Below are 72,089 nucleotides of genomic sequence, written 5' to 3' on the forward strand. Positions count from 1 at the left end.
TGAAAATTTAAAAAAAAAAAGTTAATTTAATTCATACAAATTATTTCAACTTGGTGGAATTGGCAGACGCTCCCTTAGCGCCGAGGCAGCGGGTCAAAGCGTTCTCGAGTATAAATATGCAGCTATTATGCACGTAAGTGATTTTTAATTGATATTTCATGTCGATATACAACTGCACACTTAGAACTGATCGTAGTGTTTAAATATTTGTAAGATTGGTGAATCTATATAGAACAATGCAAGGAAAACTAACTTTAGCGCACTCTGAGAGTCCCCTAGTGGTCGGGAGCATTTCCGTTGTGTTGTGGCTATTTCGTTGTGTTTTGGACTTTTCGTTGTGTTGTGGATTTTTCGTTGTGTTGTGGCTTGATTTCGTTGTGTTGTGGATTTTTCGTTGTGTTGTGGCTTGATTTCGTTGTGTTGTGGATTTTTCTTTGTGTTGCGGCTTGACTTCGTTGTGTTGTGTCTTGATTTCGTTGTGTTGTGGTTTCATTCCGTTGTGTTGTGGATTTATTTCGTTGTGTTGTGAACTTATGTATGCTTTTTAAATTTCGTTGTGTTGTGCACTACTGGGCCACCGTAAATTAAGCTGCTAGGAGCATCCATTCCGGCTGTAGCGGTGACAGTTGACTGAGGCGGCGGCAGCTTTCCCGCTAGTGGGCGTGGTTTCAGCGCAGTTAGCGGACACGCCCCCAGCGTTTGAGAGCAGAGAATACCGCTCATTTTTTCAAGATTTTGATAGCTTATTTTATTTACTTGGCGACTTTTTTTATCATTCAAATTTGGCTGGGTGGTTAATAACACATTCTTCTGTGGTTTGACAAACTCAGAACACATACTTAAGCCGCGTTTCCACCGAAATTACCCGGAACTATTTGTACCAGGAACTTTTTTCCCAGGAACTTTTTCTCCCCCAGACCTGCTACAATCTGCGTTTCCACCGCGGTCTAAAGTACCGGGGAGATTAGGCAAATTAGTCCAGTGACGTGGGAATGCGCGCGACTGCTTTCTCCCAGTTACCGACGGTAATCACTTTTGCGCGATACTGTCTGCAACAATAACAAGTGTAGGTGATGCAAGCAGCGCTGCTTTGCTGATTATGCACACACATTACCAACACTGTTTATTTAAACGTGCACTTTCACCTGGTTTGACCATTTTAATGCAAAATGGGATGATGGGCAATCCAAAATCTGAATGTGTTGTAATAGCTCAATTCCAAAACAAAACATTTTCTATAAAAGGATAATGAGGTTTCAGTCATGACAGATGTGTGAAAAGTTAATTGAATGAAAACAATAGACTGAATTAAGCAGTTGAAAGATTAGGTACTAGACTGCAAGTATTTTATTTTTTATCACAATAACATCTCTTAACATTCACAAAACAAAACAAAAATCACATGACTAGTATTACAATATGCTTCATTAAATGCATAATTTTAGAGACTTCTTCCTCAAATTTGAAATGAAGCAGGACCACACTTATGGCTTCACTTAAGTTGTGGTCATAAGTTATTATACTACATTCACATAGTTATACATTTAAAAATATAATATTTGGGTTTTCTAGATATGTTTATGTGCATATTCAGAAAGACTTGCGAGCAGCAGCCCTTTTATTTGCTTCCTACACTATATGAATACAATTAGAATGTGGTTATATAAGCCGCGTTTCCACCGAAATTACCCGGAACTATTTGTACCAGGAACTTTTTTCCCAGGAACTTTTTCTCCCCCAGACCTGCTACAATCTGCGTTTCCACCGCGGTCTAAAGTACCGGGGAGATTAGGCAAATTAGTCCGGTGACGTGGGAATGCGCGCGACTGCTCCTCCCAGTCACCAACGGACATGAATCACTTTTGCGCGATACTGTCTGCAACAATAACAAGTGGAGGAGATGCAAGCAGCACTGCTTTTGCACACACATTACCAACACAGCTTATTTAAACGTGCACTTTCACCTGGTTTGACCATTTTAATGCAAAATGGGATGATGGGCAATCCAAAATCTGAATGTGTTGTAATAGCTCAATTCCAAAACAAAAGATTTCTATAAAAGGATAATGAGGTTTCAGTCATTCATGACAGATGTGTGAAAAGTTAATTGAATGAAAACAATAGACTGAATTAAGCGGTTGAAAGATTAGGTACTAGACTGCAAGTATTTTATTTTTTATCACAATAACATCTCTTAACATTCACAAAAAAACAAATTCACATGACTAGTATTACAATATGCTTCATTAAATGCATAATTTTAGAGACTTCTTCCTCAAATTTGAAATGAAGCAGGACCACACTTATGGCTTCACTTAAGTTGTGGTTATAAGTTATTATACTACATTCACATAGTTATACATTTAAAAATATAATATTTGGGTTTTCTAGATATGTTTATGTGCATATTCAGAAAGACTTGCGAGCAGCAGCCCTTTTATTTGCTTCCTACACTATATGAATACAATTAGAATGTGGTTATATAGTTAGAATGTGGAAATTAAAGACACAGTGACATTTTACACATTTGACTTTATTTTAGACAGATTAGTTCTTACAAAATTAAAATAAGTGTGCAAAGACAAATAAATTACTAGAACAATAAAATGAAAATATAAAATGTGAAAACAATATAAAAAGAAGTGTATTTTTCAGTAACCTGTCCAAGAGCTGTGCCAACACGTACAATATATAAAGTACAAATGTGGTAGTGCAAATGCTTCATTCAAGCGGCTGGTCATTGCGGCTACTTCTTGATCGACTGGACAAACTGTCCAAGAACAGACAGAAACCCGGTCTGAAAGTCCCTCTGCTGCCGTCTGCTTTCTTCCGCTTCTGACTGGTGGAATGCCAGCTCTTGCCTCCTCATCTCTCCTCGGCCTGGCTCTCCAGTAACAGCTGAATATATTGGTCTCGCTGTTCTTGTCCATGCTGCAGGACGGCCCGGTTAGCATCCTCCATGTCCCTCAGTGCATCAAGAAAGTCACAGTCCCTTTTCCTTTTCTCTAAGTAGAAAAATTGCACAGAAACACATGGAAATTAATACACAAGGCAACCATGAAACAATAGAAACCATCAATTAATTATTTAAAGTGTTTTCACTACAAATAATGAACAATTGTTTGCCCAGCTTGAACAATGCCCAGTGTGCAATTTTTATCATGGGCAATTTAAGTTTACAATTAAAAACAACAAAACCATTAAGGATTACACATCAGTTTTTAAATATATACACATTTTTGTCAGCTTTATAACGTACTGGTGACCGCGGGGGAAAACACGCTGGTCTCCGTTGCCTGCGATTCATCAGGGCCACTCGTTACGTCTGGAAAAGCACGTTGAAAAAAGTTACTGCAAGGTGTTTAAACACTGCAACGAGTTTAATAGATGATACCAAGATGATATATTTACCTTCAACCCACTCGGATTCCGGGATGGTTTCCAACAACGCACTAGCCGAGTCTTTCGTTACCGCTGCCCCAGAAAAGGACGGTCTGTGTCCCAGCAACGCGTCCAGGCGGTCATACCACTTGTTGATACGCCGGTCGGAACCGCTCCGGTTGTTATGATCCTTTAATTTCCTGTAATCTTGTCTTAATTTCTTCAACTTCTCTCTGCACTGTTTTCCAGTGTGACTGGAACCGAGTCGATATCTTCAGGTATACCTTTTCATTGCGGGTCGCCGTTTCCAGTTCCCGCTGGATGTCCTCCTCTGCATATATGCTCAATAAAGCCTGAACCTCGTCGTCGGTCCATCGGTCGAATTTTTTGTTGAACTCCATTGTTGCAAAAAAAATATTTACTGAACGCAAAACCCACGGAACCCACCTCGCAAAAGACTTGTAAATATGGCGGTGGAAAAAAAAAATAGCTGCGAGAGCTCAACCAATCAGCATGTTCAGCGCCCAAGTCCCACTCCCGAAAGTTCGCGAACTTTTGAAAACTCCCACCTCACAAGCAGGGCCGTTTGGAGGGGGAAATATTTACCCGGAACTTCATTTAGACCCTGGTTCCTGCGGTCGAAACACACCGAGTTCCCCCCCAAAGTTCCTGGTTCCGGGGTAAAGTTCCTGCGGTGGAAACGCGGCTTTAATTTTGACTTTACAGGGACTTTAACGAGCGCTGTGATACACAGATATTTTTCAAAACTACTGCATTGATCAACACAAAATAGGTGTAATTTGAAAAAGTCTAGACTTTACAATGAATGTAGCCATTATGAGTATCTCCAAAGTAGTGATGAATTATTTGCTGATAAAATGAAAAAAAATAAAAATAAATTATTTACAGCACATTCTTTTAGATCTAAAAATATTCCTCGTTGAAGAATGACACAAAAAAACAACACAATATAAAGCACATGAGCGGAGTATAAAAATAACAGTTGCTTAGACTTTGCGTTCCCTTTCAGTCGGTCACTACGACGTACGTCGGTAATCCCAACGAATTGGAATCGCTTTAGAGAGCCCCTATCAGCTTCGAGATTTAGAGAACAGGCCAATGGGCCATTGGCGTGCGAGATTTGCATCAATAAAATGCTGCATAGATAGATACACTACGCATCGATATCTCTTCCCTTTGTGTTTTGAACTTTTCAATGCGGACGGAGTGCTGGCTGCGCGCTGTGACTCCATGTTGCTTCGAGCGCATCATCCTGTGCACGGGATTCGCATACGTGCTTTGTGCCGCTCTGTATTGGAGCCTTTAGTATTATAATACTTTTTCTTTATAATAAAGTTGTCTGTATTTAGCAGAGTGTGTTTAACACACTAAAGAGTGATTATCAGTTCAACACACTGATGTATAGAAATTCTACATTGAATTTTTAAACAAAACTGCACTGGTATCGGAACGGTTTCGGCTGATACTCAGAACTTTTGTTATCGGATCGGTTCTGAAAAAATGGTATCGCTGCATCCATAATTAAAATGTTGATGATGTCACAGTCATTGTCACTGGTGGGCATTCTGGTGGGTCTTCTCATGAACCTGTTGCCTCCTGCTCCCTTACTCTATCCACATCCTCTTTACTCAACAGCGGAATATCTACAGTCACTGATTCATTCACACCGTTTTCTGATGAACCTAAAAGAACAGAAATAAAAAAGAGAAATCCAATGTACAAAATCTGTATTTGACTGATTTAATAAGTTCAATCTTGTTTGAGCATTTGTTCTTTTCACACGTGAATGAACATGACATTTATTATATTTCTGAACTCATCACACACACCTTCCAGAACATGCAATCTCAAATGTAAAGTTTACCCTGATCTTAGACGCATTAAAATATTCACCAGTATGCTATTCCTCTCACCCTCTCATTCATTCACATTAATTTCACGCGCACACACGCACGTTTATTTCACAATGGGAGATTATAAAACTGTAATCCTTAATTTCAGACTGAAATAATCTACAAAAAGTCTGTAGTTAAGAAGTTTGATCTGAATTGCCTGTAGAAAAATACAAGCAGAATTGATGAAGACTAGAGCGACTCACCTGTGATAACACTTAATTTCTTATTTGAAACCACACTGTTGGATACGATCTGTAGTTTATAATCTCCAGAGTCTGTGGTTCTTCCTCTGACTCTTGCATCAACACTATTATATGTCACATTGGCCCCTGCTCTTTCAGCTATACAAGTCTCTTCAGGGCGAAATATCCAATCGATCGAATCATTGTTCTGTATTTCAGCATCAGTCTTCAGAGTGACGGATTCTCCCTCCTTCACTTTACATAGAAATGAGATTACAGTATAAGTTTGCAGATGAACATGTCAGTAATGTTGAGAAGATACCGTGTGATTATTCACATCTAATAATCACTTCGTGTGTGTGACCTTTTCTAAATTATCAGTAACAATTTTAGGCCATTGAGCAAACTTCTTCTATATATGTATATATTAGAGTTACATTCTATAGTAGAACAATAAAGTTCATTTTTATCTTGCTGTATCAGCTGTAATACTTACCCATTTGCCTTTGTTTAGATATTTTGCGGCAATGGTAAATAACAACAGCCTCTGCAGCTGCAGCTGCAAACACCAGCAGCAGAAAAACAAATATCCCTGCTACAGCACCTGAAGACAGACCTGAACATGGACCTGTAATGATAAAGACAGTCATTAGTGTGAGTGTGTCTGATCTATAACACACACTATAAACATCAACACTATATAACCTGAGTAAAGATCTGATACTGTAACGATAAAAACAGACATTAGTGTGAGTGTGTCTGATCTATAACACACACTATAAACATCAGCACTATATAACCTGAGTGAAGATCTGATACTGTAATGATAAAGACAGACATTAGTGTGTGTGTGTGTGTGTGTGTGTGTGTGATCTATAACACACTATAAACATCAGCTCTATATAACCTGAGTGAAGATCTGATACTGTAATGATAAAGATAGACATTAGTGTGTGTGTGTGTGTGTGTCTGATCTATAACACACACTATAAACATCAGCACTATATAACCTTAGTGAAGATCTGATAAGCAAGTCTTTGTTAATGGTTGTGATCGGGGGCGTAGCATCAAATTTTGGGCCCCACAAAACACCACACCTCACCAAATACCCGAGACTGCTTTATTTTCACAATTATTCAAAACTTTGTATTTTTACAATCTTAGATGCTCCTTGACTTTTATTTCATTTAATTCACAAAGTTCATTAGCAAGTTCTCATGTTAGCAAAGTCACTGATTATATCTTTGAAGTCCTGCTTTAAGTCAGACAGTCTGAGCAACTGAAATGCTTCACTGCAAACTGTGCAGTTTGCCTTGTGCTCAGTTCATTAACGGTGTGTCAAGTGCAACAAAGAAGACATTGTGTTTGAAAGCGATCTCTGCAATGTATTCACTTGCATATTCAAATATAACTATATATATTTTTATTTTTTCACTTATGACTATTTTAACTTAATTTCTATGTAAAGCACTTTGAATTGCCACTGTGTATGAAATGTGCTATACAAATAAACTTGGCTTGCCTTGCCTTGCATCATCTTGAGAGATCTCATCTGTTATGTGCTTTCTATATTATAAAATATTGGTATATTATCAGTAACAAAATAATAATTAATCAAACCAGATATGAATACTAATGTTTTCCACTAGAGGGAGCCACAGGATACCCAAATCTAGAGCCCTGCATTTCTGCCTGAGCCCGACAGGCCCCGACTTTTTTTTTATGTCTTGAGTCTTTGTCTATGTTTTAGGGCTTGAGGCCAATTTTCACGTCATACCTCAAACGCGGGCTGGCTTCGGGCCTTTTTCCTTCATTTTATATTTTAGACATTCATTAATTAAAAGAAACAATGAGATGTGCTACGCTGGTGGAAACAACATGAGACCATGACACCATGACTATCAAGACGGCTCACACAGTGTTTAGAGTACAGTGCGGGGCTGGACCTATGCAACGCATCGCCGCAAATGGGTAAAGCAAGCCAACATGCAAACTGCCGCAAGTGAAACTGAAAATAGGCAAAAACACAATCATCTTCATTAAAACGAATGAGACTAAATGCTCTTACCAGTGCTTAGGTCGCTCTCTCATATTGCGGTCTTTGATGAATATAATGCAGCTCATATCGGTTGCTTTCGTTGACGTGCACTCCGTTAAATGTGCAAATAGCACGGGTCGGGAATTGAAGATCGGATTTATATTCATTTTGTAGAGAGGTGTAAGGAAAGACAACCAGCATGTTTTTTTTATTATTATTTGTTTCGTTTGCGTGCGCCATTACGAGCAGCATCAGCCTTCCCTCAGCTTGTCAAAAATGCCTTTAGGCTAAACGTTTAAACTAACATTGTGATGCCTGAAATGTTTTATATGTATGGATTTTATTATAAGCAAGATGATAAGCAGTGTTGATTTGAGAGGCTAAATTGATCAAACAAGCGGTTAACTCACTGTCGGCCGCTTGGTTATTAGCCTACTTTAAAAAACAAAAACTTTAATTTAACAAACAAAAAAATGCTTCAAACATTTTTCTAAATTAACTTAATAAAGAAACGAAATATAACTACTTTGACATTAAAAACAACACTGAACTATTTTAATGGCTGCAAAAATGTGTAATAGGGAGGATAAAAACAAAAGAAAAAAAAACACGGGCTTCAGTAGGACTCGGGCCGAAAATTTTGATAAGCTGTCAGACACGGGCCGGGCCTCAGCATCTCGGGCCAGGGCCAGGGCTGGGCTAGGGCCTAGATTTGAGGCCCGTGCAGGGCTCTAACCTAATCAGTTCTATAAATTGACTTGTAATACAAATAGCATATAAATTCATTATAAATGTCATAAGGTTTAATAAAGCCCAAAATAATAAGTTTGTAAAAACTGTGATCTCCAAAATATTTATAGACCATCATCTTTGTGATTTTTATGATATTGACAACATATTTGTTGCAGACATGACTGAATGTCGACTTGAAGAAGAGACACTACACTGATCAGCCATAACATTATGACCTAATATTAGTATCTGGAGCCAAGATGTTAGCAGTAGATCCTTTAAATCCTGTAAGTTGCGAGGTGGGGCCTCCATTGATCAGACTTGTTTGTTCAGCACTTCCCACAGATGCTCGATTGGATTGAGATCTGGGGAATTTGGAGGCCTAGTCAACACCTTAAACTTGTGCTCCTCAAACCATTTTTGCTTTGTGAAAGGGGGAATTATTTGCTTAAAGAGCCACAGCCACCAGGGAATACAGTTTCCATGAAAGGGCATACATGGTCTGCAACAATGCTTAGGTAGGTGGTACTTGTCAAAGTAAGGACCCAAGGTTTCCCAGCAGAACATTGCCCAAAGCATCACACTGCCTCCACCGGCTTGATTGGACCACACGGGCTAGCCTTCGCTCCCCGCATGTGGTTATACAAATGGAAAGGATATAACCTGTAAAATGAACATTTTGCGCTGAGGACGCACGCGCATCTATCAAAGCACATGACAGGGTATGTTAAACACTAATGCATTAGCTTGAAGCTAAGAAATTGTCATGTTTTGGGCGCTTGGATCATGTACATTTCCTGCAGCAGCTCACTCTGTTTCTTCCACTATTTTTAATGCATTTTGTCCATAGAAATGCGTTATTCAGTGCTGTAATTTGGCGCGCCTGGTGTAAGTTCTGTGCAAATACCCGACTAATCGATAAAGAGAATCGTTGTCGATGATTTTCATTATTGATTTTATCGATTCGTTTTTGCAACCCTCAGCCTCAAGTCGCATGCATATAAAAGAATGACAGACCTAACAGACACCTCCTCTGGATCCCTGTTGCTACACTTCCTCGTCTTCTCTTTCCCCTTTCAACTACACTAACAGACTTTTCTACAAAAATTAACAGTCATAACTGATGATGTCTGTACCACTCCATAGCATTTACTGCAATAAAACCAGCTATTTATATTGCGATTATAATTTTCACAAAAACTATAAAATCAACCACATTTATTTTAAACAACTGTTAGACAATGTGCTTCTCACCTATTCTTTCTTCTTCATTCACATGAGAACTGATGTTTGAGGTTTCTCCCTCTGTGGCTGCCTCTGAAATAGCATATTCATACAGTTACATATAGCTGACAGGAATTTAAAGGGTTTGTTTCCCAAAGATGAAACTTCTGTCATTAATTCCTCACCCTCATGTCGTTCCAAACCGGTAAGACCTTTGTTCATCTTCAGAACACAAATGAGGATATTTTTGATGAAATCCGAGAGTAACTAATAAATTGTTAAATAAAGTTGTTATTATTGTTTGTTTTTGCACACAAAAAGTATTCTCGTCGCTTCATAACACTAAGGTTGAACGACTGGAGTCACATGGACTATTTTAACAATGTCTTTACTTCCTTTCTGGGCCTTGAAAGTGTTCATTAAATTGCTGACTATGGAGGGGTCAGAGTTCTCAGATTTCATGAAAAATATCTTCATTTGTGTTCTGAAGATGAACGAAAGTCTTACGGGTTTGGAACGACATGAGAGTGAGTAATTAATGACAGAATTAATTTTACATTTTTGGGTGAACCATCTCTTTAAAGTGTCACCTGTCACACATTTCACTACCACAGTTAGTGTTGTCAAGGTGCAAATACCAGTAAAATTTCACGGCTCTCGGAACAAATTGCAATAACCGAGATCACAATAATGTTTAAAACACACTTATTCTATTTTATTTATTTGGAAATAATTTAATTAGTGAATTACTAACACTAATAATAAATATATGTAAATAATTAGTGACGTGACATTTGAACCGAGGCATCAGAGCTTGTGTCGAGTAGTGTTAGACCAATATATCTGCCGGCCGATATATCGGGCCGATATTTCTGCTTTTTACATGTATCGGCCGATACAAGGCTGCTGCGTTCGCCGATATTTTTTTCCCGGCATTATTTACAGACAGGTTTCCACAGGCAGCTCTGTGCTGCTGCAGACGCTGCAGTTCATGCACTGCCCCTCCCCCCACCAGCAGCTGGAATCTTCTCTATAAGTTTTAAACTTTCAAAGCATCTTTTAACTGTTTGACTTAGTTGAAATATTGCCATACACTTTGAAAGTGGAAACATTTTGCTCTATATGTGCTTGCAACTATAGCTAAGCAAGTTTGTGCGTCCAAATGGAAAATGGAAATGAATGCCTCGTCTATAAAACTGCTTTCCACTGTATTTAGGGAGCTGCAAATAGCTAAGTTGTAGGCTATTCGTATGCATACGGTAGCTGTTACGAACATTGGTCATAGGATTAAGTAAAGCTAGCGTTGTTCCATGGTATTTGTGGGAGGTTTATTCAGCGACCACCTGGCTGCGGTTTAAGTTAGACGCGTGTGCTGTGTGTGTGTCTCTCCAGTGTTTCCCACACATAGACTAAGTCGCGGTGGTGCGTCACAGAATCAACACCGGCCATCACATACTGCGTTTTTTGGCGGCTGCCAAAGCAAATTTGTATCCCGCTAAAGCCTTATTTGATCGGTAAGTGATCTGTTGCGCTCCCTCCTCCGGCCGCGCGCGTGCACTCACCGTCTTCAAACCGTCTTGCTCTCCCTCCCTCGCGCATATTAATCAAAATCAATTGAGAATGGACACGATGGTAAAAGGTCGGAAGACCAAAGTTTCACGTGGAGCATTGGGAGATTTTTTCCTGAATTACCGCTGGTGTTGCTCTACAAGAGATTAAGTTAAGTGCACCTAAGCCTTAAATGACTAGGTTGTATTGTTTTATTTATGCTTAAATATTTATTTTCAGAATTTATTTTCACCACTGAACTCTTTTTTTTCTTGTTCTACCTCACCTGTTTTTACTATTTGTTAAATATATTTGTTTTTTAGTTCAATAAATGTTCCTTTTTTAAATTTTAAGCTGTTATCATCATGATCATTATGTCATTTTTATGATGTAAATTGAGGGAGCAAAAGCAGTATCGGCTCCAAATATCGGCTCAAGGAAATCGGCAGCCCGTATCGGACATCGGCTAAGGCTGATGAAAACAAATCGGTATCGGCACTAAAAAATCCATATCGGTCGATCCCTAGTGTCGAGCACAAATGGGCATGTCAGATGAATCCTCCTTTGCGAGTGGGAATGTTCTAACCCCCAGATCTTACTTTACGAGTAAGTTCATTCACTTATTTAATTACATTTTAAATACTAAGTCATACATTATGAAGAATACAAATTATTAGGAAAATAAAATATTTGCCATGTGCAATTCACGTAGTATGTGTGCTTTAATTTTTGCACCTGACATGAAACTATCAATGACATATGGTGGCTGCTTCGTCCGACGAAGCTTCTTTTACGGGGTTTTTTGGCTGCTTTATTTTTTACTAAACTCCAGATTTAGACAATCCTGTTTTCGACACTCTCGAAGCTTTGAATCTTTTCCCGGAACAATCAAGGGAAAGCCTCTGTGCTTCATGAGGATTCATTTGGCCATCCCTATAAATAATAGTTACATCATAATGTAGCCCTCAAATGCTCTGAAGATGATCTGGTGCAATTTAGGTGAAAACAAACCGTCTAGGATGAGTTCAAAAAAGTAGTTATGCTAAATCAAAATGGGGGACATTTTTAATGACGGAAAATGACGTTGTATGGTATCGTCATGAGCTCAGGAATCAGAGGTAAAAACAATTTAAATTCTAGCCCTTACAGTTTAAAAGTTATTAGCATAAATATGAGTGAAACTTTGGACAGGTGGTGGAGATAGAGGGATTGAGTTAGAGACTCCAAAATTGGTTTGGTTAATGTTGGGACTATAGGGCTGTTACCAATTAATTCAATAATTTACACTGAAAAATTAAAACTCAAGGGCATGGCCACTTTGAGTGACAGGAGGATTGTCGTTTATCTGCTGTCTGTTAGTCATCACGTCACCTCAGCTCAAGCCACGGCAGTGAGTCATGTTTGCAGTCCAAATAGCTCAATATGAGAGATAACGTGAAACGCATGTAAAATAAAAACTCATCATGTTTTAAAGAAGAGTAGCTTGATTAAGTGGTGGAAATAATGTATGATGGGCACAGCATAACAAAACAGACATTTACAGTTATACTCCTACCCAACCTGATCTCACAGAATTCCGTGAAATGAACACGGGTCCCTTAACTCCAAATCCGTGACAGTTTCACGGAATCGCCGAAAATTCCGTGATGGGTCCACGGAAGTGATTCATATGCAAGTCAATGACAGTAAAAACAAACATGATTTTATGAATATTTATAGGCTACTTTTATATTTTGGAGCAACTAACTCCACTCCTACCCTAAACCTACCCACTCTCAACAATATAAAACACATAACAGGCAAATACAAGCACAGTCACAGGTATTTATTGCAAAAACTGACCAAAAATAGTACAAAAGTATTAACTCATGTTGCATTCCAAGTCTTCTGAAGTCACACGACGTCTTCATGTAAAGAACAGAGTTGATCTTAATGTTTTAATCGCTAAAATGATGATCCCGCCGCTCCGTGAACACACTCATTCATATCTGATTCAAATAAAACACACGACTCTTTAGCATGACGCGATCGGTCACGAGACACACGAGAGCCAATGGCATTTTACAATCAAAGCTGACGTAATGACGCAATTGGTCACGAGACATACGACAGCCAATGCTGTCAAAGCTGACGTAACGTTTCTCCCGGCGGCAAATTTGAAATTTATTTTCGATCTTTGGCGGATGGACTCGACGCTGCTGATCGCTTTTGGGGATTTTCTTCACACAAATGAATTGTTTGGCCTCGGAACACTTCGAATATTTGTACTTTTGGAATAAACTGTGCCTGCAGTTGTATCTGCCTGTTATATCCTGTTTTTTATAATACACAAATGGTTAGGTTTAGAGAAGGGATTGGGTTACGAGTTCAAAAGGAGTCTAAATACTGTAAAAAATAAATAAAATTATGCTGGCTGATTAAATCGAGAATCACACTCCATGTCATAATGGCAAAAATCATAGTTTCATGATGATAACCATGCCCAACGCGTCTGTATACTGTCATTAACTTATATAGGCATCACTTCCGTGGACCCATCATGGAATTTTCGGCGATTCTGTGAAACTGGATTTTGAGTTAAGGGACCCGTGTTCATTTCACGGAATTCTTTGAGATCAGGTTGCTCCTACCACAAGTGTAACGTGCAAACTCAAGACACCTCAGTAACACGTCAGTTTAAATAGATGTGTGTGTGGTTTGGGTTTCAGGGATGTTTAGATAACTATAAAGGAGCTCACATGTTCCCTTGATCATAAACAACACGCACACTCTTTTTGCTACTGTAGAGAGACTAACAGCGCTTTGGATGGCCGTAGGTCTGTTAAAAGCGCTATATAAATGCAGTCCATTTACCATAACAAAATTGCTTACCACAGCTATGCAGACGACACCCAGATCTACTTAGCACTATCCCCTAATGACTACAGCCCCATTGACTCCCTGTGCAAATGCATTGATGAAGTTATCAATTGGATGTGCCAAAACTTTCTTCAGTTAAACAAAGACAAAACTGAACTGGGAATAAAGATGAAATTCTCAAGGTGAATGCGTATCTTGAGGCTAAAGGTCTAAAAACATAAAAATCAAGTCAGGAATCTGGGTGTGATTCTGGAGTCTGATGTCAAAGTCAGTGCCGCCGCTCCAACCACGCTGCGCGTAGGGCACCAACTGCTCAGGGGGGCACCACAAGAGAACTTTATCTTATCTATGTATCATCTTTTTATTATTTTAATTTTAAATTTAACCTTGTTTTTATTTTTGGTTACGATTTTATTCGTTTTTGGTTAGTCTGGTTAAAAGAGTTGGGAGAGTTGGGAAGTGAGACGGTACACACTCAGACGTGAGTGTGGAACACTGGGTCCTTGGAAGGGCAGGTCACTAGGAAGCCGGGTTGCTACTAGTGTGTCTCACAAACCGAAAATCTGTGACTCTTCTGTTAAGACAGGGGAGCCCCAAATTTAGTATTGTTATTTTCTTTCTTATACATGGTATTTTTATTTCTTATGCATTGTTTTCTGATTATTCTATCAATATTATAATACCTGTTCTATGTAAAGCACTTTGAATTACCATTGTGCATGAAATGTGCTATATAAATGAACTTGCCTTGCCTAGATCATATTTAGCTGTTGGATCTATTTAATTACTTCATTTTTTTTAAATTGAAACAGTTAAACTGATATAATACATCAGTTTAAATACTTAAATTAGTTTTTGTATTATTTTAGGCTATTATAATTATATTTTATTGTAAGCCTAATAAAGAATTGATCTCACAAGGGGATTGTTTAGGGATCCTTGACATTCAAAAGTTTGAAAACCCCTAATAAAGAAAATCTTGGAAATTAATAAGCAATAAACAAACATTTCATTTGATGGTTTAATGCTGCCTGTTGCCAATAATTGACTGTACAAAAATAGAGGTTGACGACCGATATATCGAGCCGATATTTGTCATTTGTAATATATCGGCATTGGCTGATATCCATGTTTAGTAGAGCCGATTGAAAGTCAGGCAATTGGATTTTTGGATCAATTGGCAATTGGATCAATCTCCTGGATTTTATTTTAATACCTTGCCTATTTAAATATTTAAAATATTTAAATATATTTATGTCTTTTAAATGAACATAAACATGAAATATGCCAGTCACCACCAACGTTTTTGTCATTTTCACAAGTTTCATGGCCCACAGTATGAAAATCTGAACATGCAATATATCAAAAGAAAGACCAGACTGTTTGTTTTATTCTCTCTTCATTCATTATTTTTTATCACCACTTGAATGTGTCATGAAAAAAGCAACATTTTGAGTAAAAATGTTTTTTCAAAGACTAACGTTACATCCGGATCGATTCATAACAATGAAAACACAGATGGAGTAGATGGAGTCCATCAACACCTCAAAGCTTCACAGTCCTACAACTTGTCCTGGGTCGACATCTCATTCAATAACACAGCCGTTTTGATTTAGATGCTATTTATTACTGATAAGGCCGCGTTATTTTCATATGCATCTGGGTCAACGACATTTAAGGATTTTCAAAAGGCCAATTTTAAAATACAAAAAATAATACCTAATGAAATTAGGTATTATTTTTTGAAATTGTTCAAACATTAAGAATGTTGTGTACACATAAATTCATATTAAAATTTTTAATTAAATGATTTGTGTTTTTTCACCTAGATGAAGTGGACGTAGCCTTAAAAAAATGTAATGTGGTGCGACCATGATTTACCTTAAAATTTATTTATTTCCTTAACACGTGTAAAAAAAAAAAAAAAAAGACAAAAAAAGACAAGTTCTCAGTAATTAAAGTGTTTATAAACAAGTATTTGCATTTCTTTTGGGTTTTTGCAAAAGATGATCTCACATTTTTGTGTTTTAATATCAGAGTTGCCTTCTTAATGTAGTTAACAGACTTATTTTTCTTCTAGATTGCATAAAACTGATAAAAATGTTTTAAAAATACCATTCACTTAAGCATTCTGTATCAGTGATTCCCATTTCAGTCACAGAAAGGAGATATTTTGTTTTTTATTTCAATAGTTATTGCTATTAGTGGTCGCTCCAAATGACATGAAGATCTCGAATATTATTAAAAATGTATTTAAATAGATCAATAAACAATACATTTCATACAATAAAATAGATTTAATCTGTATTTTATTAATTTCACATAATTATTTTTATGAACATGCCTTGTCGTTAACAATTTTAACTTCTTAACCCGCACCGGTTCGTAGGCGGGGAGGTTGACGAAAGTGGGCGTGTCTGTACTTTTATTTACTTTTGTTTTATACAAAATATTCAATCAACTATCACAAACTATGCATCATTTGAAAGCTAAAACACTCAAGATTCATGTTCTGAACTTGTTTTTGCAATAAATACACCAGAGAGGAAAGGGTTAAATGAAATGCTAAAGGAAATGCTAAATGCTACAGGCCATGTAAACATTAGCATAATATTAGCGGTACTCATCTTTCATCTCCTGTCGTTCAGATCAGATCGGACGAATCCAATAAACACCCGCATACATCTCTGTGTAAGGGTCCCCTCTTCAAAATGCATCCCACTTTTTAATCCAAAACAACGAAAAAAAATAGGGAAAAAACAAAAAATCCTCTGTTGTTTGCAAGGGAGTTTTGAGTTAGCGTCAGGGCCGTGCAGAGAGTTCTTCAGGGGCAGGGGCTCAAATGTAAAAAAGGGGCAATATATATATGTGTGTGTGTGTGTGTGTGTGTGTGTGTGTGTATGTATGTATGTATATATACACACACACACACACATATACATACATTATATTATATTATATTATATTATATTATATTATATTATATTATATATATATATATATATATCCTTATGCTCATCAAGCCTGCATTTATTTAATCAAAAATACAGAAAAAAAATATTGTGAAATATTATTACATTATGTTCTTTTTAACTTTTTATTATCAAAGAATCTTGAAAAGAGTATCACAGTTTCCATCATTGACATTAAATCCTCATATTAGAATGATTTCTGAATGATCATGTGACACTGAAGAGTGGAGTAATGATGCTGAAAATACAGCTGTGATCACAGGAATAAATTATATTTTAAATGATTTTAAAATAGAAAACCATTATTTTAATAATATTTCACAATATTGCTGTTTTTATCAAAAAAATGCAGGCTTGATGAACATAAGAGACTTCTTTCATAATGCTGCATAATATTCAAAAATGGTAATATAATTAAGTCCTTTCACGTAACCATTTCGCCAGCTTACACTTCACATAATAGGCCTGTAGGTGCCGGTGGCACTTGGGTTTTGTTAACTTTGATAGTTTCATGAAATAGTAAACGGTGTATCAATATAGGCTACATAAATACAAGTGAATTTAACACTACTTACCATTAATGCGACTTTTGCTGCTGAATGGTTTTGTGCAGATTTGTTTGTTGTCAGTTAAAATCCATTTTGTCAGTGATGCAATTTATAAAATTAGACAAACCGCAGGAAATCGTTCCACAAACGTTAGTTCGTCTGTCCATGTAATTTTCAACCGTTTTATGAATAATGCTGCCTTCACGTGCTATCGGAAATTTGATGATTCCGACTTCTGAAGTCGTGTTTACGAGCGCATTGCATTCAAGATTCAAAATGTGAGGGCGTTCATGTGCAATGTTTACCTAGGAAACTCGTATTTACGATAATTCCGAGAGCACGTGAAGGCAGCATAAGAACAGCTTTGCCAGATCACGATTGGTTGGTGTATATACATGACAAACGGGCATTGGTGAATTGTGTAATATTTTAAAATATATAATATTTATATTTGTAATTAAATCAACACATTAGCTCTGATTATTAATGGAAAAAAAATATTGGTTAATTTTTTCCCGAAAGGCCACACACTCTCTGAAATGACCATATTTGGCTCGAGAGCCGTTTCCCGAACAGTGGAAAATCAGCAGTCAATCAAAACGCACACAACCCATAGCAACGCGTTATGGCAACGACTCAACAGAAATTGTCCGACTTTTGAGACGTTCGTTACTATTGTATACATTGTCATGTTATAATGATCACATTTATTTACTTTTATTGACCACGATATTATCATTGATTTTGTCTGAGAGGGGCACTTTTGATTCATTTTGAAAAAGGGCAGGGGCAGCACCCAAAGCCCCCCCCTCTGCACGTGCCTGGTTAGAGTAATCAATCATGTCCATTTTCATTGAAATATCGATTCTAATCCGTTTCTGGCAAACTCCCCCTGCAAGAATAGTCTCTTCCACGTATTATGAATCCTCCCTCGTCTCTCTCCTTCAATCAGAGTCTCTCCTGGGATGCATCATATAGATGAAGCGCCTTACAGGCTTGGTGAGCTGTCAATCATTGCGCCCATGGTTTTCGTTGGATAAAGGCACTCGGTGCCTAGCCAATGCCTTTCCAACAAAGGTTTGATTGATGGACTTAGTAACCAATCAAAAGGCATTATCCTGCACAGTTTATGTAAGTAGGCTTTGGTGAATACTACTAAGGCGTAGGCTTTCATAACACCGGCACGCGTTTCTCATGGCGCCTGCTAGTGTTTAGGGCAGAAACTGCAGTGGAGCGCGCAGACTCTGACTGACACTTCTTATCAGATAAATTAGTTTTTTACACTTTGTAATCTCTGTAAATAGTTGCTTTAGTTTTTCAGTAACTGTTTATCCATTATAATTAGCAGTTTATTGCAGTTTATTGCAGATTTATTTGAATGAAAAACTACTCTTTACAATAGCAAATATTCTGAAATAAATGGCCTTTTTGAAAGGACGCCTAGACTTTTCTTGACATAAAAGCTTACAGAAGCTACACTACTGAGAGAATCATCCTCATATTTGAATCGTGACATGATTAGACATTCAGTTTTATATTTAAGTTATTTTCAGGCTCTTAACATTAAATTATAATATTTTTTTCCCTAAGTGAAAAAAAAAAAAAAAAAAAAAAAAAAAAAAAACGTGAGCCACTTACATGTATATTTACATGTATATTACTCTGTTCCCATATTACTTTGAGTTATTATGACTCTTGGGTAGCAACATTTCAAGTGTCTAGTTTAAGTAAAATACATACGTGACCCTGGGGCACAAAACCAGTCATAAGTCGCATGGGTATATTTGCGGCAGTAGCCAACAATACATTGTATGGGTCCAAATTATAGTTTTTTTTTTCTTTTAATGCCAAAAATCATTTGGATATTAAGTTAAAATTATGTTCCATTTTGTACATTTCTGATCGTAAATATATCCAGCATGTATTATTATTAGTAATATGCATTGCTAAGGACTTCATTTGGGCAACTATAAATGAGATTTTCTCAATATTTAGATGTTTTTTTTTGCACCCTGAGATTCCATATTTTCAAATAGTTGTATCTCTGCCAAATATTGTCCTACCCTAACAAACCATACATTAATGTAAAGCGTATTGATACAGCTTTTAGATGATGAAATTTCAAATAATTTATCCTTACAACTGGTTTTGTAGACCAGGGTCACATTTGTGGCCTTGTTGTGAACAAACATTTAATTAAACTTGACAATCATCTTGCTTCTGATGGGTATTTGTAACGTCGGTGTGAAAGTGCGGCACATGGTGTTAATTCTAGGCATTTCTTTAAACCCAGTTATTTCTGAATTTTGCCCAACCTTGGTTGCTAAATTTAGAGTAGCGAGAGGTTGGCTTGGATTTCCACCAGCCAATGAAAAACACACTTGCTTTATTTCTAGTTTTCATTTAACATTTTTTTAACACACCTTCCTCTTCTCCTGGCAAGATACTCTGCTCTTGCTGCAGGGTCAGAGTTAACACACTGCCTATTGCAAGCGTTTTTTTTCTTTGCTTGGTAGTAGCATATAAATGCATAATTACTCAAATAAAATTTATGCTCCAAATTATTTTTTCCTCATAGTGTACACAGATTAAAAATAAACCGTCTGAAATGTTTGTAAATTACCCAAATTGGATAAAAATCTATTCCAAAAAATACTAAAATAAAAGTACTTTATGTATATAACCCATCAATTTAATATAAAAGCACAAAACTGCCAATCTAGGACATCTATCTATCATGGAAAAAACTCTGCAGTGGTCGCACCACATGATATTTTTAAATGTACCCAAAATTTACAGGCAGAGAATTGGCCACCTAAACAAAACAAGCTAGATTCCCACCAAAGGTCACTATAGAATTTATAATAAAAATATATTTTTGTAGAAATAACTTAATATTCATTGTTTTTTTTAGGTCGCACCACATGATATCCAAATGTGGTAACTGCATCCCAGCCGTTAAAAAGGTTATTTTTCCAAATTTGAGAGGGTTACAAGCCCACTTGCTGCTTCAATGGGTCCTTGGAAAATTGGTATGATGTAACTTCCTGTCTCTGAATGGATTTCAACATAAAGTGCAAAAATTGGTAGTTTCTTGATGGTCGCACCACATGATATTTCATAAAATGGATATCACAGGACAATGTTTGTTTGTATATTATGAAATAAAAAAAACAAATGCTTTGCAATTTTGTGAAGGATTACAAAACACTTTGGAAATCATGCCAAATAGTTTAGAAAATATATTTGAATACATTTAGAGTAATTTCAAAGATGTTTCCAAAACAGAAGTTATGGTCAGACGGTCGCACCACATATTTTGACACTTTAAATAACAGAAAAATTACAAATATAACTAATGTTTTTTGAAAACTCAAAGTGAGTACATACATGGGAGTGGTACTACATATATATGGTATCTTTTTATGCAGTGCTTTTAAACTTTTTATGCTTTTAAACCAGTTTAAAAATAAATAAATAAATGCAAGCGGACAGAAAATGTAGGCATCACGTCATTGACCTAGCTGCTTATATGAGATCGCTCGTTCTGCTTCTTCTTCATCTGCGTTTTGATCAGGAGAGATTCTGTACTCGTTCAGGAGATGCGTCACAGCGCCCCTTACCGTATAACAGTGAGAACACAGAAATCTGGAAAATATCGTCAATGGCAGGGAAGAATTTTGTCTATGGTAAAAATCACTCACTGTTCTAGACTGAATAACTTTAATAAGAGTTAATCTATATTTATACAGTGCAGACTATGACTATGCAGTGATATTTTATATAAATCTAGTTTAGACCCACATGAAAAACCAGAAAAGAACAGTTTTTTCAATTGTATGTTTGTTCTGTTGTATATTTGTGCTGTTACTCATAATTCTATTATTTGTTTATATCATTACAGACTCTCTTTTAACAATATTTAAAATGTATAGTTAGCCTTTTTCGAGTCAACCTTTTTTATTAAGGTTACATGGATCAAAAACAATAACTAGGCCTATTTTATTTTAGTTATTACTTTTTTGTGGTGGAGCCAGTAAAGGTTTTGGCAGGGCAAGTAAAAAAATGTAACCACCTTAGCGTGAGCCCTGATTAATGTGGCATTTCAGCATGCAAATAAAGGGGAAAACTTCAAGATATCAGCCCTAAAAATCAGCAGCACATATCGGCCATCGGCTGACCCTGACCTCTAAACATCGGCATGGGCTATAGAAAAATCCATATCGGTCGACCTCTATACAAAAACACATTAAAAACCATCTCAGTGTAACGGCTTAATTTTTTCCATATTATATTATTATTAAGAATTTAAAAGGTGCACAATGTAACTTTTCCGTCCACTAGAGGTTGCCTATTCAAAACAAAGGCGTAGTTTGATGAAATCATGTTCATGGATGCGGTTATTAACGTTACTGTAGTATGAAGCAGAGCAGGACCAAGCGTTGTGGGAGCTTCAGCTGGACTTTTATTATGCCACAGTCGCTGGCGCCATTTCTGCTTTTCCAGTCATGAGTATGAGGTAACGGAGCTCTGTTTATCATATTAGATGCATTTGAGTGTGTTGAAAATTATGTTATGGCGTTACTCTGTGCGTTCACTCGGCGGCTGCTATGACATTTGTTTACACTGCAGTGAGAGTAAAGTACTTCTGCAAAGTAAACCGGAAACCGAGGGTAACACTGATATGATGCAATTGACAGGCGACTCCCTCACACATCCCAAAATAGCAATTTTCTCACGATTTACAAATAGTTGGAAACATTTGGGATATTGCAAGTACTTAATTGGACAAAATACATAACACTGGCCTAGTGGTTTTTGGATATTTTACTGAAAAAAGGTTTCATTTTTCCAACCTTTAACTGTCCTGGGGGAGATTTTTAAATAGTATTTTGTTGGTAAAGAAGACTTGTACAGTTAACAGCACTGTAAAAAAAAATCTGTCAACCTAAAATGTGCTTAATTTAGTTACTTCTGAATTAACCGCTTTTAAAAAGATGTAATATATCACTGAGTTGCATCAAGGGTTAAATAAAATAGAAATGGCACATTAAAGTTAAAATTTATAACTGCACGATGAAACTACTTTTTTGTGTGTGTTTACGTATTCTGTACAGGTCTGGTATAAAGAATGTTTTTGCTCGGGTGACCAAAATGTCCACCCAATAGAGAAATTTTTGCTCAGCAAGAAAATAAATTAGAGGGAATATAGCCTGGTACTTCATTTAGACCCTGGTCCCTGCATTCGAAACACACCGAGTACCACCCCAAAGTCCCTAGTTCCATGGGGAAAGTGTCTGCAGTGGAAACGCGGCTAATGTTTATGATGATACTCGACAAGATGGCCAATTTGACATCATTTAGTGTAAATATGTCCGTTCAAGCACAGGAAGAGTATTCACTAGTATTCTAGTATTCGCACCTCAACAATTATTTGCACTCACATAAATGCTCCCAAATGTTTTGAAATCGCACAGGCTGAATTTCAGGAGCATATGTGACCCAAATGGTCGCAATTTTGAGCCTTGATTAACATTAACAGTTAGCATTTTTATCATAAGCATGACAACAGTCAGTATTTATCGGATCTATTCACAGGTGTCATGTAATGTATGACAGATAACAGGCTGTTTTAGTTAATTAAAGGTCTGGGGCAAAAGTTTTGCACTCTAAACACTACACCAACAATCATAATTTCAAAAGTCTTGAGTTACTCACCACTGACAGAAACATTGAATCTCTTGTATATCGTCTGTTTGCTGCTGCTGCTGATCTTCACTGTATAAAGTTCAGAGTCTGTGGTTCTGGTGTTGTTGATGATCAGAGATCCAGTCTGATGATCCAGCATTAGTCTGCCTCTGAATCTCTCATCAGTCTCATAATATAATTTTGAGCTCTTTGTCTCTATATCACTTTTAGCTAGGAGTTTTCCTTCAACTCCAAGCCTCCACACTATCAGCTCATCTCTGTGTGTTTCAGTCACATCAGTCTGAAGAATGACAGAATCTCCCTCCATAACGTTCTTCATTTCAAAATCAATGACAGGTGGAGAGTCTGAAAGAAACAGATTCACAGACAGAACACTGTTACTGACAGAACTGAAATTCCGATCAGGTATTTGTCTAGGTTCACTGCATAATAAACATTTACATTTCTTACATTTATAAAAATATTTTTTAATAATTTAAGTGACTTCTTATGAATTTCTTTCTAAATCTGTAGTAGGTTAGCAGCATCACAGTCACCATTATGTTTTACTGAATATCAGTCATGTGATCGACTGTAGCCCAATCACTGTCATGATGATATTCAGAACAGGACTGTGATATTGTGAGACTGCTGAACAAAAGTGCAACTTAATAAAGAGAGAAAATCTCATTTTAGTGGATCTAGAATCTAAGGATGAGCTACATTTACATTAAATTGCCTTTATAGAAATAAATTAAATATTTAAACATAAAAGTAAAGGTTTTTGTGGCTCATTTCTCATTATTTTAAATGTATTATAGTTCCACAAACGTTTATTATGTTAATAACGGGTTTACAAAGTTATTAACATAATCTAGCAATGTTTTTTTATATTTTCATTTAAATGTACATTCATAAAATTATACTATACGACTCTAATACAACGACTGAGGCAAAGACAGCAAATTTGACAACTTTCTTTCTTCTGACCAACATAGTCATTGAAACTAAAGTCAAGATTTTGGAGCAAATGGAAAAGCAATTATTCAAAATTATTCTAATAATAAATGTGTCCTCACCAGAGACAGTAATATTGAATGTCATCTTTAAGTTCTCATTGTTGTGGTTGATCTCTAGTTTATAAAGTCCAGAGTGTTTGATTCTCATGTTCTTGATGGTCAGAGATCCAGTCTGATGATCCAGCTGCAGTCTGCCTCCGAATATCTCAGCGAGATTGGGATACAAGATTTCCTTTCCACTGACAGTTTCAGCAATGCGTGAACCTGACGCTCCAAACCTCCACAGTATCAGATCAATTCCCTGTATTTGAGTCAGATCAGGGTTTAGAGTGACAGAATCTCCCTCCATCACTGACACTGTCTTCACTTTATCTGCATCAACACCAATCACTCCTGCAGAACAAACAGAAACAGTTTCTCAGAGATTAAACTCATATAACACTGCTGCTGATGTTAATGAACCTACAGTCAGTAACTGAGATCAGTAAACACAGTTTAACTTATTCAGTTTTAAATACAGAACAGTCTTAACCAAATAATGAGAGAAAATCTGATGTTGGTGGATCTAGAATCTAAGGATGAGCTACATACAGGGATGGAATTACTATGACGTTTCAAGAAACAATGAAAAATCTTGCGTGGAGGAGCATTGTCCTGAACCTGATTCGGCACTTAAGAACGAGCCACCGCGAGACGTATGGCGAATATGAAAAACTGGCAACTGCAAAAAAGGCAACGGTAACTAGTAATACGACTTTCACTCAGCCATCCATTACAGACATTCTGAAAAAACACGAACTTTACACACCAGACAGCAAGAAAGCTAAGGCTATAACCAAGAAGATAATGGAATTTGGTATGCATTGACAACCAGCCGTTGTCAGTCACAGAAGACATTGGTTTTAAACGCCTTATAGCACATCTTGAACCACGATATCAACTGCCATGTCGCAAATATTTTACCGATGTGGCTCTTCCACAGTCGTCTACAGCCACATAAACAGTCTTCTTCACAAAGAGAGAGCTCTCAGTTTGACAAGACCACGCTGAAGAAGACTGAGAACAAGAGAAGAACACACTTCCAACCAAAGAGACCATTGAACAGGAGAAACAATGTGAGGCATGAAGTTATCAACTTCAGATCTTCACCAAAACCGAGATGTAGTAACGTTAGGGGATTCTGTGAGGTGTGTTAGAAAACGAAAGTGAACAGAAATCAAACACTTACCGCAAATTAAAAACAAAAACGGAAAGAAAAAAATGCTCTTCATATTGCTGTTGTGGTGTAATGGGTTTTATTATGAAAGTGGGGTTTTATTATGAAGCGTCTAACAGGAAGTACCGGAACTACCCAATGACCTGGCGGTCCACCAGCGTTTTTTGGGCGGCACAAAGTCAGCGGCTTGACACGGTTGGACCTCCGTCGGCACACCATCGGCACGCCGACCAATCTGAACATGACGTCGGTCTGCCAGTGTTTTTTGGGTGGCACGCCACCGGAGGTTTGCCGCGGCTGGGCCACCGTCGGTACACCAGTGGCAAGCCGATTGTCAGTCACTGTCTGTTGTGACACCTTTATTTTATAAAAGTACATTTATTTTATATGTATATTTATTTAATTTATTTTTACAGTTAAAAAGAATCTGAAAGCACTTAATAAAAAATAGTGAGACTTATTTTGCTAGTCATATAACCAAAGCAAAGCATTTGTATAGAAAAATACTGTCTGCATGCAATCACTTTAAAAGGAAATAATTAGGTTGAGTGTTCCTAAACAAAATAATTTCCCACCTTTTTTAACTAATATAATATAAAACTAATATAAAAGTGTCACTTTGTCTCACTATCAAGTGCAGGGGTGGCTTTTGCACCTATGAATTACACATAAATTATTTTTAAATTCATGATTTAATACTAATGAGGTTTTTATGTATGTAATGTTTTAATTCTAGTTTATTTGTGTAAAAGATGCGTGACTGTGACTTTATCGCGCGTGCGTGTTGAACATTCAAATCGCGTTCACTGGAGCGGCGGAGAGTTGCCATGGAAACGGGGAAACGACTCAACTGACACGCAGCACAACTCCTTCTGTCGCTGTTGTTTTCACTACTTTCAGGTGAGTTTATACTCTAAAATCACACAAATAATACACACAAATGTTCCTGACACCTTCTTACGTGTAATTGACACACTTCTGTTGAATATTTACTTTAAATAAATGGTTTAGTATCTTCGGAAAAAGACCGTTAGCATCTCGGCTAACTATCGATTGAGCTCTTGTTTATGAAAGTTTGAGCTTTTAATCAAATCTTTATGTGAAAATGAGAGGTTTTGACCTTTTTGTAAAGGTTTTTCTGGTAATTTGTCACTGGTAAGTGTCAAAAAACTAAAAGTATAAACTGTAACGTTACTGTTAATCAGTGAGGTCAATTACATGGAGCGCGAAAATTAGCTGCAAATTGGTAAACAAAATTAAAAAAAAAATGTTCTGTGATTTCAGGAGGGACAAAATAACCCCTCTACAACAGAGTTGAAGCTCCCAAGATCCCAACATTCCTGAAGGAAGCTCCTGACAGAGAAGTAGGAAACAGGTGAACTGAGGAAGTTCATTAAATAACTTAAAGGGTTAGTTCACCCAAAAATGAAAATTCTGTCATTAATTACTCACCCTTATGTCGTTCGAGACCCGTAAGACCTCCGTTCATATTCGGAACACAAATGAAGATATTTTTGTTGAAAGCTGATGGCTGAGAAAGGCTTCATATAGGCCTCCATTGGCATTCAGTACACTTACACTCCCAAGACGGATAAAAGGCACTCAGAACATCGTTACAAAGTCCATCTCACCACAGTGACTCTACAATAATCTTACGATGCGACGACAATAGTTTTTGTGCGCAAAACAAAATCAAAATAACACCTTTATCCAGCTTGTTATTGCCTTCCGTGTGTGCCTCCACGACGCATGCGCGAGAATATGACGTAGCGCCGGGGTTCGAGAATCCATGAAATGCGCAATCTAACCCCATTTTGAGCACTACGCCGAGACCTAAAGCACGATCAATGTAGAATCCAACAGCTGAGATACGCGCGTCTTCCTCTGATTGTAAACAAATCACTTCTGGGTCATCTGTCCGAACGCCGGATCTGCGTCATATTCTCGCGCATGCGTCGTGGAGGCACACACGGAAGGCAGTAACAAGTTGGAAAAAGGTGTTATTTTGATTTTTTTTGCGCACAAAAACTATTGTCGTCGCATTGTAAGATTATTGTAGAGACACTGTGGTGAGATGGACTTTGTAACGATGTTCTGAGTGCCTTTTATCCGTCTTGGGAGTATAAGTGTACTGAATGCCAATAGAAGCCTATATGAAGCCTTACTCAGCCATCAGCTTTCAACAAAAATATCTTCATTTGTGTTCCGAATATGAACGGAGGTCTTACGGGTCTCGAACGACGTGAGGGTGAGTAATTAATGACAGAATTTTCATTTTTGGGTGAACTAACCCTTTAATATGCATTTATTTGACAGTATATTGCACGTAATATCACCATGATTTTACATTATTTTATTTTCCAAATTTATAAATTTATAAAAGGCTTTGACATCCAAACGTAAGTGACACTGTATGAGCAATAATCAACAAGTAAACCTAAAAACATAAACTCTTAATAAATTATTTTCTGTATATTCTTCTTTCCCTTTTTTGCTTTTCTCCTCTTCTTTCCTTCTAATAAACTGGCATTATATATTAAATATTGTTGGCTTGGTGCTTATGTTTCTAGATTCTTCCATCCTGATGTTCTGTTGCTCCACAGAGTTGGAGCGGATCTCCTGTCAAAGAAAATCTGCAATACTCATACGACTAGTAAGCACAATCTCTAACATACAATAATGTTCAAAAGTGGGTTGGTACAGCTTTTTATGTTTTTGAAAAATGTCTCTTTTCTGCTTACCAATGCTGCATTTATTTGATTAAAAATACAGTAAAAACAGTAATATTGTTACAATGTAGATCATCTGTTCTCTATGTGAATATATAGTAAAGTGTAATTTATTCCTGTGATCAAAGCTGAATTTATCATCATTACCCCAGTCTTCAGTGTCACATGACCCTTCACTGATCATTCTCATATGAGGATCTGATGATCAACACACATTATTATGAGTATTATCAGTGTTGAAAACAGCTTCATATTTTGTAGAAGCCGTGATACATTTTATTTTTCAGGATTCTATGATGAATAGAAAGTTCAAAAGAACAGCATTTATTTGAGATATAAACTTTAGCAAAGATTATAAATGTCTGTATGTCTTTTACAAACGTCTTTACGGTCACTTTGTTTTGATCAATTTAATGCATCCTTGCTGTATAAAAATATTAATTTCTTTAAAAAGAAAATCTTATTGAACCCAAACTTTTGAACAGTAGTGTACACTACCATTTATAGGTTTGGGGTCTGTTTGACAACAACAACAAAAAAACTGTGCTACAGTTATATGAGATTAAATAGTAAAAAGTGCACATTATCATCTTTTGCCTGAAATATGAACTAATGCTAATCTTTCTCCTGTTACTTCCCTGTTTCTATCTCAGGATGCGCAGCAAGGTTACTAGAGATTACGCCAGCTCCAGTTTGATCCAGCCTCACTCACGAAGACTTCAGATGATTGCAACTATAGATGGGAAAGCAAAACTGCCAGATATTGTCCTTATATTGTAATCGTTGGCCCGGTTATACAGACAGGTCTTAGATTAAGCCAAGGTTAGGGCTTAGTTCAATTAGGACCATCTAAGTAGCTTTTTTTAAATGTGCCTTAGAAAAAAAAAAAACATTACTGGTGTGAATCTTGAGACAAAACAATGACACTGGCATTTTTTAAGATATATCAGGTCAAGTTGCTTTCAGTTAAAGGGTTAGTTCACACAAAAATGAAATCCTAGGGTGTGTATGACCAGTGTTGGGGAAAGTTACTTTGAAAAGTAATGCATTACAATATTGCGTTACTCCCTTAAAAAGTAACTAATTGAGTTACTTAGTTACTTTTGAGAAAAGTAATGTGTTACATTACTTTTGCGTTACTTTTGCGTTACTTTTTCTCACCTGGGCTGGGCTTGCTTTTTAGTTTTGTTTTTTAATAGCAAAAAAAGTCCTTTTTTGTGCAAATGTAAAGACCTCTTCATACCAAAATTGAAATAATAAGCCTCAGGCTGAGGTATAAATGTGCTGCCATTCTGGATAATGGAAGAATCTAGTAATTTTTGCTCATGGCTTAACTGAATCATCAAAGGTCAGCAGCACGACATTGGTCAATAAAGGTAGATTAAATGCATAAAAATATTTGTTCTATTTAACATTTATATATTTGAGGTTTGAGTACTCTGATTTTGCATTTGACTGATTTTATTCATTTTGAGGAGTACTGAATCTTCATTGTGCAAGTGAGATGAGTAAATGCTCACATTTAGTCTAGAACTACAATAACCATCATGTTCACACACAACGCCTTTCCACTTATTTTTCACAACATGGGGACAGGACAGCTGTCAGTCAAATAAATGTGAAAAAGTAACTTGCGTTACTTTTTTGAAAAAGTAACTCAGATATTTTGTTGTAAATTTGAAAAGTAATGCGTCACTTTACTAGTTACTTGAAAAAGTAATATTATTACGTAACTCAAGTTACTTGTAATGCGTTACCCCCAACACTGTGTATGACATTGTTCTTTAAGCCAAACACAATCAGAGTTATATTAAAAATGTCCTGGCTCTTCCAAGCTTTATAATGGTAGTGAATGGCTGTTTCTGTTTTGAAGTCCATAAAAGTGCATCTATCCATCATAAAACACGGCTCTGGGCGGTCTGCCGGAAGCTAGATATTTTACTTTATAACATGTTAGATCTTTTCTTACACAAACCCATCGATTCGCTTTAGAAGGCCTTGATTAACCCCTGGAGCCCTTGTGGAGCACTTTTATAATGGATAGATGCACTTTTATAATGGATAGATGCACTTTTTTGAGCTTCAAGTTTTGGGCTGCCATTCACTGCCATTGTAAAGCTTAGAAAAACCAGGATATGTTTTAATATAACTCTGATTGTATTTGTCTGAAAGAAGAATGCCATATACACCTAGGATGACTTGAGGGAGGGTAAATCATGGGGTAATGTTCATTTTTGGGTGAACTATCCCTTTAAGACAGCTCAAACATGCATTTTAGTCTGGGTACTAGCTTAAAGGGATAGTTCACCCAAAAATATAAATCCTGTCATTAATTCCTCTCCCTCGTGTCGTTCCAAACCCGTAAGACCTTCGTTCATCTTCAGACACAAATGAAGATATTTCTGATGAAATCCAAGAGCTCTCTGTCCCCTCCATAGACAGCAATGTAATTAACACTTTCAAGGGCCAGAAAGAAGTGACTCCAGTGATTCAAATTTAATTTAATGAAGCAACGAGAATACTTTAGTGTGCTTAAAAAAATAAAAAATAAACGACTTTAAAGGGATGGTTCACCCAAAAATGAAAATTAGCCCATGATTTCCTCTCCCTCAAGTCATCCTAGGTGTGTATGACATTCTTCTTTCAGACGAATAAAATCTAAAAAGTTATATTACAAAAGTCCAGGCTAATCCAAGCATTATTATAGCAGCAATAGTTGCTCTGTTTTTGAAGTCCATAAAAAGTGCATCTGTCCGTCATATAACTGCTCCACGCGGCTCTGGGGGTGTTAATAAAGGCCTTCTGAAGTGGCCTTGGATCTTGGATTTCATCAGAAATATCTTCATTTGTGTCTGAAGATGAACGAAAGTCTTACGGGTTTGGAACGACACGAGGAAGAGGAATTAATGACAGGATTTACATTTTTGGGTGAACTATCCCTTTAAATCTTGTCTGTGAAACCAGGCAAGTGTCTTAAAGGAAAGCTTTGCATGACAGGTTTGCTGATAAATAAACAGGGATATATCAGTACATGTAACTCAGAGAAAGAGTAAACATCGTTCATTTACATACATTATTAACATTGTAACAAAGTGGGTTGAAAATCTGAGAACTTGCTCATGAGCACCTACCCAGCAAACATACGACCAGCGGGCCAGTGGCGGACCACTGGAGGCAAAGTTGGCGGCCCACCGGTGGCTGCCGCCGGCGGCCCGCTGGGATTTTGCTCATCGTTATTCTAGCGGACCACCAGCGGCAGCCACCACTTTTCCGACAGTGGTCCGCTACTGAGCCGCTGGTTTATAACAAATGTTTTCTGGCGGCCCACCGTCGGTCCACGGTTTTTAATCAGTTCCATAAGCTAACCAAAATGTCATTACACTATAATGGAGAAAAACAATGCAGACCTCTCAATAGCAGTTGCAGATGTATTTTTATTAAATACATTTTCAGTGAACAGATTATACATTTATCAGATGCTTTTATTCAACATTAGTCAAGTAAATTAGGAGCATTCAATTTAAGTTTATTTGTACCCTTATGAAAATTAACTACTGCAAGACTGTGGTAAAACCATGGTTCGTTTTCATAAGCTAACAAAATTAACCATAGTTCATCAATGATTGTAGTAAAACCATAACTACAAAAGTAACCAAAGATACTTTGGACGTATATTTCGTGCCCAGGAAACACATTATCTACGAAAGAGCCCGGTTTAATCAAAGAGTGCAGCTAGCTAATGAGACTGTTGACTCGTTTGTCACCGCGCTTTATGCTTTGGCGGAAAACTGCAACTACGGTGCACTATACTATGAGTTAATAAGAGATCGCCTCGTCGTGGGACTCAGAGACACTAGCTTAGCTGAGAGATTACAAATGGACAAGGATTTGACGCTGGAGAAGGCAGTAAATCAAGCCCGGCAGTCAGAAGTGATAAAAAAGGCAACAAACAGACATCAGAGGAGAGAACAACACGGAAATAGATGCTGTGTCAGTGAAATATAAAAAACAACAGCATCCAAAACAACAGTATCCAAAACACAAGTCCCCAACTCAGCCAAAGTACACAGCTAAGTCCAAAACACCAAATGAGACATAACAACATACATCACACAACTGAAAGAACAATTAAAGGCAGATAAAACGTGTTTTGAAGTCATGTCTTTGTGTCAGAGAGGCTGGCCAGATTACAGCCATCTCACGGGTCCAATCAAAGCATATTGGCCACACAGAGACACTCTAACTGTATGTGATGAATTGTTACTGAAAGGCACCAGACTCGTGATTCCTACCACTATGCGCAACTCTGTTCTCAAAGCCCTACATGAGGGACATCAGGGAATGTCCAGGTGCATAGAGAGAGCTAGAGAGACAGTGTGGTGGCCTGGTCTGAGTGGCCAAATCAACGAGCTTGTAAAAAACTGCACCACATGCATTAAGGAACGAGCCAATTCAGTGGAACCATTAATGCCCAGTGTGCTCCCGGAAAGACCATGGCAAAAAGTTGGAGCTGATCTTTTTACTCTTAACAACAGTAACTATGTTCTGGTGGTGGACTACTATTACAGATTTGTGGAGTTAGCAAAACTGACGCCCACGAGATCAGAAGACGTTATAGTACACCTAAAGTCAATCTTTTCCAGACATGGCATTTCAGAGCTTTTCTACAGTGACAATGGACCTCAGTTTTCAAGCCAGTTGTTCAAAGACTTTGCAGCAGAATACGGTTTCAGACATGTAACCAGCAGTCCAAAATTTGCTCAAAGCAATGGTGAGGCTGAGCGTCACGTCCAGACTGTGAAAAGACTACTAAAGAAAGCAAAAGACCCATATCTTGCACTTTTAGCATACAGAGCGACCCCATTGGCTAATGGATACAGCCCAGCGCAACTGCTAATGGGACGGAGACTTCGTACGCCAGTTCCTCAGCTTCCCTCGTTGCTCATTCCCAGCCTGCCGAATGAGGCTACAGTGGTGAAGAGAGAGAGAGAAAGGAGACTAATGGACAGTTTAGTGTTTAACAAAAGACATCGTGTGAGAGATCTTCCTCAGCTTTCACCAGGACAACCGGTGTGGATCACAGACACCAAGAGTGAAGGGACTGTTATCTCACCTCATTCTACACCCCGCTCATACATCGTGGAAAGCCCTTCAGGAGTCATCAGGAGAAATAGACATCATCTATTGCCATTGCCTGAAATCACACCAAAGGTTCAAATTCCAAGTACACCAGTCTGTCCAACAGAGGGCGCCAGGCTCACACCAAACTACTCAGAGTTTGCAGTTAAGACTCCAAAGGCAGCTTCCCCAGGTCCTGTCAGAACCAGGTCTGGTAGAAGTGTTATAAAACCTCAAAGACTGGACTTGTGAATACAAAAGAGTACGGGAAAAAAATTAAAATAAAGAAGAGGATGTGTTCTATAAGTTGTTAAAAGAAAAGAAAATGTTTTCGTTCATGCAGTAAATGTTCATTTAAGTCTGCATTCATCTCCTAGAAAGGGGGATGTGGTGTAATGGGTTTTATTATGAAAGGGGGGTTTTATTATGAAGCGTCTAACAGGAAGTACCGGAACTACTAGGTGCTCAGGGTAATGTGAATGAATGTGAGTTGGAAAATGACGCATGAATAAATGCTGTTCAGTTGCTCTACAATGTGTCGCTTGAATCTATGCCCAATAACACGACAGCTGTGTTCCAATAGTAGTATTATATGAATGAAACAGGCTTGAAAGTCGGCCTCTACAAACTTGATCAACTTCTTCCCCTTCCTCTGAAAACACAAACCACATCCACAGTGTTGCCTATAGTTTTCCCAAAGTCCAACAGCTGTTCCTGACCGCGGTCAAGCCAGCGAGAAAATGGCTAACATGGGCTGTTTTTACCATAGACTGTAAAAAAATACAACGTAAAAACTTCCGGGTTGTCCTACATTTAAGTGACGTCATAACTTCGGCACTCTAGTGAGGTTACACAAACAAAAAAAGAACAATTTCAAAATAAGAGACATCGCACTATTCCTGGCATCTACAGTAACTATGGAGAATATAGAATGATGATAAAATTGAATGCATATATCAATAAAAAGTTGTGTAAATACAAAATAGTATTTTTATGTCTATTCTATCTGTTTAAGTGATAAAGAAGACCTAAATGTATAATTTAAGCCATTTCTTATAAATATGTGACTCATTTTATAGAAAATATGAGTAAGTAAATCATAAAGACAGAAAAGTCACTGTATAACAGGAACGACCCATGCACCCATAGCTGCCGTTTTAAATGAGTGGGAGCTCTGGGCATGAACTGTAACAGCTCCGTGTTGCAGGCACCAATCCGGTTTGGTTTTTTTTTCTATGCAGTACTCACAAAGGGATAACGATCCGCGGAGTTCTCCTTTAAGTCTGCAAGGTTTGTGAAATTCAGAGATTTGTTTAAATGACATAGATGCGTATTTGCTGATGGTAAATGAGAGAGTATTATATTGTTTGCCTTTCTTTTATTAATAATATAAAAACAAATGCTAGAACTTGCACTGATATGTCTGTTAAGGCCCGGGTATACTTCACTTACCGCGCCCGGACGCGTCACGCGCGCAGCCCTGTCCGCGCGTCTTTTAAAGTATACTACACAACGGATGCGCGCGGAGGATCGCGTTCGACACATGCGCAGTAAAAAAGTGTCTATGCTCTACCAGACATCGGAGGGCAGCACTGAGTCCTGTCATCAAAGGGACATTTGCTGGGCATGATCGGAGAAGAACTGTAGTGGATCCACCATTGCAACATAGTTTGGAAGAAACACTGAAGAATCAAAAATTCTCTCTTTTTTTTCAAGCGTGTTGTTTTTAAACCGGTCTTTGCACACTCTTCTTCGACGGCTGAACACTGTGCTCAATACTGTGTGTATTGCCACCTAGTGGACTCTTCTGTACTGCTGGCGCATGCGCTGTTGCACGCGGACCGTCCGCGCGGTCTCAAAATTTGGGCTGCGCGCGGACGGGGTGTGCGGCCGGCCGCGAGCCCTCCGAATGACGAAAATTACGTCATGCGGGCGGTGCACGAACGCGGACGGCCGAAGTATACCCGGGCCTTTAGGCAGAGGCCGTAAACTTGCACATCAATTGAACCAATCAAAATGATTCAAACGCCACACGCTGATGACCCCTGCTGGACTGAATAGTGTAAATGCTGTATTGTATTTATTTATTTTTTCATATAAATCTGTCCTGTCCAGCCTCATTAAACATCATTAGTATAAGTTGTTACGGTGAAAAAAGTAAATCTTTAAGACCAGCTTCAATTAATATTTCTAAAGATGTTTTCTACAGACAAACTGACACGAATCTAAGTTTGGACTAAAGCCGAATGTAATTATCGTGGACAGAATTTCATGGACTTAATGTCTCAATTAATCAGCGTTCTCACTCTAGTCTTTCATCTGATGACTCTGATTTTGTAGTTACTTCACCAATTATTTTTTAAATTTTATTTGTATCATCAACTTTTAATTGCTTTTTTATTGCTAGCTAATTCATTGACCCTAAGTTTTCTGAAGTGAGCTCAGTTCACAGAGTTATGGTTACCATAAAATACACGTTACAGTTTTATTTATTTATTATATTATATTGCTCAAGAAGTTAATGCTGGTTCTGATAGAAACGTCACAATACACAATGAATCGCAGTTTGTTGCGTATGGGGCTGCATAGTCACATACCAGTCAGGGTGCCCATGCTGACCCTTGTCCACCACCGAAAGTGCCAACAGTGGGCACGTAAGCATCAGAACTGGACCACGGAGCAATGGAAGAAGGTGGCCTGGTCTGATGAATCACATTTTCTTTTGCATCATGTGGATGGCCGGGTGCACGGCATCACTTATCTGGGGAAGACATGGCACCAGGATGCACTATGAGAAGAAGGCAAGCCGGCAGAGGCAGTGATGCTTTGGGCAATGTTCTGCTGGGAAACCTTGGGTCCTGCCATCCATGTGGATGTTACTTTGACATGTACCACCTAACTAAGCATTGTTGCAGACCATGTACACCCTTTCATGGAAACGGTATTCCCTGGTGGCTGTGGCTCTTTGAGCAGGATAAAGATACAGAAAAATGGTTCGGAAATGGTTTGAGAAGCACAACAACGAGTTTGAGGTGTTGACTTGGCCTCCAAATTCCCCAGATCTCAATCCAATCGAGCATCTGTGGGATGTGCTGAAAAAACAAGTCCGATCCATAGAGGCCCCACCTTGCAACTTACAGTACTTAAAGGATGTGCTGCTAACATCTTGGCGCCAGAATTAAATTAGAATAGAATATACATTTCTAAAAATAAAAAAAACAGAAATAAGTCAGAATCAAGTCACAAGGTGCGGAACAAATGTGTGCAAAATGCTTAAAGAACATACAGCTCTGGAAAACATTAAGAGACCACTTAACATTGATTTCTCAATGTTAAAGGGTAACTTCAGTGATTTAGCATTAAGCTTTGTATCAGTAGAAACCCCGTAGTACATTTGAATTATGGTACTTCCCCCCTCATATCCCCCTGAGACGAGAGAATTATACATTTTATTTCTGGAAAAATTTCTCTGATGTCATTTTGCGTCATCGGAGGATTTTTTGGCCAGAGGCTAAAAACTACAACCAGTAGAGGGAGCTGTTCCGCATGTTATCAACCCGCCCACAGGGGAGAGATCTCACGCACAGAACGTAAATGCGCTCATAACGGAGCGCTGCAGAGCAAAGTGAGTGTTTCAACTTTTCAATAAATTCCTATGAAAGTTTCGCTTCCATATGCGTTCAGAAAACGCGCCAGACTGGACCCGCGCTGAGAATGACAGCCGCGCTTACCTCAGATACTACTTCCCTCAGCTACTACTTCCCTCTCCTGCTGAATGAAATCAGACTCCTGCTGCATTTGTCCTGTGACTTTCGTTCGGCTCACTCACACTTTCGTGAAAAGACACGTTCAGTTTTTAATTGTAGTGTTTATTCTCTAACTGAACGAAATTATTGTATTATTATGAAGATCAAAATGATGCTGGGGGCGGTGTAGGGAGTGGCCTTGTAGGGCAGCGAAGCAAGTGCATTCTGGGAGTTGTTGTCTTTCATCCACATGAGACAAAAATACATTTTCTGTCTTTTCTCAGTCTAGAAGACACCAAATTCAAAAATTATTTCATATTTATACTACATAAATGACACAGTTTAAATACACATTCATCTTCCCAGCACTGAAGTGTGCCTTTAAGTGGTCTCAATTTTTCCAGAGCTGTATATTCAAAACATAAGCCACAAATAGTTAAATTTGATAACCCTGAGTGATCAATAAATAAAATAAAAACAAATAAATGATGACACTGATTGAGCAATTACATGACATGATACGTTACATTAAGTTGTAATGTATCCTCAACCTACCTTCAGATGTTGATTCATGTTTATTCTTTGACTGAAGAATAGATGATCACGTTCACTCGCGCGCCACACTGCCACTTGAAGTGACGCGCCTATACAGTGATCTGTCACGTCACATTAAAGAGAGTCTGTACACGATCTGGCGCAGTTTATGTGTACAGACCTCATGCACCAGAAGTGATCGTGCGCTGAAGGCTGTTGGACATAGTGGTGTATTAGAGGTTAAAAATTATATAAATACTGTTCGGTTTCTCGCACAAACCGATCGTTTCGTGTCTTACGACGTCAATGTTTCGTCACGAGCCGCAGGGTTTAATTTGTATTTGTCTGTGCATGTTTTTTTTTTTTACTCTCATAGATTTTGCTACCATTCACATGCATTATACGACTGACAGACAGCAACGGTTGGAGTTAAAAATCTTCATTTGTGTGCTACTTTTGTAAACATTATTTTTATTGAGTAGTCAGTTCAATATGAAGAAGATACAACATATTAGATTGTAGCCATCTCCCACCCCCCACTTATACTGTACTGGGGAATTACAAGACAATGCAGTTGAAAAAGTTAAAAGTAAAATACCCAATCGTCAGATAAATAGAAAATATACATAAATACAAAATAAATTGTACATCAAAAAGAAGAAACAAAGGATTCGACAATAATCATTTGTGTTCTACAGAAGAAACAAAGTTGTCTATATCTGGGATGTCCAGGAGGAAAGCAGATAAACATAACATTTTCATTTTTGAGTGAACTATCCCTTTAAAGATTGCATTAGGTACACATGTGCACCGTACCGGAAGTCCGGTTTGGTACGAATACCGTTACACCCCTAGTTGCCATTAGATCGAAAATGTTCAAGTGAACATCAGAGTTTGCAACAACTACATAAAGATCATTCAAATCAAATGGGCACGATTTGCTTTATAATACACAGAAACTTCATAATACTGCCTCAGTTTAAGTTTGCTGAAAACCGACGTAAAAGATGCTGATCTAAAAAGCTGAAGGAAATACATGTGGATGTACGTCAGCAACAAAACAGTGTTCAGCTAAACCTTGAACTGGTGCTGTGTCATGTCTGGAGCAGCTGCACTAACTACTAGATTGAGTAACACATGCAAATTCATGTTTATTTCAAAATGGGAGATTTTAAAACTGTAATCTTAAATTTCAGACTGAAATGATCTACAAAAAGTCTGTAGTTAAGAAGTTTGATCTGAATTACCTGTAGAAAAATGTAAGCAGAATTGATGAAGACTAGAGCGACTCACCTGTGATAACACCTCATTTCTTATATGAAACCCCTCTGTTGGATACGATCTGTAGTTTAAAGTCTAGAGTCTGTGGTTCTGATGTTTGTGATGGTGAGAGATCCAGTATCATAGTCCAGCTTCAGTCTGTCTCTAAATCTCCCATCAGAACTATCAAATGTCTTTCTGGCCCCGTCTCTGATTTCAGCGGTACAAGGTCCAAAAATCCACAGGATCTCATCGTCTGTCTGTACTTTCACATCAGTGTTTAGTGACATATTCTTCCTTCTTTACTATTACAGTCTTTTCTTCAACTGTCACAGCTGCACATAGAAACAAATAAATTAGGAGATTACAGTATGAGTTTGCAGATTAACATATCAGACAATCACAAGGCAGCAATTTAATGCATGAAATCATAAAGGCATAGTCAAGATGTTCAGTTACTCTTTAGACCAAACTTTAGAAGAGGTAGAAAATCTGATTTAAGTGACTTTGGCCATGACATGGCATTTTATCGTATTACAGATTTACAATATTGTAGAACAGTAAAGTTCATTTTTATCTTGCTGTATCAGCTGTAATACTTACCATTTGCCATTCTAGTTTAGAGATTTTGTGGTGATAGTAAAAAACACCAGGAGCAGAACAACAACAAATGTTCCTGCTTTAGAACCTGGAGACAGACATGAACCTGTAATGATAAAGACAGACATTAGTGTGAGTGTGTCTGATCTATAACACACACTATAAACATAAGCTCTATATAACCTGAGTGAAGATCTGATACTGTAATGATAAAGACAGACATTAGTGTGTGTGTGTGTGTGTGTGTGTGTGTGTGTGTGTGTGTGTGTGTGTGTGTGTGTGTGTGTGTGTGTGTGTGTGTGTGTGTGTGTGTGTGTGTGTGTGATCTATAACACACACTATAAACATCAGCTCTATATAACCTGAGTCAATATCTGATACTGTAATGATAAAGACAGACATTAGTGTGTGTGTGTGTGTGTGTGTGTGTGTGTGTGTGTGTGTGTGTGTGTGTGTGTGTGTGTGTGTGTGTGTGTGATCTATAACACACACTATAAACATAAGCTCTATATAACCTGAGTGAAGATCTGATACTGTAATGATAAAGACAGACATTAGTGTGTGTGTGTGTGTGTGTGTGTGTGTGTGTGTGTGTGTGATCTATAACACACACTATAAACATCAGCTCTATATAACCTGAGTCAATATCTGATACTGTAATGATAAAGACAGACATTAGTGTGTGTTGTGTGTGTGTGTGTGTGTGTGTGTGTGTGTGTGTGTGTGTGTGTGTGTGTGTGTGTGTGTGTGTGTGTGTGTGTGTGTGTGTGTGTCTGATCTATAACACACACTATAAACATCAGCACTATATAAGAAGTTGACTCTGAAAGCTGATAAGCAATCATAATTTCAAAAGTCTTGAGTTACTCACCACTGACAGTAAGAGTGAATCTCTTGTATATCGTCTGTTTGCTGCTGCTGCTGATCTTCACTGTAAAAAGCTCAGAGTCTGTGGTTCCGAAGTTTGTGATGATCAGAGATCCAGTCTGATTATTCAGCTTCAGTCTGTCTCTGAATCTCTTACCAGTCTCATATATTGTTGAGCTCTTGGTCTCTATATCACATTTAGCTATGAGTTTTCCTTCATCTCCAAACCTCCACACTATCAGCTCATTTCCGTGTGCTTCAGTCACATCAGTCTGAAGAATGACAGAATCTCCCCACATAACGCTCGTCATTTCAAAATCAATGACGGGTTGAGAGTCTGAAAGAAACAGATTCACAGACAGAACACCGTTACTGACAGAACTGAAATTCAGATCTGGGCCCGTATTTATCAAGCAACTGAGAATTACTCACAAGAACATTGCTAAGAACTGACTTAAGAGTAAAAAAATGATTGGCTCAAAGCTGCGCTTAAAAGCTAGTTATCAAGCATCTCAGTCGTACTTTAAGTGTAGGACTAAATCTTAAGTGTCAGTCATAGAGATGATTCACGACACTTTGCTGCGCCACAAACGGGATTTTGGATGATGTCATAGGCATGAACCAATTACTGAATAGATGTCCTTATTTAAGAATATTCTCAGATAAATTCACATTGAATGGTGAAATTCCTAAGAGGAGTTTACATTCAACACACATTTGACATTAAAATAATTTTTAAGACAATACATTATAATATACACAATTGAAATGAAAGATAAACACGTTTTCCACGTTTTGATAAAAAAAATGTAACTGGTGTGCTGTTAACTGACCTGCCTATATATAGCCTAGATTTTTTTATATAATCAGGCACCATGGATTCCAAAAGAAAACCGAACTGGCAGGAGGAAGAAGCGCTACTGCTTGCTGAATTAGTTGAACAGTGGAATGTTATAAAAGGCAAGTTCAGCCCAACATTATCCAGCACTGACAAAGATGATGCCTGCTCTGTCCAAACGATAGTGTTTGATGAACTGCTCATTGTCAAATATTTCAAAATCATTCTTCCTCTTCTAAAAAGATTTGCGCACGTCTCTGTCTCCTCAGTGCCATCACAGGCCCATACTGGCAACTTCTAACCACTTGAGAGACCTCTCAAGCTGTCTTAAATAACTGGGAGAGTAAAAGTGATTCTTAGCTTTAAGAAATTTGATAACTTGCTTTTATACTTAAGTTTGAAAGTAGGAGTACATTTCATGAATTCTCAGCACTTAAGACTAAAACGGCACTTTGAAGCTTGATAAATACGGGCCCAGGTGTTTATCTAGGTTCACTGCATAATAAATAAATACATTTCTTACATTTATTAAATAAATGATCCTGTTTTAGTGTTTCTAATACAACGGCTGAGGTAACAGCAAATAGAGCTATATATTTGTTGTAGTTTCCATTCACTACTACATACATGTGACATATACGAGAACCCGGGAATGTGGAAAGGGTCCATACATAATAATATAATATAATAATAATATAAATATAATAATATAATAATTGCTTGTTGCTCTTTGAATATCATTGTAATTCATAAAACATAAACAAACATGAAAATATCTAAATTATTCAAATAATAAATGCGTCCTCACCAGAGACAGTAACACTGAATGCCATATTTGATGATCCAGTGCTGTGGTTGATCTCTACTTGATAAAATCCAGAGTGTTTGATTCTCATGTTGTTTATTATGAGAGATCCAGTCAGATGATTCAGCTGCTGTCTGCCTCCGAATATCTCAGTGAGATGGGGATACAAGATCCTATTTCCAACAGCTTCAGCAATGACTGAACCTGACGCTCCAAACCTCCACTGTATCAGAATAATTCCCTGTATTTGAGTGAAATCAGGGTTTAGAGTGACAGAATCTCCCTCCATCACTGACACTGACTTCAGTCTATCTTCATCAACACCAATCACTCCTGCAGAACAAACAGAAACAGTTTCTCAGAGATTAAACTCATATAACACTGCTGATGATGTTAGTGAACAAGTAACTGAGATCAGTTTGGTCTTTTAAACACAATTTGACTTTAAATACAGAACAGTCTTGATAAAGTAATGAGAAAATATCATGTTAGTGGATCTAGAATCTAAGCATGAGCCACATACAAATGAGAAATATTTTTAAAAAGTCAGTGACAAGGATTTTTGAGGAACTGATTTTTTGTTGTTTGCTGTTGACAAACAGCAGAACAGAACTGATTACTGGGGCCTGTACCATGATGATAGTTTAACAAACTCAGGGTTACAGGATATGTTTCGAGTTGACAAACCCAAACCAATCTATTCAGGCTTTCTTGGTCCCATGATGCTGATCATCAGCTTTCTCTGTCAACTCAGGCTTTGATCCTGAGTTTAGGATTAGCTGTGACATCAGTAGTGAACAGCCAATCACATGATGTGGATCAGTGAAACTGACATCTACTTCTCACGATAGAAGCAGCGAAATTGATTTATCTCTTCTGCAGAATATTACAAGATTGAAAATATTAAGAATTTAAACAATTTTACACAGGAAGAAGAAAAGAGCTGTCAATGAAAGTGGACAACTTTAAGAAAAATCTTACTTAGTCAGTGCAAGTAAAAGTTATGAAGTTAGTTTAGTTGATAAAGATAATTGAACATTTAAACTCACATGTAGTCATTTTTATAGCTTTATTTATTGATTTTAAAGCTTATTTGTATGACCTTTATATAGTCTATTTATATTAATTTTAACTAAGTGCCTATTAATGATTGATTAACTAAAATGATACATGTGTAATTGATTAAGGGTATAATAATTACATAAATGATATCTAAGTCATTCAAAATTATTATTATTATAAATAAGCATTGTTAAAAGCCAGACACTTTAGTCTTTAAAAAACATTTGCTATGTAGTGACCTTTAATTTGGAGTAGAAACAGGGGGAATGACTTCATTGCATCAGAGGTGTGTCACTTTGCTCACAGCTGATTGGTCTAATTTCAGTTTGAGATCTCTTATCCAGAACATAGCGCAAGTTACTATGGAGATGAACACTGCTAGAAGCCAAACAACTTTAATGGTACCTAAAACCCAGGATTGGCACAAACTAAGCTTAAACATATCTGGCTAGCCAGCTAAACCGGCTTCATGGTATAGGTCCCTGATCTCTAAAAGAGAATCAATTAAAAGCACCTGTTTTTCTCATACCCTCATTTTAAGGGCATTTTTTTTTTTTTACAATCCATTACAGCTCTAACAGTTAGAACAGCAAAAACTCCAGTGTTAAATTAACACTCCTCAGAGTTTATTTGACTCCACAGTCAAGAGTGTTAAAAGTAACTCTGAAGAAGTGTTAAAGTTAATGAGATAATTAAGAGATTAATTAAGTGATGATTGACCATTAGTGAAGACCCCTGATGATAACAAGCAGAATCGCTGAAGGAAAGAGTCACTATTTTTATAATGTGATCAGGTGTTGTTGGGTGTGTTTTGACAATCTTCATAACTAAATTAATGACATTTAACTAAAATAACGTACTCGGTTACTTAATGTAACCTAGGTTCCCTGAGATAAGGGAACGAGTACTGCAGGAACGAGTACAATGGGAATTCTCCAATTCTCGAAATAATTAAGTATTTGTAAAATCACGCAGTTCTACTGCCCAGTCAAAACAGTGTCGAGACATCTTGCATGCTATTGGCTGGCCAGTGGGAACTGCTTGAACCAATGGCAGAACAGCGTAATCTGAGCGAACCAATGGGCACAAAGCCCGCGAAGCTGAGCGCAAAAGCCCGCACAGGGGGCGTATAAAGTACGCTGTGACTGTCAAAAATGTCAGGTTAAATTGACTGAAGCGACGATCACCCATTGTCAGTGCCATATCACGGCTGTCTACTACGCAGTACTCGTTTCCTTATCTCGCATAATATATATATTATATATATATATATATATATGTATATATAATATATTCACATACACTATATATTAGGGATGCCACAATTCTCAATATAATATTGAACCGTTCGGTACGGCATTCACGGTTCAATACGCGCTTGTGAATTGCGTTTTTTTCGGTTTCGCATTTAATTAATTATTTTTCTACAAATTCTATAATTTGCCTCCATTCCAATACTGAACAACAACATACATTCACATCACACGTTAGTGGCAGAGTTATACTCACGGAACACTATAGTTATTCACAATCACGAAAGTTAATTGTTTGCATGCGTTTTAAAGCTTTGCCGATTAAACATTTCATTTGCGTGCTTATGCACGGTTTTAACATGCGCTTTTCCGAGTGCGCGCACTAAACGCCTGTCAAACACGTGATTACTGGACTAAGTATTCGTCTTACTGCGCTAATACTGTTAAATACACACAAGGTAAACCTAAACACAGTTGGTTATGTCTAAAGTGAAAGTAAAATCGGCGTCTCTGTATATTAGACGCACGCTGGTCTTAAATTGACAGCAGCGCAGCCTAGTGAACACGCTGTCCTTAAAGGGACAGTTCACCTCTAAAATTATGTCATTATTTTCTCACTCTAATATTGTTCCAAACCTGTATTCATTTCTCGATGTCTAACTATCCCTTTAATGTTAATACAACAACAAAAGACGAAGAGAAAATCACTCACTGCTCTTGACTGAAAAACTTTAATACAGTAGCTTTAAAAATAATCAATGTATATTTTATAGTGAAGTCTATGTAGTTTTATTTTTACATTTAATCATTCAATTTCATACTTAAATGCTGCTGAACAGCTGCCAGTGTAAATCTTTATATATATTTATTTTATATTATACAATACATTAGGAATGTGTACAAGGTTTTTTTTTAAAGTAAAGTTTTTAGGTATAAGTAAAGGTTTTTCAATTCTTTTAAGTAAAATAAAGAAAGAGTATTGCAATAAAAAAATGAGTCTTTTTTCTCCTTAACCTCTAGCTGTTCATGTCGCTTAAGAATAGAATAGCAAAAACGAATGTGAAAAGCCATCAGAACCGAACCGAACCGAACCGAAAACCGTGGTTAAAAACTGTATGTATTGAACTGTGGACTAACTGTATTGTTGCATCCCTAATTAATATATATATATATATATATATATATATATATATATATATATATATATATATATATATATATATATATATATATATAGCCTTATACTTACTGGGCTCATAGAGGCCAGTAACTACAAGGAAAAAATTGTGAGCATTGAAGCATATGAAGATGCCAACTTATGACGGGGACGGGCTTACAAAGCCATCTTAATACTCATTATACAGCTAGGACTTGTGCCTGCAGCAGGGACATCCAGACTGTAGAATCTGGTAAAAGTAGACGGTGAGGACCAGCCTGCCGATCTACAGATGTCAATCAAAGAAACTCCACTAGACCACGCCCAGGAGGAGGCCATGTCTCTGGTGGAGTAAGCTTTGACAACTATGGGGCATTGAAGGCCCATAGTATCATAGGCTAACACTATCGTGTCCACTAGCCATCTGGCTAGGCTTTGTTTGGTGACCAGAAGTCCCTTAGTTCGACCACCAAAGCTTACAAAGAGCTGCTCCTTTTAAGAATTTTACGACCATGTCGTGTCTGCCCACTGACTGGCCAGCTATTGTTGCATGGGATGCGGCGATTGCTGCCGTGTAGACTTTGAGTGTGGATGGAGTGCGACCTGCATCCAACATCTCTTGTAGAAAAACGAGAGTCTGTGATATCTCACATGACACTGGGTTATAGTTCCTGCATGGCTGAACACCAGTCAGAGAACACTGACCATTTATGGGCATGGAGACGCCTAGTAGACGGAGCTCTAGCTTCACTGATGGTGCTCAAGACACTCACTGGGAGGTTCTCGAGCCCCCCTTGAGTGGCCAAACATGTAACGCCCATAGTTTGGGGCGGGGGTGCCAGATTGTCCCGTTCGCCTGAGAAAGGAGATCTTTCCTCAGGGGAACTGGCCATGGGTGCTGATAGTAGCTGAATCAACTCTGGAAACCAGTGGTGGGTTCACTAGAGTGGAGCCACTAGCAGGACTGTGTGCTCGCATTCCCTGATCCTTTTTAAAATCTGGGGAATGAGCGGGACTGGTGGAAAAGCATAAAGTGGGCAGCTGGGTCATTCGTGGGCCAGCACATCCTTGCTCTTTGAAAAATAGATTGGGCAATGATAGTTGTCTTCGGAGGCGAAGAGGTCGACCTCTGCCTTCCCGAAAACACTCCATATAATTTGAACCATTTGGGAATGGAGGGACCATTCCCCTGGGGGCCACGAGGCCCCTGGAGAGCATGTCTGCTCCCTGGTACAAATTTACATAAAATGTTGCTATTTTAAATAAACCTGTATATAAATATCATTACTAATTTCGGCAAATACATTTTAAAATGTCCATATGTCCCCTTAAAACTGCACAACTGTAGAGTAAAAACATTAGGCTATTAAAAAAGTGATATTACATGCGTTTAAAAAAACAGATATGATTTTTTTTTTTTTTTACAAAATACACTGTCTGGTAAAACTGGAATTAATTAGCGTACATTAGTATTTTACTACTATGCTATTAAATAAACTGTTCATTCATTACATCACTTTACCTCTGTCTTTACACTGCTCTTCTTATTTAGTAATTTTTTCGTGTGTCCAGTCCAAACATCAAAAAATTCTTAAATCAAGATGTAGCCTATTTACTAGTAAAATGACATTAGATCATTTTTTCCTTGTTTTTCTGGGGGGGAAAAATCTAAATGAAGTGAGTTTTAGCTTAAAACAATTATCTGCCAAACGGGGTGAGAAAAATGATCTTATTTCTGTTTGGGACAGAAACAAGAATTCAATCAGAAACAAGATAATTTTTCTCACCCCATTGGCAGATAATTTAGCTTGTTTTAAGCATAAACTCACTTAAGAAAAAATTATATTTTACTTATCTAGTAAATGCATCTTGGTTTAAGAATTTTTAGTCTAGAAACAAGACAAAAATACTAAATAAGAAGAGCATTTTTGCAGTGTTTCCCTTATCTTGCCTGCATCAGAGGGCTTCTGTTTTTTTTATGACACTACAATTCGGCCATCCGTCATAAATTATCAGGCAACTTTCACCGTGTCTACACCTGGAGCGAGCGGCCAAGCACCCTAAAAAATTAAAGCAATCCTGCCTACATTAGATGCGGCGAGAGGCGACGCGACACAACAAATCCCCAACGTTAAACTGATCACGCGGTATATTTCTGACGCACTTCAAGTAGCTCGGCGGGGGAGATTGATGAGGCGGACCGGGAAGAGGCGGGGGACTTAGCCTAGTTAAGTTTTTCTTGCGCTTTATTTGGTAATATTTCAAATTAATATGAATAAAATAGTATCAGTAATACATTTTGGCGCCCCCATGAGTGGCGCCCCTATAGCATATGCCTATTCCGCCTATGCCACGGGCCGGCCCTGTTTTCAGTGTTTATCTAAAAACACTGCGGACTGGGGTAACCTGTTCTGCGTGATGACGTTTCATCTCCCTGACAGTTTCTATAATCTCATTTAGCCACTTCTAAGCAAACGCCCTTTTCAAGACACATAGGCCTAACAGCTTTAGAAAAATCATGATTGGGGTAATACTGATGTAGTTTGCGTCATAGAATAGGCTAAAACGTGAAAGTGTCTTGAGCTTCACAACAGACCTTATTTCAGCCATTTAACCTCAAAGACACGTATGAATTGTAAGGAACATAGTACATTTATTTTAATTGACCAATTGTAAAGGTGATGCGCTATTTCGCGAGGGAATCTTTTTTTATATATATATTTTATAAATTTGACAAAGCTGGTTGCGCGTTTGCACACACACACACACACACACACACACACACACGTGCGCGCGTCTGGTTAACCAAACCCCCATTTAAAAATCCATTGACTTCGAGACGAGGGAAATGGAAGTGCAAAAAATTATAACTCGCTCCATCGTTGGCCTACAAAGTGATGTTATACCTGCACCACTCTATGATAGTGATCTTATAATCCATAAAAGCAAATTTACAAAAACGTGTAGGCCTACTTTCGCAGCCGGCTGCTCATAGACCTGTAGCTTGTTTGGAGGGAAATTAGGCTGTAGCTCGTTGTTACTGTGATTGGAAATTGTTTTTTAACTACGTTTACAAGCAAACTAAATGTTAGAGACCTTGAAAGGCCATTATCATTATCATTCAACGTTTAAATTCCACCAACAACCGATGATATCTCAGATTTATCTCAACTGGTTCTGAGTCTGGATGCAGATTTCTAAATGCTGGTTTGAATAGCCTACATGTGTTTTTACCGAACGTATTGTTTACATGCGCTTTAAAAAGCGTGTTGAAAAACGTGACGGAAACCAACCTGAAATTACAAAAGTGAAGGAGGACGTCCAAATTCATCTGGATGAATGTTACGTTATCATTATAATGAACGACAGGTCAAAGAGAACATCAGCCAATGAAACATAACGAAAAATGAACAGAAATCACACTTACCGCACAAAAATAAAAACAGAAAGATTTTTAATGTGCTCTTCATATTGTTGTAGTGTTTCAATATTCTGTATGAAAGAAACAGGCTTATGCTGCCTTCACGTGCTATCGGAAATTTCCTAATTCCCACTTTAGAAGTCGTGATTACGAGCTTTTTGTGTTCAGGTGCTTTGTTGTCGGAAAGAATGGAGGACGCCAGGTTCATGCTTTTGTGCGTTTTGGGAAAATGCAACCTGATCTCACAGAATTCCGTGAAATGAACACGGGTCCCTTAACTCAAAATCCGTGGCAGTTTCACGGAATCGCCGAAAATTCCGTGATGGGTCCACGGAAGTGATGCCTATATAAGTCAATGACAGTATACAGACGCGTTGGGCATGGTTATCATCATGAAACTATGATTTTTGCCATAATGACATGGAGTGTGATTCTCGATTTAATCAGCCAGCATAATTTTATTTATTTAAAAAAAATTTTTACAGTATTTAGACACGTTTCGAACTCGTAACCCAATCCCTTCCCTAAACCTAACCATATGTGTATTATAAAAAAACAGGATATAACAGGCAGATACGTCTGCAGGCACAATTTATTCCAAAAGTACAAATATTCCAAGTGTTCCGAGGCCAAACGATTAATTTGTGTGAAGAAAATCCCCAAAAGCGATCAGCAGCGTCGAGTCCATCCGCCAAAGATCAAAAATACATTTCAAATTTGCCGCCGGGAGAAACGTTACGTCAGCTTTGACAGCATTGGCTGTCGTATGTCTCGTGACCAATAGCGTCATTACGTTGGCTTCGATTGTAAAATGCCATTGGCTCTCGTGTGTCTCGTGACAGAATGCGTCACGCTGAAGACGCGTGTGTATTATTTGAATCAGATATGAATGAGTGTGTTCACGGAGCGGCGGGATCATCATTTTAGCGATTTAAACATTAAGATCAACTCTGTTCTTTACATGAAGACATCGTGTGACTTCAAAAGACTTGGAATGCAACATGAGTTAATACTTTTATACTGTTTTTGGTCAGTTTTTGCAATAAATACCTGTGACTGTACTTGTATTTGCCTGTTATGTGTTTTTATATTGTTGAGAGTGGGTAGGTTTAGGGTAGGAGTGGAGTTAGTTGCTCCAAAATATGAAAGTAGCCTATAAATATTCATAAAATCATGTCTGCTTTTTACTGTCATTGACTTGCATTGGAATCACTTCCGTGGACCCATCACGGAATTTTCGGCGATTCCGTGAAACTGTCACGGATTTTGAGTTAAGGGACCCGTGTTCATTTCACGGAATTCTGTGAGATCAGGTTGGGAAAATGTTATTTTAACACTATAACCCACATGCTAGACCAACAGAAAGAAGAAGAGAAACGCAAACGGTAAAGTAATGTTGACACTGTAGCCTAAGTGGAAAGCTGTGAGAATATTTTGTTGTTTGCTTGCTTTTGTAAATATCAACGAAAATAAATGTCCCAAAATAGTTTTCAATGCTTACACCGAACATATCCTTATTGCCATATTTCACTTAAACGTGCCTGATGTAGGTATATAATGCCCATGCAACGTCCACAAACAGTTATCTTTATTTGGCCGTTATCTCTATCAAATCTCCATTCAACGCGTTGCAAACACATGGTGCATATAAAAAATGACTGTAAAAATCTTAAAAGATAAATAACCAATAAAACATTTCTTCATTCACACCCCCTGGTAGATATTTTATTTAATTATTTCTCCTGTATGACGCGCTGTATACAGTTCCTGCACGATTGATCTGGGACCTCTGAAAAGCAACTTTGATGGTAGCCTATTTTCACCTATGCAAAAATATTACAGAAATGATTAATATGAGGATGGTCAAAAATTAGTTTTTACAAGCATGTTGTTAAGAACTATTTAAATCTATTTCCATCAATGTAAGTAATTTATACATTAAAGATAAATTATTTGAATATGATATTCTTATTTTACTATTTAACAAAATAATTATAATACAAGTGTAACTTTTATATACTATTTATTAAACTTAATTTTTTATTTATACTAATGTTTAAACTATTTTCCTTAGGCTTATGGTTACACTTTGCTGCCAGGAGCCTACTGAACTGTCCATTAAGAAAACCGGAATAGCTTGGATGAAAATATTTGAAATGGAGGACCAAACCTTCAAAAGTCACATGCGAGTTAGCAAAGAACAGTTTCAGTACCTCTGCAGGAAACTGAAAGAACAGGGTCTCCATGAAAACCATCCAAAAGGAGGTCCAGAAAGGATTCCACTGGAGAAAAAAGTCTTAGTATTTCTGTGGTATCTGGCAAACCAGAACTCCTTTAGGGAGATATCGGATAAATTTGACATCAGTCAAGGAGCCGCACATAACGTTGTTCTAGACATGCTTGATAAGACATGTGCCCTTGCTCAGCAGTTCATCACATGGCCTAGTGAATGCCAGAAGATTGCTCAGGCAGCCCTGTTTCAAAGGATGTGTGGCATTGATGGCATTGTGGGTGCCATTGATGGTTGCCACATTCGAATTCAAAGACCACCAGTGAGGGGAGGTGACTATCTGAATCGTAAGGCCTACTACTCAGTCCTGCTACAAGGCATTGTGGATGACCTGGGAAGATTTATAGACATCTTAGCTGGGCCACCAGGACGAGTTCATGATGCTCGAATGCTTCGTGTTTCACCCTTCTACTCTACCTGGAGACAAAAGCTGGGGGAATACCAACTACTTGGAGACAGCGCTTATGTCAGCCACAGCTTCCCTTTTGTTGTCACCCCAAAACGAGACAACGGTACCCTAAGTGAAGATGACTTGTGCAGGAATGCAAAGATCAGCCGAGGGAGAGTAGTTGTTGAACAGGCATTTGGCCGTCTGAAATGCAAATGGAGACGTCTTCGTGACCTACAAAACTCCAGAATAGATGTAATCGTAAAAATAATTGTGGCTGCTTGCACACTACATAACATGTGCATTGGACAGGATAACACATGTGTAGAGCATCCACTAGGGTGCCCAAGGGCTGGGGATGACAATTAATTTCCCGTACACTACTTTTCCTAATGCAGATGTTTTTTGTTTACCATACAGGGATAGTGCACCCAAAAATAATTTACTCTCCCTCAAGTTGTCCAAAACCGGCATAAGTGTTTTTGTTCTACAGATATTTTGAAGAATGTCTATAACCAAACAGTTGTGGGGCACCATTGACTTTCAAAGTATGGACAAAAAGTGCTTTGTAAGTCAATGGTTCCCCACAAGTGTTTGGTTACAGACATTCTTCAAAATGTCATCTTTTGTGTAGAACAAAAACATTTATGCAGGTTTTAGAGAACTTGAAGGTGAGTAAATGATAAAACAATTAGCATTTTTGGGTGATTTATCCCTTTGATTTATGTTACATTACCAATGTTTTTATGTTCTGCTTTGCGAGTTAAGTTTTCTAGAACCATTGATTTCATGTTGACAATCTGCACAATTGTTAAATGAACAAAGCAGTCAGAATATAAGTTTTATGTTTTATTAATGCCATAACTGACAACATTCATAATAAGTGTCTCTTGAACAGTCCATTGTTTTCAATAAAAATAAAGTTTCTAAATTTTTATGAGGTACCTTCCAAAAAATATGTCTAATACAAATTAAGTGTGTTGGCTCCGCTGTAAGCATGACTCTTTAATATTAACTGTAAGTAAAAAAGAAGAAGCTCAAAATAGCTTATTTCATCATAAATAAACATATAAATAAGTTAATTACAACAAAACATTCTCACATTAATTGCAATAGTTTAGCACTAAACAAAACATTCATTTATCCTGGAATGTCTGCAGTAGTCTTTCAAATAGGGAATGGGTGGATCGAATTTGGTCGAGGACTTCATCATGCCTCCTTTGTGCAGCAGCTTCAGACTCTCTGAGGAATTCAAGCATTTCTCCCTTTGCTTTTCTTTTGCGTCTGACATTAGGGAGAGTTGTGTCAGTGGCTCCTTGAGATAAAGGTGAGGTTGATGGACTCTCTGGATCAGAGGACAGTGCAGCAGCAGAAATGCAGGCTGCGTGAGATGAACCTGCATCAGCAGAGGGGCTGAAGGATGCTGTTGCCGAGTGTCGGATCTCTACTCCCATTGCAGTGCCAACAACAGGGAAATCGATGTCATGGTTTCCCCCAATAAGCTCCTCCATCTCTTTAAAGAACTGAAATTTCATAGTTGCTTTACCTGTTGAAGCATTGTTATCCTTTGTCTTCTTATAGCCATCTTCAAGCGTCGACCATTTTCTAGCAACCTTTTCCACCTCAAATTTCTGATGAAACTGGTTGCTTAACTTTGTTGCAATGTTCTGCCAAAACACCTTCTTTTTTCCCCGTCCCATTTTCACTCTTGAATTCAGTTCAGATAGGGTTTTTGGGAGATCTGCATGGTCCTTCATCAAATGCTGCCGCAGAAGGTCGATTAAGAAGAGAGTTTGATCTCTACTAAATCCTTGATTTGAAGGCAGGCCCACTTCTGCAGTATTTGTTTCACCTATTTAAGGAAACACAGACACACAATATTTAAATTAATGGTTTCAATATAATTTATACCATTCCATTGTAATAGTGTACTATATAATATTTTTATATACTTCAATAATATAATGTAAAATGATCTTTCAGAAATCATTCTAAACTGATTTATTATCAACTGATTCCTTAAGAATCATGTGACAATGAAGATTGGAGTTATGGCTGATGAAAAATCAGCTTTGCACAACAGAAATAAAGTAGGCTATATTAAAATACAAAACCCTTATTGTATACAATAAAATATGACATTGTATCATAATACAATTTCACATTGCAATACACATTTCATATTAGGCTTTTATCAAATAAAATGCAGGCTTGATGAGCATAAACGTCGTTCAAAAACAACAAACATTTTTATGTTTCCAAACTTTTGCCTGGTACTGTATATGGGTTGGTGGGAATAAGATTCATCGAAATTATCATATACAATCACTGTTTAATATATCATGATACAAAACAAAATCATGATTCATTTTGTTATAAATGCTACACCTACTTTCAGAGCTGCTGTTTGTGGATGTTACAGGTATAACGTGGAGAGCAGTGGTGAAATCTGCATCAACATAGAGAGTGGGTTCTCCTTCCCGCTGATACAGTGTTTGTGTGATCGGCTGAGTCATTTCCCGGTCCCAGAAAATCATAGTATCACTTGCAAACACTAGCAGCATAACACAAAAGCATATTGTTTATAATCACATTCTAGGGGTGTGTGACGGTACACAAAACTGACAGTTCGGTACGAGTGTGGTACAGCAGTTTTAAAAAATTGCTTTTTATTTATTTACTGAAAAAAATTGTCTGTCCTTAAATTAATTAAATTATATCTAACGGTTTCTTAAAGACAATGCTGAAAACTATATAGGGAGCCCTTACTTACACAGTACTGTAAATTAATATTAAAGGTTAACAACAGAGCCCAAACTATTAGCCTAAATTTAGTTGCTATTTATGTTTAGATATAATAATCAACACTTATAAGCTTCACATAAGGCTGTTTTAGCATTAACTTCTAAATCTAATATATATTTTTTCCACCAATTAGTTGTTAAAATCTAATCATTTATACACAGTGGCTGTCATTTTCATTACATTTATTTAAACATACATTAACAAGACATCACTAACAGTAGAATATAATGAATATATGGGTACTAAATATTAGTCTAATATATATTCAGCGAAAGAGTTGATTTCTCTAGTGAACTCACAGCTGTGGACACTGAATGACTGCCTGAGGTAAATGTGATGCTACGTGACATTGCTTACAAGCTGTTTTATTGTCTTTCCGCGGTTGAAACACCGATTGAGCGCTTACACGACATATGATACATTTCAGTAAGTTGTAATGTATCCTCAACATACCTTAAGAGATGTTATTTTATGTTTATTCTTTAGGAAGAGATGATCGCGCTCACTCGCGCGCCGCCGCTTGAAGTGGAACTGACGCGTCTATACAGCACCTATACAGTCATGTCACATTAAAGACCGTCAAAACGGCATTTATCGTTTGAATTTCATGATAAAAATCGACTGAATACTTAATAAACGGATTGACGTGTGATCCGCGCTTAAAACAAGCCAACCGTTAAAGATTGCATTCGGAACCGTTCGGTAGGCTATGCGCGCACCAAGCCGAAAGCCCTGTACCGAAATGGTTCGATACGAATACGTGTAAGTTACCGTTACACCCCTATCACATTCACAATAAAGTTATAATGTACACAAGATAAGGTTGCTTACAAACTAAAATGGTAATAGTTTGCAACCATACATCCTACTGTATTGTAGCCTACTTTTACCACACTATAGATAGTCAGCTTGCTGACTATTCTGGAATGATGGTCAAATACATGCTATTTTCGCGGTGTTTAAAATACACAATATGCTTCAAATGATTATTAATTTATTTAAATATGTACTACTTTAACGACAAGACAAGGCAATGAAACTGTTACGGAAAAAACTAATAAAACATACCTGCCACGGCAGAAATTCGTCTCCCGTCCGCCATTTTTAACGGTTATGCCACGCCCATCTCGGGAACTTGGGTATCAAAATAATTTCCGAACTTCCCAGTGGTAAACACGACATCAGAGGGCGTTCATGTGCAATTTTTACCTCGGAAACTCGTATTTACGATAATTCCGATAGCACGTGAAGGCAGCATAAGACCCACTCTCGCAAGGTTAGTCAGATTAATTCTTCTTCAGCGACTTGCAATCGTTGAGCTCCGGATCGAAGCCTGCCGTCGACACGCATCCAGCGGAACACGCAGCCTGAGGACGTCGGATTCTCCGCCTTCAGCCTGCCTTCCAGCTGCGCCATCCGGCACCATATCCTTTATACCTTCTGTTTTTCAGAAACATTTAAAAAGAGCCGAGACTTTGATACAAATGTCTCGTTCCTGCGCCTCGTGCAGAGGTTTCATTGCGGACGAGGATCGGCACATCATCTGCGTGTCATGTCTCGGACGAGACCACACGCAGACTGCACTCAACCAGGGCGGCTGCCCTGAGTGCGACGAGCTGGCGCTGCAGACCCTTCGGGCTCGGCTCGCCAGCTTCGACTCGGATCCCGTCCCGTGCTCCCAGCCTCTAGAGCCACGGAAGAAAAAACGTCGCGACCAGAGGCCACCGGAGCGCTCTGACGAGCACACGCCGGGCATGTCCCCGCGTGCCTCGCCATCGCCCGTGTTGTTCGTCGACGAGCAGCACAGCTCCCCTCGCATGGCGGCTGCTGCTGTTTCGTTCGGCGGACCGGAGGAGGAAGAGGATGACAGCCTTTCCCTTGCTGCATCCGGAAGCGGGTGGTCGGACGCCGCCTCGGAGCACGCCACTTCGACGCGGACGGCTAGCGGCGTCATAACCTCAGTCGACGCTGAGCTTATGCGCTTGCTCACCAAGGCCGTGGACGACCTCGGCATTGACTGGTCTCAGCCCGAGGAGCCCACGAGAAGCCGACTGGATGAGTGGTATTTCGAGAACCGCCGTCAACCGACCGCTCAAAGACCCGCTCCCTTCTTTCCAGAAGTCCACGAGGAGCTAACAAAATCGTGGAAGGCGCCATTTTCATCTCGCGCCAGATCCTCTTTTTCTCCAGCGCTCTCGATAGTCGATGGCGCTCAGAAAAAAGGATATCAAGCCTTTCCTCCCCTCGAGGAGGCTGTCGCTGCACACCTTTGCCCGCCCTCCGCCAGAGGATGGCAGTCAAAGACCGTGCACCCTTCCAAGGCCTGCCGCACTACGTCCAGCCTCGCCGGTCGAGCATTCGCCTCCGCCGGCCAGGCGGCGTCAGCGCTACACTCCATGGCGGTTCTTCAAGTCTTCCAGGCCAAACTCCTCCGTTCCCTGGACGAGTCTGTGCCTGATAACGAGGCTCTGAAGGATCTGCGCGGCGCCACTGACTTGGCCCTGCGCGCCACCAAGGCCAATGCTCAGGCGATTGGCAGATGCATTGCCAGCCTGACGGTGTTGGAGCGCCATTTATGGCTTAACTTAACGGAGATGAAGGACACGGACAAGACCGCTTTCCTGGACGCGCCCATTTCGCCTTCAGGATTGTTTGGTTCCGCCGTGGTTGGGTTCACGGAGCGCTTCACTGAGGCACAGAAAGCTTCGCAGGCAATGCGACATTTCCTGCCCAAGCGTTCCAGCTCCTCCGCTAGCCGTCAAGCTAAAGCTGGACCAGCCCAGCCCACCAAGGCACCGCCTTCAGCTCGCCAGCCTCACGCGGCTTCCAAGCCCGGTCAGCGCTCCCGCTCTACGAGCCGCAGCAGACCGCCGGAGCGTCGAGGTCCACGACCCAGCAATGTGTCGAAACCTGAGCCTCCGAAGCCGTCCTAGCCAGAGGTATGAAGAGAAGGCGGATAGTGCCCGCTTCGGCCGGTGCACCGCCTCGCTCTCTTCCAAAACGTTCCCCAGCTCCCTTCAAGGCGGCCGGGAACGCCACATTCACAGCCAACGAGCCCGCAAGCAAGCGCGCTCGCCTGTACACAAACGCCGTTTTCACGGCGACCCATATGAGTCACAAAAAGAGCTTTTTCTCTGTAGGCAGTGTGCCAGCATTAAAGCATGTACCCCTACACTCAAGCACTCCCCCATGTTCCCCAGCCCCCTGCACTCAGGTGGCTGGAAACATTATTCTCACAGTCAACGAGCCCGCACTCAAGCGCGCTCGCCTGTACACAAGCACCAATCCTCTATGTCCCCCGGCCCCCTGCACTCAGGCGGCGGGAAACAATTCCCTCATAAGCGCCAGCTTAGCGCAAGGTTATCGGGCCACCGAGTCCCTGTTACTCAGCGACTCGCCCCACAGATTAATTCAGCCCCTGGCTTCGAAGGCCGAGGCCTGGCGGGCCATTCCCGGCATTTCGAAATGGGTGTTGAACATAATAGAACGAGGTTACTCGCTACAGTTTGCTCGCAGACCACCGCGCTTTCGCGCCGTGGAAGAGACAACGGTGAGAAGCGACAAAAGTCACGTGCTTCGAACCGAGATATCAAAACTGTTAATAAAGGGAGCGGTAGAAGCCGTACACCCCTCACAGAGCGAGTCAGGCTTTTACAGCCGTTACTTCCTTGTTCCAAAAAAGGACGGTGGTCTAAGACCCATCCTAGACCTCAGACATTTGAACAAAGCCCTTATGAAGCGCCCGTTCAGAATGTTGAGAATGAAACAAATCCTCGCGCACATTCGCCCGGGAGATTGGTTTTTCACTGTGGATCTAGAGGATGCCTATTTTCACATACAAATAGCCCCCCATCACAGGCCATTCTTGAGATTCGCCTTCGAGGGGAAAGCATACCAATACAAGGTGCTACCTTTTGGTCTATCTCTAGCCCCTCGCACGTTTACAAAGTGCATGGAAGCGGCGCTAACCCCGCTGAGGCTTCGGGGAATGAGAATTCTCAACTATCTCGACGACTGGCTTATAATAGCTCAGTCAGAGATACAGTTATTAAACCACAGATCTTGGCTTCTCAACCATTTACAATGCTTGGGACTCAGAATCAACGTGGCAAAGAGTTTATTGTCTCCCACACAGAAAGTTTCGTTTCTGGGAACAGTATTGGACTCGCTGCAGATGAGCGCGCGGCTGACGTCACAGCGCGCGCTCTCTGTTCGGAAACGAGCGGTTTCCCTCAGGTCCGGTGCACACATTCCTCTCAAAAACTTTCAGAGGATGTTGGGTTTCATGGCCTCGGCGGCGCCAGTTCTCAGACTGGGTCTGTTGCACATGCGCCCCCTACAGCGCTGGCTGAATCGCCGCGTTCCAGCTCACGCATGGCTTTCGGGCCGACTGCAAATCAAGGTAGACCACAGCTGTGTGTTAGCTCTGGCTCCTTGGAAAAATCCCGTCTGGTACAAGACGGGTGTGAGTTTGGGCACTGTTACGAAGTGGAAAGTTATCTCGACAGATGCATCCAACCTAGGTTGGGGAGCCCTTCACGAGGGCAGGCCGATCTCCGGTCTCTGGTCAGACTCGGAGAAGAGCCTTCATATAAACTGTCTAGAGATGAAAGCGGTCACGATATCGCTAAGAGCTTTCCTTCCGTACATAAAATACCACCATGTCCTGATCCGAACGGACAGCAGGTCGGTGGTAGCCTATATAAATCGCCAAGGCGGTCTGAGATCTATCGATCTGCACTCAATGGCGGAAGAAGCCCTAATATGGGCAGAGCACAATCTGAGCTCGCTAAGAGCGACTCACGTGCCAGGCATTCTGAATTTGGGTCCGGACATGCTGTCCAGGGGCAAAGTGTCCCCGGCAGAGTGGTCTCTTCACCCAAATATAATTCAGATAATTTGGGGCAAGTTTGGAGAGGCAAAAGTGGATCTTTTCGCCTCACAAGACAATGCTCAATGCCGAATATATTTCTCCAAGCACGAGGATGCGTTGGCCCACGAATGGCCCAACCTTCCCCTTTATGCGTTTCCCCCAATCTCAATGTTACCTCAGGTCATAGAGAGGATCAGGGAGAGCAAATGCGCTGTGCTTTTAATAGCCCCGCTTTGGAGAAATCAACCTTGGTTCTCACTGCTGAGTCAGATGTCAGATACAGCTCCGTGGCCGATCCCGCTGAGGAGAGACCTCCTCATGCAGGCGGAACGGCAGATCTGGCATCCCCGTCCCGATCTATGGGCGCTTCATGTTTGGCCCATCAACGGGTACATGAGAACCTTTCTGAAAGCGTAATGAATACTATTACTGAAGCTAGAGCCCCCACAACTAGGCGGCTCTATTCAGGCAAATGGTCAGTCTTTTCAGACTGGTGTAAAGCGCGAAGTCTGACCCCACATGATTGTGCAGTGTCAGAGGTGCTTACATTTTTACAAGAGCTTCTGGACGCGGGTCGCTCCCCCTCCACGCTCAAAGTTTATGTGGCTGCTATAGCAGCGTATCACATTCAAGTGAACGGACTGTCACTAGGGAAGAGCGATCTCATTGTTCGCTTCCTTAAAGGGGCTAGAAGGCTTCACCCACCTCGCCCCCCTTCAGTCCCTATATGGGACCTGTCCAAGGTCCTGGATGCCATGAAGAGCTCTGCATTTGAGCCTCTGCATTCTGTGAGCTTAAAGCTCATGTCACTTAAGACCGCTTTTCTGCTAGCGATTGCATCAGTTAAGCGAGTGGGTGATCTGCACGCGCTCTCTGTGAGCGCCTCGTGTCTGGAATTTGGGCCAAACGACTCCAAAGTCGTCCTCAAACCAAGACATGGATATGTACCTAAAGTGCTTTCAACTCCGTTCAGAGCACAGGTCATTTCACTTTCGGCACTTTCATCACAGTCAGATGAAATAGATGCTAATTTGCTCTGTCCTGTCAGAGCGCTGAGAATATACATAGAGCGTTCCGCTGCTTACAGGCAAACTGAACAGCTCTTTGTATGCTTTGGCGGACGCACCCGAGGGTGCGCGGTTACAAAGCAGACCCTGTCACGGTGGATAGTGGATGCTATCTCACTGGCCTATGAGTCTAAAGATCTCAGTTGCCCCTTAGGCATTAAAGCCCATTCTACTAGAGGCATGGCCTCTTCGTGGGCTTGGTCTACTGGCATTTCTCTGAATGATATCTGTGCGGCGGCAGGCTGGGCCTCCCCGTCCACTTTTATCAGATTCTATAATTTAGATGTTCCGGCTTTACAAGCTGGGCTTCTTGCTGTATGAACAGATTTAACCCCTTATGGCTCGATAAGTCCGGCCTGGGTTGAATATTGTTAAGTTATAAGCATATTCCTTATATGGCCCGAAGTATCTGGCCACTCATTATTCCTGACCCGATTATGTCCGGTCTATACTTATTGCACGAATATCGTGTTCATTCTCATGAGGGCCTGACTCAAGGTCTGGCCCATTCTGAATTATTGATATCATACTACGGGCTCACCTAGGTTGGCCTGGGTTTGGTGTCGTCGGCTTTAGAGCCGTTAAGCAAGCACTGCGTTTTGCATTGGTCCCCCATAGCGTTTTAGCAAAACGCAATACGAGAGTACTCTCGTAAGGGAACGTCTCGGTTACTAACGTAACCTCGGTTCCCTAAGATGAGGGAACGAGTATTGCGTTTTGCTTGCCATGCTTGCTCACTTGCTCAGGAGTCGCTTCAGTCGATTAACCTGACTAACCTTGCGAGAGTGGGTCTTATATACCCTAGGCTATGCAAATTATGTTGCCCCTTGTGGCGGGAGTTTGGAAGGACCTGATTGGTCCGTCCCGCCCCACGGTCTCGCTATAGGTTGCTGCAGTTGCAGCGGCACAGCCAATCAGCACGCAGTTGCTTCCTGCTGAGAGTTGTGCAGCTGCACTGCGTATAAAAGGTATTTTTGGATAAAAATTTGCTTCAATATCTCGAGGAAAGGAATTCCCCCATAGCGTTTTAGCAAAACGCAATACTCGTTCCCTCATCTTAGGGAACCGAGGTTACGTTAGTAACCGAGACGTTCTGTCCAGCAGAGGTCACGTGTGGCGTTTCGGGAACTTCGAAACAGTGAATCATTTTGTGAAGCAGTTGGTTCAATTGATTCGAAGCTTTCCCATCTCAACCATTCAACTCCGCAAGTTTTTACTATCTCACCCCGCCCCTTGAATCTTGAACTCGAGGAGTCACCATAATAGAACACCCATTGGTTAAACAGATTTCCAATAAAATAAATAAATACAATTTCCTGTAATTTTCCCCAACATTTCAACATCATTAAAACTTTGTACACATTAAACATTATATGAATCACTTCCAATATTCAAATACACTTGTTCACCAAATAACTTTTATAAAGCTCTTCTTTTCAATACAGAAAAAAAAAACTCCCATAAAGACCTAAAAAAATAAAACCTTAAATTTGGAAGGGCTCTGCAAAAATAATAATTAAAAAAAAATCTGGGTATAACGGCAAGCACTACAATTAGTTCTACAAATATTTTCAAGTACAACTTAAAAGAGAGTGGTAAAGGTCTGTGGAACAAAAGAAGGCTTACGACCAGGCAAGAAGTAGGCCTATCAGCTTTCCAGCACTGGAGAGAACTCAAGGAGCGCTAAGGCCTGCAATCGGATGCAGAGGTTGCTTTATTTATTTCTCGATAGGCGAGTAACATTGATTTTGTTTTGTTTCACAGAACTATATGCTGGCTTTTGCTTGTGTGTCATGTTCGCTTAATTGTCCATTTGCGATCGTCGTTCACTTCAGCGATGATAAAGACCCATTCATTTACCCATTCATCCTGTAGCCTAACGTTAAATCACTGTCTGTTTCAAGCGTCAGCTCCTCAAATGTGTCTGAAAAGTAAGACAATAAACTCCTAATGTATGTTTGTTTCCTTTGGTTCCTCTTTTCGTGATCGATATAACCCTCTAATCTGGTCATAAGCACAGCACATTCCGCCATAAAGCTGATTTATACTTCTGCGTCGGACCTACGCCGTATCCTCTACGGCGCAAGTTACGCGTTGGTTTTCATTTATACTTCTGTGTTGTTGTCTGCGTCAATGTGCGGATATTGAAACAGCGGATCTGTTTTTATTCATTAACATAAAGAATCTCTGCACTACAAAATATTGTGTTATATAGCAGATATAAGGATGAAACTATCATCCCATTTCTGGACACACACACACTTCTATCGCAGATTTTTTTATTTATTTATTGACCTGAGGGAGGGGTTCTGGCAGACCAATCACAGCGCTTGCGGTCCGCGTAGAATTGACGCGTTGTTACATTTTTGGAGAGGTGCGCGTCAGGGTACGTGGTACGCGCGCATCACACAGCCTACGGCGTAGCTACAGCGTACACTTGACGCAGAAGTATAAATTGGCCTATAGTTGTTGCCTGCGTTGCGTACGTTGGTGTGGGCGGAGCTATCAAAATGGGGCGAGACCCTTTTTGGTGGCGTGATTGTTTTGTTGATTTGAAATATATTCATCGGTTACCAGAAAGCACTTACCCCACCTTTACGTATTTAGAGTTCCCACTCTCACCGATTCAACATGCTGAATCGGTCAAATTACAGCCGAAGTGAGACTGGTGTGTGGAATACGCCTCAGAAACTAGCCCGACGTTGACTGATGGCTGACTGTCGGCTTGGTGTGTCCAAGCCTTAAAACTCTTGGACGTATTTTAAAGAGTATCCTGTGAGCTTTGCATACTTTATTAAAAAAATTAAGCGTTTGCCACATGACGACTTTCTTCTTCCATGAGAGGGTTTGGCATCACGGCATTTACAGGCAGACAGTTAAAGAACGCGACACACATAGAATTCAACCAATCAGATGAGGACTTCGAAACCAATTCCAATTTTGTGTGCCATATGCATCAGACGTTCAGCCAACGTAACATGACATCTGTGGCAGAGACTATGATGTCCCAGTGGTGGGTGGATTAATGTCTTGTCTCATAAAAGTGAACTCATCTTCTGCTGCTCATTTACTCCATCCAATCCTCTTTACTCAACAGTGCCATTGAAACAGTCTCTGATTCATTCCCTCAGTTCCCTGATGAATATGAAATACAGAGAAAATGAAAGAAATGAAAAACAATACCACAAATGTCAACAACACTGGAAGAAAAAAAAAATCCAGTTTTAGGCCAATGAGCAAACTTCTTTGAAACTTTTTATATACACTCAATGACCACTTTTTTAGTTACAATTGCTCATTGATGCAAATATCTGATCAGCCAATCATAATGCAGCAATGTAATGCATGAAATTAGGAAGGCATAGTCAAGATGTTCAGTTACTGGTTAGACCAAACTTCTGATTTGACCATGATGTTGTGACTTTGACCATGCCATGGCATTTCATGATATTACAGATTTACACTCTATTGTAGAACAATAACGTTCATTTTTCTCTTGCTGTATCAGCTGTAATACTTACCATATGCCTTTGTTTGTGCTGATAGTAAAAAAAACAGACAGCAGCTGCAAACACCAGCAGCAGAACAACAACTATTCCTGCTACAGCACCTGGAGACAGACCTGTAACAGCTGAAGAGAAACAGTCTCTATAACAGATCTATAACATACACTATAAACACCAGCACTATATAACCTGAGTGAAGATCTGATACTGTAATGATAAAGACAGACATTAGTGTGTGTGTGTCTGATCTATAACACACACTATAAAACATCAGCACTATATGACCTGAGTGAAGATCTGATACTGTAATGATAAAGACAGACATTAGTGTGTGTGTGTGTGTGTGTCTGATCAATAACACACACTATAAACATCAGCTCTATATAACCTGAGCGAAGATCTGATACTGTAATGATAAAGACAGACATTAGTGTGTGTGTGTGTGTGTCTGATCAATAACACACACTATAAACATCAGCTCTATATAACCTGAGTGAAGATCTGATACTGTAATGATAAAGACAGACATTAGTGTGTGTGTGTGTGTGTGTGTGTCTGATCAATAACACACACTATAAACATCAGCTCTATATAACCTGAGCGAAGATCTGATACTGTAATGATGAAGACAGACATTAGTGTGTGTGTGTGTGTGTGTGTGTGTGTGTGTGTGTGTGTGTGTGTCTGATCTATAACACACACTATAAACATCAGCTCTATATAACCTGAGCGAAGATCTGATACTGTAATGATAAAGACAGACATTAGTGTGTGTGTGTGTGTCTGATCAATAACACACACTATAAACATCAGCTCTATATAACCTGAGCGAAGATCTGATACTGTAATGATAAAGACAGACATTAGTGTGTGTGTGTGTGTGTGTGTGTGTGTGTGTGTGTGTCTGATCTATAACACACACTATAAACATCAGCTCTATATAACCTGAGTGAAGATCTGATACTGTAACGATAAAGACAGACATTAGTGTGTGTGTGTGTGTGTGATCTATATTACACACTATAAACATCAGCACTATATAACCTATGAAGATCTGATACTGTAATGATAAAGACAGACATTAGTGTGTGTGTGTGTGTGTGTGTGTGTGTGTGTGTGTGTGTGTGTGTGTGTGTGTGTGTGATCTATAACACACACTATAAACATCAGCACTATATAACCTGAGTGAAGATCTGATACTGTAATAATAATGACAGACATTAGAGTGTGTGTGTGTGTGTGTGTGTGTGTGTGTGTGTGTGTGTGTGTGTGTGTGTGTGTGTGTGTGTGTGTGTGTGTGTGTGTGTGTGTGTGTGTGTGTGTGTGATCTATAACACACACTATAAACATCAGCTTTATATAACCTAAGTGAAGATTTTATACTGTAATGATAAAGACAGACATTAGTGTGTGTGTCTGATCTATAACACACTATAAACATCAGCACAATATAACCTGAGTGAAGATCTGATACTGTAATGATAAAGACAGACATTAGTGTGTGTGTGTCTGATCAATAACACACACTATAAACATCAGCTTTATATAACCTGAGTGAAGACCTGATACTGTAATGATAAAGACAGACATTAGTGTGTGTGTGTGTGTGTGTGTGTGTGTGTGTGTGTGTGTGTGTGTGTGTGTCTGATCTATAACACACACTATAAACATCAGCTTTATATAACCTGAGTGAAGACCTGATACTGTAATGATAAAGACAGACATTAGTGTGTGTGTGTGTGTGTGTGTGTGTGTGTGTGTGTGTGTGTGTGTGTGTGTGTGTGTGTGTGTGTGTGTGTGTGTGTGTGTGTGTGGGCATGTTTTCGTGAAATATCAGGACACAAATGTGTATAATGACATGGGTATGACATAGGTATTACAAAAAGAGGGTGAAATATGAGGACGTTCCCCATGTCCTCACTTTCAAAATGCTTATAAATCACACAGAATGAGGTTTTTTTCACAGAAAGTGAACTGCACAGTCTCCTGTGAGGGTTAGGTTTAGGGACAGGGGCAGTGTAAGGGGATAGAAAATACGGTTTGTACGGTATAAAAACCATTACGCCTATGGAATGTCCTCACATTTCACAAAAACAAACATGTGTGTGTGTGTGTGTGTGTGTCTGATCTAAAACACACACTATAAACATCAGCACTATATAACCTGAGTGAAGATCTGATACTGTAATGATAAAGACAGACATTAGTGTGTGTGTGTGTGTGTGTGTGTGTGTGTGTGTGTGTGTGTGTGTGTGTGTGTCTGATCTAAAACACACACTATAAACATCAGCACTATATAACCTGAGTGGTGATCTGATACTGTAATGATAAAGACAGACATTAGTGTGTGTGTGTGTGTGTGTGTGTGTGTGTGTGTGTGTGTGTGTCTGATCTAAAACACACACTATAAACATCAGCACTATATAACCTGAGTGAAGATCTGATACTGTAATGATAAAGACAGACATTAGTGTGTGTGTGTCTGATCTATAACACACACTATAAACATCCGCACTATATAACCTGAGTTATGTACTTAGTTAGGTACTTGTTAATTAGCATTATGAAATAAAGTGGTGCAAGTATGACGTCACTTTGTAGGCCAACCGGCAGTTCACATCGCACTGGTTCCCTCGAGGAAAAGCCCAATAGGATTATTGGCTTTTGGATTATCACAAAAAAAGCTCTGTAATCAACAAAAGTTTATGAAACCATTATTTTTCTTCAAGATAATTATCACAGATGAACACGACTTTTATTATTTTTGAAGCCTGCAGTCGCCAGAAGTGAAAAGCTAAAAGCTATGAAATATACCTTAATTAAACGTCACCATTATTAAGCTTCCGACAACTGTTCAGTGTTTATCTAAAAACATTTTCCCAGAATGTTTGAGTTGGACTAGTTTATAAGAGCTCAATTTAGAACATAATGAGGCTGTAAAAGCGGACTGGGGTAACCTGTTCTGCGTGATGACGTTAAATCTCCCTGACAGTTTCTGTAATCCCATTTAGCCACTTCTAAGGAAACGCCCTTTTCAAGACATATAACAGCTTAAAAAAATCATGAGGGGGTAGGCTAATACTGATGTAGTTTATGTCCGCACTATATAACCTGAGTGAAGATCTGATACTGTAATAATAAAGACAGACATTAGTGTGTGTGTGTGTGTCTGATCTATAACACACACTATAAACATCAGCACTATATAACCTGAGTGAAGATCTGATACTGTAATGATAAAGACAGACATTAGTGTGTGTGTGTGTGTCTGATCTATAACACACACTATAAACATCAGCACTATATAACCTGAGTGAAGATCTGATACTGTAATAATAAAGACAGACATTAGTGTGTGTGTGTGTGTGTGTCTGATCTTTAACATACACTATAAACATCAGCTTTATATAACCTAAGTGAAGATTTTATACTGTAATGATAAAGACAGACATTAGTGTGTGTGTGTGTCTGATCTATAACACACACTATAAACATCAGCACTATATAACCTGAGTGAAGATCTGATACTGTAATGATAAAGACAGACATTAGTGTGTGTGTGTCTGATCAATAACACACACTATAAACATCAGCTTTATATAACCTGAGTGAAGACCTGATACTGTAATGATAAAGACAGACAATAGTGTGTGTGTGTGTCTGATCTATAACACACACTATAAACATCAGCTCTATATAACCTGAGTGAAGATCTGATGCTGTAATGATAAAGACAGACATTAGTGTGTGTGTGTCTGAACTATAACACACACTATAAACATCAGCTCTATATAACCTGAGTGAAGATCTGATACTGTAATAATAAAGACAGACATTAGTGTGTGTGTGTGTGTGTGTGTGTCTGATCTATAACATACACTATAAACATCAGCTTTATATAACCTAAGTGAAGATTTTATACTGTAATGATAAAGACAGACATTAGTGTGTGTGTGTGTGTCTGATCTATAACACACACTATAAACATCAGCTCTATATAACCTGAGTGAAGATCTGATACTGTAATGATAAAGACAGACATTAGTGTGTGTGTGTGTGTCTGATCTATAACACACACTATAAACATCAGCACTATATAACCTGAGTGAAGATCTGATACTGTAATGATAAAGACAGACATTAGTGTGTGTGTGTCTGATCAATAACACACACTATAAACATCAGCTTTATATAACCTGAGTGAAGACCTGATACTGTAATGATAAAGACAGACATTAGTGTGTGTGTGTGTCTGATCTATAACACACACTATAAACATCAGCTCTATATAACCTGAGTGAAGATCTGATGCTGTAATGATAAAGACAGACATTAGTGTGTGTGTGTCTGAACTATAACACACACTATAAACATCAGCTCTATATAACCTGAGTGAAGATCTGATACTGTAATGATAAAGACAGACATTAGTGTGTGTGTGTCTGAACTATAACACACACTATAAACATCAGCTCTATATAACCTGAGTGAAGATCTGATACTGTAATGATAAAGACAGACATTAGTGTGTGTGTGTCTGATCTATAACACACACTATAAACATCAGCTCTATATAACCTAAGTGAAGATTTTATACTGTAATGATAAAGACAGACATTAGTGTGTGTGTGTGTCTGATCTATAACACACACTATAAACATCAGCTCTATATAACCTGAGTGAAGATCTGATACTGTAATGATAAAGACAGACATTAGTGTGTGTGTGTGTCTGAACTATAACACACACTATAAACATCAGCTCTATATAACCTAAGTGAAGATTTTATACTGTAATGATAAAGACAGACATTAGTGTGTGTGTGTGTCTGAACTATAACACACACTATAAATATCAGCACTATAAAACCTGAGTGAAGACCTGATACTGACCTGAAGACATACCAGGATCTGGATTTGGTTGATTTGATACTGTAATGATAAAGACAGACATTAGTGTGTGTGTGTGTGTGTGTGTGTGTGTGTGTCTGATCTATAACACATCCTATAAGCATCAGTACTATATAACCTGAGTGAAGATCTGATACTGACCTGAAGACAGACCAGGATCTGGATTTGGTTTATCTGATACTGTAATGATAAAGACAGTCATTAGTGTGTGTGTGTGTGTGTGTGTGTGTGTGTGTGTGTGTGTGTGTGTGTGTGTGTGTGTGTGTGTGTGTGTGTGTGTGTGTGTGTGTGTGTGTGTGATCTATAACACACACTATAAACATCAGCACTATATAACCTGAGTGAAGATCTGATACTGTATTGATAAAGACAGACATTAGTGTGTGTGTGTCTGATCTATAACACACTATAAACATCAGCACTATATAACCTGAGTGCACCACACCTTTTTAAAACATGATTGTCTTGACAGAACAAGCAAATTGTGTTATCATTGGTTTTGTACACAGAATGGTTTCTCTGTTGTGATGTTACATTTCCCTTTGGAACTGGATTAACAAAATTTGTAGCAAAACTGTTTCCCTTGAATGTCTTGCTAGGTTTCACTGCACTTGGTCCTGAATCCTGAATGCATCCAAATACAGGATCTGATGCCATCTTTGCCTATTGTTCGATGAAGTCCACAATGTGTGAGAATTTAGCTCTACCATGCATGGTAGTTTACAGCTTGAGATGTTGCCCTATTAAAAAAGTTTTTACGCTCGCATGAGGTGTGTGGTATTGGTGCAACTGTGTTACATGTATTGCGGTATTTTGGATAGTAAAAAGACTACAAGGTGTTTTTTCAGGCAATTCGAATAAGGACATGCAAAACAGCTATGGAAACGACGTAAAAGTACGCAAAAGACAATCATTCTTTAAAGATGACGCGCTATGCTTGGACAGAAGACAAGACAGAGTTCTTCATTAAAATCATAAAAGACTGGATTTTAGACAACAAATAGATTCCACAAATTATCATTAAGACCTTGAAGCATATGAGGGAAAAACACCCACAAACACCCCATACGTGGCTACTCCCAAGTATAAGGTGCTTTCCATGCCATTAATGCTTGGATAACATGCACGTCTCCTTCAATTAAAACTAATGTCTAGTGCGGTGACTGGGATATACGTAAACATGTGTTGGCATAATTTTTGGAATGACTTATCGCGAGAGGGAAAAAAAACGTTTTAGTCGCATTACATCGGTTAATGGAAACGCCATCATTTCGCAATAGTTTCTTATCGACATTTGGAAAAATATCACAAAAGTTTTGCGCAAATTTGTAATGGAAACGCAGCTACAGATGATTGTTGTTTGGACTTTTCTGGATTACAATCTGCCATCAAAATGATTTAATTATTCCGGCTGCTGTGAGAAAAGGCTATAAATGATCCGCCACCTGCAGCATCCTCACATGCGATACTACTACTAGCCGGACTCCTTCTATAGCTCCTTTTAGACCACGTATATAGACGTGACGTAATAAAGCAAAGACGAACAGCGCCATGCTCGAATTTCCTGCGGAAACTCACCTGTACCACTCAAATTATAACACATTATTACAAATAATATAATCGGGCTAAGATAAGGAGATCATTTTAAACACTGGTTGGTTATGTACTTGCTCAAAATTTGATTTTGGTTAATCTTTAACCAAAAAAAGTTACAGACTGCAGCTTAAACATTTTCAACAATTAACTTTAACAGTTAACATTTTTATCAGAAGCTTGACAACAGCCTTTATCACAGATGTAATGCATTCTATGACAGATAACAGGCTGTTTTTGCTAATTAAAGACCTGAGGAAGAAGTTTTGTGCTCTGAAATAAAATAAAATAAAAAAGATCAGCATTTCCAATGTTTTGAGTTACTCACCATTGACAGAAACATTGAATCTCTTGTATATCGTCTGTTTGCTGCTGCTGCTGATCTTCACTGTAAAAAGCTCAGAGTCTGTGGTTCTGGTGTTGTTGATGATCAGAGATCCAGTCTGATCATTCAGCTTTAGTCTGCCTTTGAATCTCTCATCAGTCTCATATAATGTAGAGCTCTTGGTCTCTATATCACGTTTAGCGATGAGTTTTCCTTCAACTCCAAACCTCCACACTATCAGCTCATTTCCGTGTGCTTCAGTCACATCAGTCTGAAGAATGACAGAATCTCCCCACATTACGCTCTTCATTTCAAAATCAATGACAGGTGGAGAGTCTGAAAGAAACAGATTCACAGACAGAACACTGTTACTGACAGAACTGAAATTCAGATCAGGTGTTTGTCTAGGTTCACTGCATAATAAACAAATACATTTCTAACATTTATAAAAAATTATTGATCCTGATTTGGAACTTTTAATACAGCTGTAAATAAAGAATCTGGCCAAACTGTGTGTAATTTAAGTCACTTCTGAACTTCTGAATGTCTTTGTAAAACAGTAGTAGGTTAGCAGCATCACAGTCACCATTATGTTTTTTTCTGTCACAGCTAGGTCAGAGTAAAGGGTCAAATGTCAAAGATAGATGAAAATAGATTTAGGAGGAGTTGTTTTGACACCTTTAAAGGATTAGTTCACTCAAAAATGAAAATTTCCTGATAATTTTATGTCTAATGTTACCCCTGCAGAGTAAAGCAGGGGTCTCAAACTCATTTTACCTGGGGGCCGCTGGAGGTAGACTCTGGGTCAGGCTGGGCCGCATCAAGTATTCCACATAAAAAGTGTTTTTAAGTATTCCAAAAAAAAGTAGCACAACTGATCCAATCTTCTCAATCCGTAATCAGGTCAAACAGAACAGTGAGCAAAATTCTAGGTCTAATTCTAGTTGGGAAATAATCTTTTTGGGACTATTTGTAAACTATATTTGCATTAATTTGTGTCAAATATAGGCCTATTATTAGTCCCGATATTCTTTGCATGAATGAGTGAATAAATACATAGATCCGCATATTACTTACAGATTCCCTAGTGGTCTGGTGGTAGAATTTTTGTCAACCGTGTCTAAGGTTCCGGGTTCTAATCTGCTCTCATATAGTTTTTCTTAATTAAAATCAAAGATGTTCATCAATGATTGTATAATAAGACCATGGACACGTTTGCATTTTTGTTTTGTGATTTCACCGGAATAGAGTCTAATAGAGTCTCTAATAGAGAATAGAGAGAATAGAGTCTCTAATAGAGAATAGAGTCTCTCTCAGCAACGGCATTAAGCAATAGATTGACGCGCTGGTCTGTGTGTGAAGACTTTGCAGTGTGCAAGAGCCAAAAGAGAACGTAAATCCCGCCTACTTTGATTTGATTGGCCATCTCAATCATTTTGACATTGATGAGCGCTGTTCGACCACATTCGTTTCAACTGTCTGATCAGCTTCGTCCGTCTGTTCCTGTCAATCATGCCGTGTCAACCAATTATACTGCACGAGGGAGGGGTGAGCCAACTCTCTCTTTCTCACTCTCTCACACACACACACACACACACACACACACACACACACACACAC

General features: G+C 39.0%; 4 protein-coding genes and 2 long non-coding RNA genes across 7 annotated transcripts in view; 2 read left to right on the forward strand and 4 right to left on the reverse strand.

Moving 5' to 3' along the window:
* Window positions 1–1,478: 1,478 nt before the first annotated feature.
* LOC307120355 (uncharacterized protein) lies at window positions 1,479–25,468 on the reverse strand. Of its 2 annotated transcripts, XM_079807364.1 has the most exons (9): window positions 25,336–25,419; window positions 24,168–24,500; window positions 23,119–23,454; window positions 9,504–9,566; window positions 5,976–6,107; window positions 5,501–5,734; window positions 3,412–5,084; window positions 3,260–3,325; window positions 1,479–3,005 (listed from the first exon to the last, which is right to left on the reverse strand). In XM_079807364.1, the coding sequence occupies exons 1-7, from the start codon at window positions 25,376–25,378 to the stop codon at window positions 4,981–4,983; spliced, it is 1,245 nt and encodes a 414-aa protein (XP_079663490.1). In that variant the 5' UTR covers window positions 25,379–25,419; the 3' UTR covers window positions 1,479–3,005; window positions 3,260–3,325; window positions 3,412–4,980. The 2 variants fall into 2 exon arrangements, with proteins under 2 accessions (XP_079663490.1, XP_079663491.1); XM_079807365.1 differs by lacking the exon at window positions 9,504–9,566 and having other exon boundaries at window positions 25,336–25,468.
* Window positions 25,469–26,059: 591 nt separating this feature from the next.
* Window positions 26,060–29,699, forward strand: LOC307120408. The gene is made up of 4 exons (XR_013815788.1): window positions 26,060–26,223; window positions 26,608–26,698; window positions 27,894–27,976; window positions 28,706–29,699. It is a non-coding gene; the product is annotated as an uncharacterized lncRNA (long non-coding RNA).
* Window positions 29,700–37,908: 8,209 nt separating this feature from the next.
* LOC307120406 lies at window positions 37,909–40,750 on the reverse strand. The gene is made up of 4 exons (XR_013815786.1): window positions 40,610–40,750; window positions 40,182–40,514; window positions 39,314–39,416; window positions 37,909–39,045 (listed from the first exon to the last, which is right to left on the reverse strand). It is a non-coding gene; the product is annotated as an uncharacterized lncRNA (long non-coding RNA).
* A 10,040-nt stretch (window positions 40,751–50,790) lies between these two features.
* On the forward strand, window positions 50,791–51,759 carry LOC307120154 (uncharacterized protein; the record flags this gene model as incomplete). Its single annotated transcript, XM_079807041.1, has 1 exon — window positions 50,791–51,759. One exon carries the CDS (start codon window positions 50,791–50,793, stop codon window positions 51,757–51,759), a length of 969 nt encoding a protein of 322 aa, XP_079663167.1.
* Window positions 51,760–52,244: 485 nt separating this feature from the next.
* Window positions 52,245–56,865, reverse strand: LOC307120377 (uncharacterized protein). The gene is made up of 2 exons (XM_079807395.1): window positions 53,783–56,865; window positions 52,245–53,242 (listed from the first exon to the last, which is right to left on the reverse strand). Exons 1-2 carry the CDS (start codon window positions 53,952–53,954, stop codon window positions 52,527–52,529), a joined length of 888 nt encoding a protein of 295 aa, XP_079663521.1. The 5' UTR covers window positions 53,955–56,865; the 3' UTR covers window positions 52,245–52,526.
* Window positions 56,866–61,362: 4,497 nt separating this feature from the next.
* LOC307120369 (uncharacterized protein) overlaps window positions 61,363–72,089 on the reverse strand; it is a 15,527-nt gene continuing 4,800 nt past the window's right edge. The window contains exons 3-7 of the mRNA XM_079807383.1: window positions 70,473–70,805; window positions 68,693–68,731; window positions 68,534–68,572; window positions 63,657–63,766; window positions 61,363–63,270 (exon numbers count right to left, since the gene is read on the reverse strand). Coding sequence (XP_079663509.1) covers window positions 63,226–63,270; window positions 63,657–63,766; window positions 68,534–68,572; window positions 68,693–68,731; window positions 70,473–70,805 — 566 coding nt within the window. The 3' untranslated portion in view covers window positions 61,363–63,225. The remainder of the gene's footprint in view (window positions 63,271–63,656; window positions 63,767–68,533; window positions 68,573–68,692; window positions 68,732–70,472; window positions 70,806–72,089) is intronic.

This window comes from Gobio gobio (genome assembly GCF_949357685.1).
Source record: "Gobio gobio genome assembly, chromosome: 24".
Classification (NCBI taxonomy): domain Eukaryota; kingdom Metazoa; phylum Chordata; class Actinopteri; order Cypriniformes; family Gobionidae; genus Gobio; species Gobio gobio.

Bases quoted from the DNA above. Each gene is read 5' to 3' on its own strand.
- LOC307120377 (XM_079807395.1), bottom strand. From the start codon at position 53,954: ATGCTGCTAGTGTTTGCAAGTGATACTATGATTTTCTGGGACCGGGAA. The intron at 53,243-53,782 runs GTAGGTGTAGCA...TTCCTTAAATAG, and splicing joins CACAAACAGCAGCTCTGAAA to GTGAAACAAATACTGCAGAA.
- LOC307120355 (XM_079807364.1), bottom strand. From the start codon at position 25,378: ATGAAGAGCATTTTTTTCTTTCCGTTTTTGTTTTTAATTTGCG. The intron at 23,455-24,167 runs GTGAGGACACAT...TGTTTCTTTCAG, and splicing joins ATTCAATATTACTGTCTCTG to ACTCTCCACCTGTCATTGAT. The intron at 5,735-5,975 runs GTAAGTATTACA...TTCTATGTAAAG, and splicing joins ATCTAAACAAAGGCAAATGG to TGAAGGAGGGAGAATCCGTC.